The sequence below is a fragment of the Vanellus vanellus genome (assembly GCF_965231255.1).
Source record: "Vanellus vanellus genome assembly, chromosome: 6".
In the NCBI taxonomy this organism is placed as follows: Eukaryota; Metazoa; Chordata; class Aves; order Charadriiformes; family Charadriidae; genus Vanellus; species Vanellus vanellus.
Genome location: NC_138911.1, coordinates 44733882 through 44805970, shown reverse-complemented (window position 1 = coordinate 44805970; position 72089 = coordinate 44733882).

Below are 72089 nucleotides of genomic sequence, written 5' to 3'. Positions count from 1 at the left end.
ACAAACGTCCTCAGACTCCCTGTACCTGCCCCTCAGTGCATCTGTTTACTTTCAAGGATGCAGATGCAATAAAAGCCTAATCTGTCTTGTTCCACTGTGTCTTAAGTACTTCAGTGCCCTAGTCTTAGTAATGCTAAGAGCTTACTGTTTACAACTCTGTAACCTTTTACCTAAGCCATTGAGGCAGCATTTCCAGGGTCTCTGTGTCAATATTCCCCTCCCTCTTATTCTTCCCTTATTGTTTCTGTCACAGCCCAGCACTTGCAAATCCTGATGGTGGTGTTACGGCAGGTTCTCATGTTCAAGTACCATGGCATGAGAATCCCCTCTCTCCTGGCTCCCCACTTTGATTCCCTTTTTTAGTTGTTTTTTTTTTATATATATTAGAAAAATCCAAAGCACGGTGCACAAGGAAGCAGTTAACAGCCATTTAAATCCTCAACAAATATTATCCAATAATTTATGTGCACAGAAGCATAACAACCAATCAGTGTGCAATACTGGTACCTAATCAGCATACGTCAATCAGCACTAATAACATTCTAATTGGAAACAACCCAGAGGGAGTTTGTGTGGGTCCTAATGAAAAATATATATAGCATTAGGGGAACAATGTCAAAAGCTCATCAGAATCACCATCACCATCGCAGCCTGCTGCACTGGAGAGAACCCCCAGAGGAGGACACTCGTCTGGGACCCTGTCCCTGCTATTCCCAGCTGGACACTGGGGACAGTTTTCCCTTTCCCTTTTTTTATTTTCTATGTTTCTCGTTTTTTGATTTATTTGTCCCCAAGACCAATTTTAACCAGAAGATCCACCAACTGCAGACTGACCTCACTCTTAAACCTTTTTGTAAATGAACCTGTCTCATGTAACAGTCTCCTGGGCTACTCCCAGGCACCACCGCGACAAGTAGCATAAACATTCTTGCTCTCCAGCAGCAGTGGTATCTCTGTACACATGCAGGTATGTAAAAATTCATATATTTATTTATGCTTGCAGGCACATTATGCAAAATGGCAAAAGAAAATCCTAACACTTTTTTGGGGCACCCATCTGTTTCAGTGTGTCGGCACTGATGTTTCAAAAAGAAATCCTTCTTTGACCTATTTTGACTTTTGTAGTGTCCTCTTGTATCCTTTCTAAGTTGACCTCAAACTTGCAAAGTGGTTGATACCAGATGGTTATGCAGACCCTCTTTGCCCTGATACATTTGAGAGAGACCTAAGTCTAAGGCTCGAAGAGTATCTTAAGATGCATTTAAGAGACCTAAGTCTAAGGCTCAAAATTGGGCTGAAACCACAGTGAGGAGTCTCCTAACGCATAGACAGTACCAGGAATAATGAGGTGGTCTTAATGTAGCAATAATATTTCTGGCAATCATAGGAGCAACCTACTATATGGACCTGGAAAGGGCCATTAGAGCATCCTATTTACAAGCTTTTTTTCCCCCCCTTCAAATGTTTTTTAAAAATAACTTAGGTCTAAATGAAATTGGCCTAAAGCCTGGTAATATCTTGCCACTTCAACGGTTTTGCACTTCTGCTCTCACAGTGAGAAAGAGCGCATCTTCCTCAGCTGCTCCAGGAAAAGCTAATGCAATGGTCACACAAAGCTAACTATTTGGTTAACTAGGCACAGAGGAACTGACTATCTACAAGGTCTTTCAGAAAAAGACCAACTGAAAAATACAGCAGAGGGTAGGATTTGCACTTGAAAGTCTTTGTTTAATTTAGTACAGTCCAAAGTAACCAGTCATATATGAAGCATATAGGATTCTTTCAGGTTTTCCCCTGTGGTTTCTCTGGGGAAAAGCAGAGTCCAGACACTTGCTGCAGGTAAATGAGGTGTGCTTCATTTTAGATGCCTATAAAGGTGAAGCAATTTTAGGTTAGATTTCTGTAAGATCCCTCTCTGTGGGAAAGGCCATATTGTAATGCATCTTTCCCTGCCCCCTGTAGCATTTCATAAATCCTTCTCTGCAGGAAACTGTATGTTTCAGCTGTCGTGTTCCAAAACCTCTCAACTGCTATAAATTTTAACTCAATCATGATATACCCACTCATCACTATTCCTTTCACTAAAGCATGTTTTCTTACTCTCATATCTAAACCCAAGATTTCTAAATGTCATGCTTCAACGAGAGAAGTAACTTTATAATTACAATCCTGTTATGAAGATTATTTTATAGCTTTGTTTCCTAAGGAAAGGGATGGAAAACTGAGCCAAATAACATGATACAGAAGGCAGTTACACAGAAAAAGCACTCCCCATATGAACCCTGAGGTTCATAGCACCTCCTATTGTTTACTAATATATTAAAACTTGCTGACAAAAGTATTGCTATACAATAACAAAAATTCAGGTATATGTCTACTATAGATTATATTTGAAAATATACATCTATGAATTCAAGTAAGCCACCTTTTAGCAAAATAGCAGACACATAAAACTCTCTTTTCAGGACCTTCACGTCTTTGAAACCTATTAGCTAAGTCGGAGTTCACATTGAAGACCTCATTCCGTTGCAAGGAAACCAAATAAAGACGAAACATAAGCTGCTACATTTCTGTACCTAAGGATCAATTTCCTCCCCTTCTTGGCCTTGGGTATAACCTAGTCCTCTAAGTCCAGTTATATTTGAGGAATGTTACAATTTAAAATTGTCTTGGGTCATGGACACACAGAGCAGGAATCAAAGAAATTTCCTTGCTGCCCAAAACAGAGAAGAACAACGCGCAGGAGACGGTACCGCTCCCTTCAGGCTGTTACCTCTGCCCTGACCTGGCTCATTCTACCTCCATTGCAGTGCTCAGATTTTCCTGGGCACGTTGTTTTTTTCCAGGGCTATCTGATCATTTGCACTTGGCAGGCAGCAGGAGCAGTAACCTCCATGCTTCAGTCCAGAAGTTCTTTGTCTTATGGCTTCTTCATTCATTTCAGTCACAGCTTTAGTCAAAATGTGTCCACAACAGAAATGCAAACCTCCTGCCTGCCAACAGCAGAGGAAGCTGTACCGCAAGACCCCACTGCTGCCTGGCATGCAGTCACTGAAGCTGTTGGCAAAAAAGCCTTCTGAAGGCTGCAGTCTCAAAAGGACTCTATTGCCTTAGTCCTCTTTGGTTTTCCCCTCCTCAAAAAAAACAACAACAACAAAAAACCAAACAAATAAAAAGATGACACATAAAAAAAAAAAAAGAAAACCAACCACAAAAACTCAAAACAGAAAAAAAACTTCTAACTAAGCTGGTGTTTCTGTGAAGGGGACATTGACCGCTGATGGAATAGACACTGCTGAGAGAATAGACACTGTCACCTCACCTCCATTCCTGTCTCATAGTCTGAAATCCTATTCATCAGCTTCTCACCATTTCACCTTCATCCCATAAATCAAATACAGGGACAGAAAAAATATTCGTCTCACTAGTAATGTTCTGAATTGGGTTATGATCCTTGCCTATGCAGAGGTGATGGATTATTGCACTTTTGATTAAATGATTGTTTTTGAAAGACAGCAGTATGACACGCTACATTTCCTCTGACGGACTGCATTGAAAGTGCAGGATGTGACCACGTGTTTATGTCGGGCTATTCTGAGGGCTCTGACCCTCATTTAAAAGCAAACTGGTGATTAAATTTTTTTTTTTTTTTTAAAAAAGTACCTACCGTCCTGTCAGACATATTAACACATCGTTTGTAACAATGTTCCCCTCACAGACAAATGCATGGGTGGATGGACGAGAAAATCCTCTGCAAGAACTTGGCTTTCAAAAAACTTTCAAGAAGTCATATCCTTTTGGTTTCCTTTTCTTTTCTTCTTTTTACTTCTTTTTCTTTGCCTTTTCCCAATCTGTACAATTCCCATGTATTTAAAAGAGACACCTTCTACACCAGCACAGTCTGCATAGGATTCCAGAAAGTAGCCCATGGTGCATTGTCACCTACATTTCTAGGTCCTCTAATCTGTCTGTGAGTCTTTCCCAAATTCACCAAACTCAGAGGACAGCTTTACAAAGGAGTTCTATAATTACAATTTACCTCAGAATATCAGTTAATTTTTTTTTCCATGTGTGGAGAACAGTTTATTATCCATCTTCATTCTTAGCACATTTCCTTAATTTGCTAAGGCAAACCAGCCAAGTGTAAAATCAAATTATTTAAGGAAGATTATAGGATAATAAGGTAGTCAGCATTAGTACAATAATCATTATAATGTGCAGAATGTTGCAAAATCTGTGTTTTATTGCGGATAATACCGCAATCTGTATTATTGACTCACTGTACAGCTAGTGAGCAAACTGATTAGAATTTTCTAGTGGGAGAAATATGCTGGTCATACATCTCTCTTTCTGAAGTAAGTTTCCCTTTTAAACCTCATTCAGAGAAGGAAAGTTCCAACAGTTGATTGCATCAAAGGCATCGATTTACAGAACAAAGTTTATGTGACTCTCTTGTGTGAATCATTCTGAACACAGTAAAAATCAACACAAGTCAATGGAAACGATTCCCACCGCATTTTGTATGCTTTACATCATTACCTGTAGATCCCAATAGATAGAGAGTCTAATCTTGAACAATGAAGTGAAAGGCTAAGCTTTAAAACTTTGCTCCACTGAAATATTCAGATTAAGGCCTTTTATAGTATGAAATGATTTTCTGAACCCATCTGCCTTCTACATGCCAGTAACTCACGAAGGAATGGGCAGGGACAGTATCATAGAAACAAGATTACCTGTGTAAATCACAGAGATGCATTATGTCTCTCTGTCTTACTTCAAAAAACAGCTTTAAAAGTGTTCATAGGAAAATAATTAATAAAATTAAATATACAAGAGGGTTTAAAACACAACGTTTACTTAGGTTGACCTTGTAAGGTTGAAAGCATATAAAATAATCCTGAATGAGAGTTATAAATTCAATTCTCACATAGATGTCTTTTTTTTTTTTTAATTGACTGATGTGGCACTTTCAATTTTTCTATTTTAAAAGGAGGCAAAAAAATCACATAGAAAGAAGCAAAAATTGCCACTAAGTACATCAAGACAAAATTCCCATTCCAGCAATTTTTTCCCCTGGAGATATCAAGAGATGTCTCTGTTCAGGGCTTGCAAAAGTGCTTCAGGATATACACATTCATATTCACACTGCTCCAGTTAGGAGGTTTTAATATAGAGGAATTTTCAGTTAGATTTGAAAGCCATGGGAAAGTTACTTTATCCTCCTCCTGGAGTCTTCTATGCAGAGTTATGGCAAAAGGGTCAGTTTTCAGCCACAGATGCCTTTGTTGGTGGAATTCTCCAGACCAAACCATTCACCTCTGGAAGTTCTCTGTTAGTAGTACTGAACTGAAAACTTGTACATGCACATAACATCCTTCTATTTTCACTTAATTGATTCCTCTGTTCACGTAGATATGCCCACGCTGATGTGCTCTCTATCTTTTTACTACTTATCACTAGGTCAATTTTCTTAATTTTGACCGCAAAACTGGAACAAATGTTAGAAATTTTTTCACAATGTGCATGAAGGCTCCAGAAAACGTTACTGAATAACTAACTACGTTTTAGTTAATCGTGGATTTAATGGGTAATATTCATCAGTGTTTCTGATACCCTTCAAACCTATTTAAATTAGGAAGCCTCCTCTCCAAAGCACAATGCTGAATTTCACTGTGTTTATTCTGTGCTATAATATAGTCAGAAACTGCATCATCATTATCAGACAGATCTCTCAGACTTCACAGGGACTTAGGCACAGAATGAAAGCTTGCCTGAGAGGGACAGAATTACTTGTGCTAAAATACTTTGCTCTTTTATTGCTCATGGCTTAATTTCCTGCTCCTACAGATGAAAAGATCTGTACGTCACTATCTAATCCTAATGGGTTGACCTACAGAGTTTCCTCCCTTTGGAAAATTTTCAGAATCTGAGAAATGTTTGACCTAATAAGATTTTTAAAAAACAGAGAGTATGTGACCTGATCCTCTTTATCGTTATCCCTTATTGCAAATACTTTATGAATACAGATATGTAATTACATACACACATATACATGTTTTATTTATACATTTATTTTATATATGTATTTCACATATATGCATATATATGTCCATATATCTGTCCATATATCCATGTTCTATGCCTTTCGTAAATTTGACTCATGTGCATATCTGGAATTTTCTTTTACATAGTTCACATGCCTTAACGACTGGGCAATTTCCCTCTTTTTCACCCCAATACTGTAAGAAAAGTCTGTGCTGAAATATCTAGAACAGTGCCTTCATTATTGTGTTCCTCTCCTCCTCTTCCCTGCCTGAGCTGTGTGTGAAACCCACAGGGATGCCATGCTTTATATTTCCTTATCTTCTGTAGAAAAATACAACAAAAACCCAGGGTGGATGCAGTGTAGCAACAACATCGAAACTACTTCAGCCTCTCAGAAGCATCATACCTGCCACATAGCCCAAAACAATTAGGAGATGAGAGATGGGAAGAGCCAACCCTGATTTTTAATAACATGCTGTGATTCATTGGGCTACAGAAGATGTAAAGTACATTGCCCAGACAGTCAATAAGTAGAGCTAGACAAAGTACAGCACAAAGCTAATTTCTAAATAGAATTTTAAGCAATCATAGTTTATCATTTTGCCAGGCACAGACTCTAATGTCTTTGGGGCCTGTCTGGAACAACTCGAGGGATCAATCAACAGCTATCCATTAAAAATTATTTGCCTTTTATTTATAAATAAAATTTACATAGATGATTCACAAGTCACAGAAAACCAGTCAATATCAGAAATTAGGTCCTGTCCTTGCCTCGTGCCAGATCTCCCCAAATAACAGACTTGCTCTTTCTTGTCCTCATCTGCTTCCTGGTTGTTTGTATTTTTTTAAGGCTATATCCTTAGTGTTTGACCTCCAAACAAACATAACCTAAGCCAATCAGGAAACCCTAGTGACAGGAAACTTGAATCTATCAAAATATGAGCCAGTTCCATCTCTAAATTAACAAATAGGTTGCCCTTGGTTTCATAACATGTTCAATTAGTCCCAGAAGCGGCTATTACCACCCTGGCACTTCCCCTGCATGCTCACAGTTGCACAGCAGTTAAACCCTGCCTTTCCTCACCAGTTGTCTGTGCACACTCCAAATTTGGATACTTATTACTGAAATAATTCAGTGATTCATTTTCAAAGTCAGCAGCAAAAATGAAACCAAAAGAAATTAAATTACACATATTTCTATTGACTGTAACATAGAAAGGAAATGCCTAATTGAAAATTCTTCCTGGAGGCGAAAAAAAATCTCCAGTAGTACAGATGAAAACACTCCTTCCATAATAAACATTTCAACAAAACTTTACTGGGTTCCCAACTACATAATTCATTGAACTAGAAAAATAAAAGATCATGAATGTTACCCAGAAGTGTACTTCAGAAGTACACAGATGTTTCTGCTAAAATTCCTTCTTAGCCCAATGACGGGAATTATACTGGTACAGAGAAATCAGTGATGTGTGTAGGTCTCTGAAACTCTCCTGAAACAAGAAACAGCATCACCCCAATGAGACTGTTGCAATTGTACCTATATTGGTAAATAACAGCATACTACACCAACTAAAATTAGGTCCTTTGGTTCTTTTTATGTCACTTAAACTCTCAGATGATTTTGTATTTGACTTTTAATGAAATTGTAGCACTTGGAAATAAAAAAATTACTTGAAATCCCTAATGTCATGACAAGGGGATGGAGATTTTTGGATCATGTCTCTTGCATAAAATCACATATTATTCTGTGCAAAAAATAGTTATTCCCCTTAAAAGAAAGGTAGGCAAACTGCTGTGATCAAAGTTTTACCATATACTACATAACTGGTCCTTGTACACTGCAGGTTAAAGCACCAAACTATTGACATTGAACTTCAGATCAAAGCATGGACACTGGCGTGGAGAACTGTTCCCTCAGGGATTACGTATCTCAAAAGATATCACAGAGCTTCAGAAAGACTTGCAGAGCATATGACGACAGATTTATTTTACAGTGAACCAGGAACAGTTTATCCATAAGAATGCAAACGAGGAGAGGGAGAGGGAGAGGGAGAGGGAGAGGGAGAGGGAGAGGGAGAGGGAGAGGGAGAGGGAGAGGGAGAGGGAGAGGGAGAGGGAGAGGGAGAGGGAGAGGGAGAGGGAGAGGGAGAGGGAGAGGGAGAGGGAGAGGGAGAGGGAGAGGGAAAACCAACCACTTCTTTCATCCTCTCACATAATCAATTAAAAAAACATTTGTTAGCATCACAGCATGTAGCCATGTCCCAGCCTGCAAAAAAGCCCAAGTCCCTTAGTCTTGTTAGGAAACCAGGACATATTCAAACAGGTCCAGTGAAGTCTGCCAAAATCTGCAGCCTACAGCAACGCATAAAGGGCCAGTGCAGAGGTGTGTCAGAGAGATGGTTTTCAATTTCTCACAGACATGTTTCTCTGCAGCCAGGCTGAGGAATAAGGGGTACCATTTCATGAAACACTGAGGGGCTAAGAGGAAATAAAAGTATTCTAAAACTGTAATAGATTAATAGTAATAGCAATAGAGGAAAACCAGTTCACTGTACCCAAGCAAGTGACAACGATATTGATCATTTGCTAAGTGTCCACTTCAGATTTCAGCATTGCATTTTGTCATGGCTGCTCTCCAAAATACATCATTTAAGCATTTGAACAGAAATATTGCAGAAAACAAAAATTTATTTTAGTTTTCCATTTGCCTACACAGCTCATAGAGTTTTCTCCAAAATTGTCTCCAAAATTATTCACTATTTCAGAATTTGACCCTGTCAGGTCAAATTGTCAACTATTGTCAACTAATATTTGGAAACCCCAAGATGCTGCATACTTAGAATTGGCACTCTTTCTTCTAATTTCATGAGATAGCACTGCTATCTCATGTGCTTTTTCAGTAGAGGGACGGTGCAACTTGCGACTCTTTGCAACCATAAAAGATTTTAGCACAATTTTTGCAAGAGTAGATACGGTATACACCAATTCTCCTCTCTGCAAATTATTTCTCTTTAGCATTTTTAGAGGTCTTAGCCCTTGTTTTAAAATGTTCTTTAACCCAACAGTTGTACCCCTCAGAAGAAGAAGAAATGTCAGTTCATTGATAGCAGTGCCTTTGTCTAACATTCCACCTTCCTTCTACACAGAGGATGCAGTGCAAAGACAAAATGTTTTTATTGTAACCAAGATGGTCTCACTCAAGACCTACAGATAAACTGAATTCTTCAACAAGTCATTAGCAGAAAGCTATATACAGCTTAGGGAGAGTAGCTACAAGCGTGTTTTGGAAAGGAAAGAAATTATTATCAGCAGGCTGATGAAGCATTTGGTATTGCTTTGCTTCTCATGGCAAGTACCAGCACAGCCCATTTCTAAGGGCATCTGGGCCTACCATATGCTATGTTCTAAGTAGGTTACATGTGGTGTGGCAATGCTACATCTACAGCTTTCCAGTATCAGTTGTACACTATGCTCCTACTTTCTTTCCAGTGTCACAGTAACCTGACAGAAAGCTCAGCAAGCTGACCTGATTTTTCAATGTGTGAAAGACCTACTAGAAGTACTCCTGACTGCCAGGTCACCATTTAATTTATTGCCCGTTCCAGTGTGGAAAGAGCTTGGTAATACTTTTTGTTCACTGTTTCTATCTTACTGTCTTCCTGTAAGCAACATATGAAAAGGGGAAGAAAGGATTTATATTCTAGACTGACCAGGTAGAATGAGAGATGAACGGGTTTCAGTTATTTAAAAATACAATATTTTGCAAGTTCATTTAAAAATTGACGTCATTTTCTAAAGATATAAGTGTCTTGAAGGGTTAACACTATCCCCCCCCAAAAAAGGAATCAGTAGTCTCTAGCCATCCTTCTTAAAATTGCCTTCTTGAGGAACAGCAAACAAAACAACATTGCTGATATTTTGGAAAATGATCCCCAAAATAAAAAAAAGAGTGATTCTCTAAAACCCTCTACAAAAAAAAAAAAAAAAAAAAAAAGTCAAATGAATCCTTATTGATGAGTATTTAGAAGCCCTCAGTGACCTTCACAGTACCCTAGTACCTCATTCCAGAGATGTTCCCATTTGAAATCCTGATCTGGTTTACCCACTTAGACGAAGTTGGATGATTCAGCATTAAATTCAGATTACTATCTTTGTTAGTAACTTGGAAGATATGACAAAGTGCTTGTGAATATAATCCACGGACCTGGAATGTACTTCATATATTGGGAAATAGAAATGAATGATACAAACCCATCCTTTCAAGTCTTGAACACCGTCACTGATACCCTCTTGCTTCTCTCCAGCCCCCGACTTGTCCTTCGTCTGTGATGTGGTGTGCAGAGCACCAAAGCCCATTCCCAGCACGTGGCCCAACATGCGGCCCATATATCAGCAATGCAGTGACATGACAGACTCATTCAGACTGTCTGTGAGAGATTATCACAGAGAAAAAAAATGGTGACTAATTAGCAAAATACAGGACGGGGTGCAATGATGTGAATCTGAAATCAGTCAGAAATAACTACTTAGGAAATGTCAGTGCAGGAAGGGGCAACTGCAGTACATAAACTACAAGAATGGGAGGTGAGAGTTGCAAGTTCACTTTTCAGCTCAGCCACGGACATCCTAAATAGCTTTGGACAACTCAACTGGACCAACATTTTTTAATTCAGATGCCCATATTTGTGCCTTAAATTTCAGTTTCACCAGAGTTAATACTTCTGCATGACTAACAGTCACTGTGTTTGACACCTCAAATACACATTTTAAAGTCTAAAGTTTAAGCACTTCCACTTGAAAAGTAACTTTTTAATCTTAAAATCTCAGCTTTCACACTGGACATCATGTAGTAGATGCTAAAAGATCTGTTGTGTTGGCAGAGAAACTGATGGATTAGTGATGATAATGATAGTAATGATGACAAAAAGATGAAAACCCTAAATGGAATAATGTACCAAAACATCAGTGTTATGGTAAACTTCACACTGAGGCCCTGAGGAAAGATCATTCCATTTGACACAGCATTAATGTGGCCATTACAGCGTAATTTAAATTATTTACAATACCGTATCTTCTGCTAAGTGTATTTCAAAGTGGAAAAAGTACACCAATAGATATGATATTTTTTTGATTAACAACTTCCATCTAGCCTTATTTGGAATGAATAAACAAAAGATGTGGTAGGTAGGACCCAGGCTACGTACTGATGCCCTCACACCTCACCCCAACCCTAGCATACCAGCGCATGTCCAAGAGAAAATGACATAGTTGAGGTAACACATAAACAATCTCATTTTTTCACATCACCGTTGTCTATGGCACACTCTGTGGTCTCACCTCAGTTGTTCAGGAGGTCCCTTAGCCATGTCCAGTGCATAACCAGCAAAGATTGTCCCGGCTTCATGGCTGTTGTGATGGTGGACCTTTACAGCATCATAAAAGAGAAGCATAAGCTCAGCAACGGTTTTGCCAATAAACTTCAGACTAATTCCTCATGCTATTTTTTAACCTGAAGAGCTATTTCAGGTTTTCATCTGTCATCTCAACTTACTGAAGTTGCCTGAGGTTTAAACAACCTTGCTGGCTATAGTGAAGGTCAAACTAAAAGGTACTTTTCAGCAGGAGCAAACGGAGAGAAGATGTAAAATAATGTAATGCTACAACTGAATACTGTTTATTTCTTTAATGCCCGGTTACGCTTTTGGAAGGAAAAAGCATATGTAAAAAGTAAGACTTCTACTCTACAGACAGACTCATATGTATCAGTTTCTCCTATTTCAATGTTATTTGCTATAATTAGATTTATTATGCCTGTTTCTCCGTGCTGCCTACTTGCCTGCTTATACAACGCTGGACACTGTACCGACGGAATTACAGGCAGCCGCATCCCTGCTCTAAACAGGTGAGAGAGAGGGAGTACGGGCAGGGGTGGAGCGCAGTACGATGAAAACGAACATCATGCTTGATGAAATTGGTGTATTAGCTAAGGCAGTGGGAGCTAAATAGGAGCAGATATAGGGATAGCCCAGGTATGCGCCAAAGCTTGAGAGGAAGAGACTGCAGAGAAAATAAAGGGCTGGAATAAACTGCCAGCCCACAAAAAGCAGGGAAAGTCCAGCCCAAACTGTTGTTTTTTCATTATCCTTTTATAGGTGGGTTCGCTACAGATGTTTCTGCTCACTGAAGTCCCTAGCAGTCTTCTGTCTGCAGACATTTTTGCCCACAAAGTTCATTTTGGGAGTCTTCGAAGGATGACAAATACCAAATCACGATTCAGAATAAATAAAGTTTTTTAGTAACTAGACTAAGAGCAGAAGTCCTCACACATTTTCTGGGTTTTGACTGAAAATTTCATAGTATCCTCCATGCCCTAACTCAGGCACACCGCATTGCTAATGAAAATACAGATATGAAGAATTGTAATTCAAGTAGTTATCAGCCAGATTTGAAACGCAGACTAGATAACAAAGAAGATTGCTTGAGGAAAGGTTTAGAAATAACACTTTGTATTCCTAGTAAGGGAACTGGGCACTTGGCTCCTTCTGCTTATGTCTACCAGGATTTCTCACACAGGTGGTATTGGAAATCACACAGATGTTCCATTCTGGCAATTTTCATTTATAAAATGACAATGTAATAGGTGTGCTGCTATCTATGATTTAGAGAAACTCCAAAGACGCCCCCAGATTATGGTGGAGACTGAACCAGCCTCTTGCAGTGTCAGCGGTCATGAAGACACATGGGGAACTAAGCTATCCTTGCACGTCCGGCCTCTCCTTTGGTTTTCCAGGCAGAACAGCAGTTAAGCAGAGCTGACCTAACCAACTTGTTCAGAAGACACTAATGAAAGCATACTTCAGAAATCAAAATACCATGAAAAGAAATCCTGTGGAGAAGCTTCTATGATCTTCAAGCAATTACCCTCAAATACTGCTATCTGCAGAAAATAAATTACTTGATTAGCTTCTGTTTTGAAAAGGCAGCTACTGGGTCATGTTGTCACTGCAGCAGATAACAGAGATGCTGTGCCTGCAGGCAGCAACATTTGCGCACAATGCAGAGCAGGAGATAGCAAAGTTACCTCTTATAAATGCACCAGTTTTTGAACAAGAGCCTGGAGGTTTAGGCAAAATTCTGCTTCTACTGCAAAGAGGTACTAATGGATTTTAAAACCCTGAGAACGCTGACATGAATAGAACGGCACAGATGTGCACCAGTGAGAGATCCCAGCGCTTGCTTTCTTAGAGTCCTTGAGTTATAAAGAATGTAAGACAGAATTTGTCTTTACTTCTGCGTTTTCTGCAGTACACTGCTAATGCACAATCCAACTACTCAGCTTCTTTCTTTCACCTGTGTTGCCTGCCATAGCAATACACACATGCTTTGAAAACTTTTATTCTTCTCTCTTTAAATCTGTCAGTTTATGCTTGGCCTTCCAAACACTTCTTCAGCCTGCACCTCCTTGAAGTCTCCTTTCTGACCCTTTTCCTGCTTCTCCACTGTGAACTCTGATTTCTTTTTGAGATCGCTACTTCTCCCATGTTTATTTCTCAGTCAGGCATAGTGCCAAGTGCTCCTATGTACCTACCGCTTCCTTTTGCTTCCATCGCTGCTTTGAAAACACTGCAGTTCTGGCGGGGCACGCAGGTGATATCTTGGCCATTCTCTAGACCAGGATTCTGTTGTCCCCGTTCTCAGAATAATTTAGACATCCCACACACTGACGTAACGCTTCTTCATAGATAAGTTTCCCCTCTTCCTAACCTCACTCAGGAGTCCAGTAGTTGAAATGCGTGCCACATTCATTTCTTCTAGCCAAATTCTTAAGAATTCTTTCCAAGTTTTGGAAAACATTGATCGGGATATAAGCACAGTCTTATCAGAGGAGAATTTGGGTCTCTGCCAATGCCCTTTATTAGAAAACCTGTTTTCTTTTATCATTTATATACTAACAACTCATTGCATGTCACTAAATATGCATAAATTTATGGATGAGTGTTAGAAAAGACCCAATAATATCAGGTAGGTCTCTTCCCTTGTCAGTGCAGGATATCTCCCTGTACTTCAGTCTCAAAGCACTCACCTACCATAAAGTTTTTAGTTTGGAAAGTAGGAATTCCATCCATTACTTCTTAAAGGTGTCTCATCCTCAAGCAGCCATTACTGATACAATACTATTCATCAATACTTTGCCCAAATTTCTTTTAAGGATTGTTGTTGAGTTTTTTTTTTTGTGGTTACTTTTAACAGTTATGTTCTCCTCCATTAATTTAGACAACGAATTTATGTTTATGTGCACCAACTTGGTTGTCATCACACAGAGAGATAGTCACAAATGCTAGGGAAGATAGACATCTCCTCTGGTGAATGAAGATAAACTTCCACAGGCAAGTAGTCAGAGCATGAGTCTAATCTGGGGCTCTGCAAAAGCTCATCTCTTTCATGTGATGATAGTAAGGTCCTTAGGCTTCCTAAGTTAAACACATTCCAGGAATATAGTCCATATTTCCTAGAGACCTTCATAGTCAGCTTATGTACAATTGCATTTTTAAAGAATAATTTTCTATCTAAATCAGTTCTGCCTGACCTTTGATCTTTTCCTGTTACTGTTCCACAGGTTTCAACTGTACCTAAAACCTACTTATTGCCAAGCAACACAGGTAATACTGGTGATTCAGTATTTACATCTCAGATTTGCCACCGCTTTTCCCTTTTACTCATATTCACCATTAAATTATCAGGCATTATGAATCTAGTTTTACTTTTAGCACAACTGCCTTCCAAGGTGCTGCTATTTCAATGTGCATCCTGATATTTTTCAGTGGGTACATTTTCCAAGTAGTATGTACCTCCATTTACCGTTTCTATTTCTGTACAAGACTTTACATAATTGTTTTAACTTGATAGGTGTTTTTTTTACATTAGGCACGTCTGTGATTTAACCCTTAAAGGAAAAGACCAGTGAGCATATCTAAAAATGACTCTGTAGAACCATGCCAACTTAGTTCCTAGATCCCCAGTCTATCTTTGAATTGCCCAGGACATTTACAAGGCACAACACAGCCACAGTGAAAGGATAAATCTCACTAAGGTGGAGGCCATAAGGCTGATCCAAGAGACAAGGAAGGTGGGACGTGGTACTCAGTTGGAAACTTAGGTCAAATTGGGAATCTGAGAGCCGTACTGTGCAAAGGTGACTAATGAACACAATCATAGAATGGTTTAGGTTGGAAGAGACCTTAAAGATCACCTAGTTCCACCACCCCTGCCGTGGGCAGGGACACTAGACTGGGTTGCTCAAAAGCCCCATCCAACCCAGCCTTGAACACTTCCAGGGATGGGGCATCCACAACTTCCCTGGGCAACGTGTGCCAGTGTCACCACTCTCAGAGCAAAGAATTCCTTCCTAATATCTAATCCAAACCTACCCTCTTTCAGTTTAAAACCATTACCCCTCGTCCTATCACTACACTCCCTGATAAAAGAGTCCCACTCCACCTTTCCTGTAGGCCCCATTTAGGTACTGGAAGGCCGCCATAAGGTCTCCCCAGAGCCTTCTCTTGTCCAGGATGAACCACCCCAACTCTCAGCCTGTCTTCATAGGAAAGGTGCTCCAGCCCTCTGATCATCTTCATGCCCTCCTCTGGACTCGCTCCAACACGTCCATGTCCTTCTTATGTTGGGGGCTCCAGAGCTGTCTTGAGCTCCAATGTAAAGCTTCTGGAGAAACTTGTGAGCTGTTCATTAAAAAAGCTCCAGATGAAGAATGGGGTATCAGTAAGCGTGCAGCTGCAATGAAGATAATGTGTTATCACTTCTTGACCAGAGTGTTTCAGGAGAGATCAGCAAGTCCATGTGAGGCTGCAGAGCAATTCAAATGCCTGCTGTTCATTGCTGGTTATACACAATAGATTATCTCAAAGTAGTTCACATGCTAAGTTTATCTGATAACTTATCTCCCAGTAAAGTATTAGTTTTTCACTACTCTGAGCTGGATTTGTTTACTGAGTTTCAAAATAACTGCTTATTTGTTTTCCCTCAATTTCTGTCTTTTTTTCCCAGCCAAAACCCTCTTTGATCTAGCTACACCTATTGAAGGCCCAATTGCTTTGCTACTCCACTATGTCACACTTCTCTTCCATTAAAAGATGTTTGTGTGTTATGTTTTACTAAAAACACTTCTAAGGAGTAACTGTCAAAACAATTTGATCAGTTTAAATAATTAAGAACATGAGTAAAGGCAATTCTACTGCATTTCTCCTCATTCTATTATGGGTAGATGATCACCAAGAAAAAGCGGTCGCTCAAAGCACAGTTCAGGTCCCTGTTTTAGAAATGCAAATACAATGGAAAAAATTTGTTAATTTGTATAGTACTGAGCCAGCCTAGCGACTCCATAGCAACCCTTTTCCTGGGTCCTGTGCAGGGAAAAAGGATCTGTTTAGCATGACTCTGTACAAAGGATTAAATCAGCCATTAGCTGGCTGCAACATGCTGGAGTCGAAAATCTGCCTGAGGTACGTTCCACACTTTCCAAAAGCAGCAGCTTTAGATGTGCAGTTACAACTGCCCATGACTGCTTATAGTTTTTTATTAAACGTGTATAGCCTAGGTTATAAAGGAGGTTAAACTAACTGACAGCATGGCCAGTTTGGGTGTTATAATTGAAAAATCTATGTTAACAAACTAGCTTAGAAAAGACAGTTACTAGCCTCCCAAGAAGCATAACCGATTACATAAAATCAAGTAAAAGACAGGCTGCCTTACAGTGGGAGTTGTTTTAGTTACAGTGATGGCAAATGGCCAATAATCAGAAGACACAAATATAGAGAAAAAAATATTCATTCAATATCAAATAAATCTGTTGCACTTAACTCTGAGGAACGTAAAACCTTTTCCTGGAGAATTAACAAATTTAATTTGAGACTACCATCATTCTCGTATTCTACATGAATATCTGAAGTATATTCACGGAACAGTAAGGCTTTAAAATTCTTGATTAAGTCCTGTTTGTGTACTGTTAGTTACTCCACGCTTCTTGAGAAAGTTACTCCACGCTTCTTGAGAAAGTTACTCCACGCTTCTTGAGAAAGTTACTCCACGCTTCTTGAGAAAGTTACTCCACGCTTCTTGAGAAAGTTACTCCACGCTTCTTGAGAAAGTTACTCCACGCTTCTTGAGAAAGTTACTCCACGCTTCTTGAGAAAGTAAAGTCAAAGGATGATTACATTAACTTCTACTTATATATTAACTTGTTATTTATATTACCTCAATATCCTGTTTGGATTCTGTACAAAGCCAGGAAAAACTGTAACAGTTTTAAATCTCAAGTGTAAAAATGGTTACAAAGTTGGCCATCTCCATCTGCCTGTCTTAATCTCCCAGTTGAGTCAGAGACAGATATACATAGTTAGTTTCCCTCTATAGCTCGTAATCATTCAGGATTGAGTAACCATTTCCAAACTTCATTATAAAAATTGTTCAATAAGTTCTGATCCTGTGAGGACACCTAGTGAGCAATTCCATACAGAAACAACATGCGGTTGCAATCACTGCTTTGTTTATTAGACTGAAAAGAGGGGCAGAAAAAAACTCTCAGTTTGCTGAGTTTTGATAAATCATCCTGATGTTTGACCCTCTCTAGCAATAACATACGCAAGCTTTGTATCAGCAACTATAATCAACAAACGATCAGCTATAGAGTACCTTAGCTACAAAATATGCCATAAAATCTTAATGGAATTTTAAAGGAAGGAAACAACATTTCAAAGAAAGTCTGTTACATTGTGGCTACTTGTAACGTCTTAAAACTTGGAAGATGTGGAAGAATACCGCATTCATCCTCCAAAGACAAAATTTCATTTTGTACAGTACATAAATAACATGTTTATTTAATTGTGTATACTACTGCACTTCCGTAAGGTTCTTTTTGTTCTCTGCAATGGCAGGAATTCTCTCATTGACAGACTGCATATGAGACACTCTGACACTCTTCTAAATTAGTAATGCCCCAAACACTGTTTATGGCAGAAGTATTAATTGATAATGCTTCCAATTTCCACCTAATTAGTGCACTAGCCAATTTCTCCAAATCCTCGCTAATACTTACGATGTTGAGAGGTAATGCAACAAGCTTAATGAAAAATAGAAATTAGCTACGGAATGAATTTTTGCTACATCTCATGGCACAAGCACAGGGAATCCAAAATACCTGAAAATCCTCTGTAAGGAAGAGCACAAATAGGTAAATGCTTTGGCAAATTCATTAATTCTGACCTGTGCTAAGGTTTTGTGTGCCTGCCCTTTTTGAGTCATCCAGACACATTTACACTTCCAAGAAACTTCCAGTCTAGAAGAGGTAGCTCTGCCACTAGACCAGAAATCACCCCCTTATGTTGGCGGAACTAGCAGAGAACAAAGGAATTAATTCTGTGTATTTGAAAAAGCTAATTAGGTATTGTTGGAGAAATAGCTTTCTTAATCTTTTGTGAAAGCCATTCACAGAATAAACAGTAACATGCTATGTGCAAATAGGCAGGATTTAAGGATGGGTACGGCTCTGGAAGGCAGAGGGGCTCAAGAAAGCTGGTTGGTATTCAAAGACCACTTCCTCCAAGCTCAGGATCGGTGCATCCCGAAGAGCAAGAAATCGGCCAAGGGACGCAGGAGGCCTGCCTGGTTGAGCAGGGAGCTTCTGAACAAGCTCAAGTGGAAGAAGGAAGTTTACACTCAGTGGAAAAATGGCCTAACCCCTTTGAGAAGATTACAAGAACGCTGCCAGAGTGTGCAGGGATCAAACAAGGAAAGCCAAGGCCACCTTGGAAGTAAATCTGGCAAGGGATGTCAAGCTCAACAGGACGGGCTTCTTCAAGTATATTGGAGGCAAAAGGAAGACCAGAGAAGCTGTGGGCCCACTGTTGAATGAGACAGGAGCCATGGTGATGGAGGATGCGGAGAAAGCGGAGTTATTGAATGCCTTCTTTGCATCGGTCTTTACTACCCAGCCGAGCCCTCAGGAGTCCCAGGCCTTGGAGAAAGTAACGGGAAAAGAGGAAGACTTCCCTGGGGTTGAGGAGGATCAAGTGAGGGACCAGTTAGGTCAATTAGATATTCACAAGTCCATGGGCCCTGATGGGATGCACACAAGAGTGCTGAGGGAGCTGGCAGAGGTCATTGCTGGGCCACTCTCCACCATCTTTGAAAGGTCCTGGAGAACAGGCAAGGTGTCTGAGGAGTGGAGGAAAGCCAATGTCACTCCGGTCTTCAAAAAGGGCAAGAAGGAGGACCTGGGGAACTACAGGCTGGTCAGCCTCACCTCCATCCCTGGAAAGATGATGGAACAGCTTGTCCTGGGCATCATCTCAAGGCACGTGGAGGAAGAGAAGGCTATCAGAAGTAAGCAGCATGGATTCACCAAGAGGAAATCATGCCTGACTAATCTGATAGCCTTCTATGATGGTGTGACTGGATGGATAGATGAGGGAAGAGTGGTAGATGTGGTCTACCTTGACTTCAACAAGGCGTTCGACACGGTCTCCCACAGCATTCTCATAGGGAAGCTTGGGAAGAGTGAGTTAGATGAATAGACAGCAAGGAGGATAGAAAACTGGTTGCAAGACAGAGCTCAGAGGGTTGTGGTTAGGGGCGCAGAGTCTAGTTGGAGGTCAGTGACAAGTGGTGTTCCCCAGGGGTCAGTACTGGGTCCAGTCCTGTTCAATATATTCATCAACGACTTGGATGAGGGGATAGAGCGCACCCTCAGCAAGTTTGCTGATGATACAAAGCTGGGAGGGGTGGCTGACACACCAGAAGGCTGTGCCGCCATACAGAGAGACCTGAACAGGCTGGAGAGTTGGGCGGAGAGGAATCTTATGAAATTCAATAAGGGAAAGTGTAGGGTGCTGCACCTGGGGAGGAATAACCCCATGCAGCAGTACAGGTTGGGGGCTGACCTGCTGGAGAGCAGCTCTGTAGAAAGAGACCTGGGAGTCTTGGTGGACAACAGGATGACCATGAGCCAGCAATGTGCCCTGGTGGCCAAGAAGGCCAATGGCATCCTGGGGTGCATCAAGAAGAGTGTGGTCAGCAGGTCGAGGGAGGTCATCCTCCCCCTCTATTCTGACTTGGTGAGGCCACACCTGTGTCCAGTTCTGGGCTCCCCAGCTCAAGAAGGACAGAGAACTGCTGGAGAGGGTGCAGCATAGGGCCACTAAGATGATTAGGGAACTGGAACACCTCTCTTATGAAGAAAGACTGAGGGAATTGGGTCTCTCTAGTCTGGAAAAAAGACGGTTGAGGGGGGACCTGATCAATGCTTATAAATACTTAAAGGGTGGGTGCCAGGAGGATGGGGCCAGGCTCTTTTCGGTGGTGCCCAGTGACAGGACAAGAGGTAACGGGCACAAACTTGAGTATAGGAAGTTCCACCTAAACATGAGGAGGAACTTCTTTACCTTGAGGGTGGTAGAGCACTGGAACAGGCTGCCCAGGGAGGTGGTGGAGTCTCCATCTCTGGAGACATTCAAAACCCTCCTGGACGCGTTCCTGTGCAACCTGCTCTAAGGTGGCCCTGCTCTGGCAGGGGGGTTGGACTAGATGATCTCAAAAGGTCCCTTCCAACCCTATGATTCTATGATTCTACGAAATTCTGAAAACATACATTATTTTTTTTCTAGCACATAGACATTGAATATTAAATAGTACTTAGTGAAATGATTGAAAATATTTTTACAAACTTCAGAAAAAGACACTTGATGCTGATTTAATTTATGTAATTATGTTAAACTTCTGAAGGACAATTGCCATTTAATGTTATTTGATGAGTTATTTTGTAAAGAGCAATCTAAAATAAGCTTATTATCTGTTATTGTTTCCACTCTGAGACTTTTTAAAGTTATCCACGGACATTCATAGTTACTTGAAAAAATTAACACTTGGGAAATGAAAACATTTATAAAAATTGCTGCAGAAGTACTTTGGGCATGAATCTTCATGCCAGTAGACATGAAGAGTCAGACCATCCAGAAATGGTAATATCATAAATCCATAATGAAGTGAAAAGCGAACATTAGAAAGAATGGCAGACAAAAAGTTTAATAATTCTGATATCAACTCCAACATCCAGTGTCTGCACTCAGTTCACTAAAGGAAGAAAAATCCCTGCTGATCACCAAAGCATCGTTGATTCTGCCTCTCACAAAGTCTATGGCATCTAAAAGGAACCTGACAGATTTGAACAGCTATGTAGGGCAAGAGCTACTCGCTCATCAAAATTAATGCCTCCTAAATGGCTCTGAAAAACTCACCCTTAACAGTCATTATACAGAATGCATAATATACATAGAGCTCCACATAAAAATTATAATGCCTTATTTTATTTGAAGGGAAAGGTTAAAACATGACCTCTCATTTTACATAACATCATTTACTAAACTGTTATTTGATTAAAAGACTACTTAACATCATCTATGTCTAATTTAGCGTGGTTTAAATTTCCCAGAATAATAAATATGAAGATAAAATAAGCTGAATAATCAAGGAGTACTTTCTGTCAGAACAGCCAAACCACCCTTACTGCATCGGCTGATGTAGCTCAGGCCCTCATTTTTCTTATTGTTTCTGATTTCATAGCATGGCCAGACATCCTCATCCAGACCCACTCAAGCTGGATTAAACCATTCCTGCCCTCACCAACATACCTCCTCAGCTCTGTTTGAAAAGGGGACACGGTGTGCCACCCTCAAGCTGTGCAAGTCAGAACGGTATAGCTGAAATGACTATGTTTACCTGAAGCGGTGGAGGAAGTGCTCCTACCGTTTACTTCTACAAGCAAAGCTACGAAAGCTTCCAGTGCACCACACAGGGTGAGGAGGGTTGGTATCATTTTTAAGCAGCATGCCACCTTGGAAATGAAGCAGTTTAGGTGAGCGGAGCTTAGTTCAGGCACACCGCTGTGCAAATGCACCTTTGCTGCTTCCACAGTGGGCTCAGATCCCTTTGCATGAGGCAGAAACAGTGGGGATCCCAGGGACTTTATGCAGACTTCTGCACCCCATTCTTATAATCAAAAGGGATCTATAGTGAAATGACAGCGTTTTTGATTATTGGAGAAGCAAGGAGGGGCGTCAGCAGAATTGCCACCTTGGACTTCTGGAGGGCAGATTTTGGTCTTTTCAGGAGCATGGTTGACAGAGTTCCTTGGGAGGCAGTATTGAAGGGCAAAGGAGTCTAGGAAGGCAGGATGTTTTACAAGAAGGAAATTTGAAAGGCACAGGGGCAGGCCGTCCCCATGTGCCAAAAAACAAGTTGCCAGGGAAAAAGACCAGCCTGGCTGAACAGAGGGTTATGGTTGCAACTCAGCGGAAAAGGGAGAATTTTTGGCCTTTGGAAGAAGGGGCAGGCCACTCATGAGGACTACAAAGATGTTGTGAGGCTATGTAGGAAGAAAATTAGAAGTGCCAAAGCCCAACTAGAACTTAACCTGGCTTCTGATGTTAAGGACAATAAAAAAAGTTTCTATAAATACATTGGCAATAAAAGGAGGACTAAGGATAATCTTTAGTAGACGGGGACAGAAACACAGTGACAAAGGATGAGGAAAAGGTTGAGGTACTTAATGCCTTCTTTGCCTCTGTTTAATATCTTTATCAATGACCTGGATGAGGAGATCAAATGCACCCTCAGTAAGATTACAGATGACATCAAGTTAGGCAGGAATGTCGACCTGTTTGAGGGTAGGATGGCTCTACAGAGGGATCTGGACAGGCTGTATCAATGGGCCAAGGCCAATGGTATGAGGTTCAACAAGGCCAAGTGACAGGTCCTGCATTTGTGTCACACCAACCCCATGCAACACTACAGGCTTGGGGAAGAGTGGCTGGAAAGCTGCCTGGCAGAAAAGGACCTGGAGGTGTTGGTAGACAGCTGGCTGAATATGAGTCGGCAGTGTGCCCAGGTGGCCAAGAAAGCCAACAGCATCCTGGCTTGTAACAGGAACAGTGTGGCCAGCAGGACTAGGGAAGTGATTGTCCTGCTGCACTTGGCACTGGTGAGGGCCCACCTCGAATACTGTGTTCAGTTTTGGGCTCCTCCCTATAAGAAAGACGTTGAGATTCTGGAGTGTGTCCAGAGAAGGGCAATGAAGATGGTGAGAGGCCTAGAGCACAAGTCTTATAAGGAGCGGCTGAGGGAACTGGGGTGGTTTAGTCTGGAGAAAAGGAGGCTGAGGGGAGGCCTTATCGCACCCTAAAACTACCTGAAAGGAGGTTGTAGAGAGGTGGGGGTCGACCTTTTCTTGCCAGCAACAAGAACAGGATAAGGGGAAACAGCCTCAAGTTACGCCAGGGCAGGTTTAGACCGGATATTAGGAAAAACTTATTCACAGAAAGGGTTATCAAACATTGGAACAGGCTGCCCACAGAAGTGGTGGAATTGCCATCCCTGGAGGTATCTAAAAGATGGGTAGACATGGAGCCAAAAGACATGGTTTATCAGTGGGTTTGGCAGCACTAGGTTGATGGTTGGACTCAATGATCTTACAGGTCCCTTCCAAGCTAGATGATTCTATGATTCTACGATTCTACGACACCACTGTTGTAGGAGGGTTTATTTGCTTGACTCAAGGGTAGGCCCAAATTGGCCATTTGTGTTTGTTCCAGTAACTTTTCTAAGTAAATCCACACCTGGTTTTATGACAACTTTTATATTCATGGTCTTTGTCTGCATTATTTTATCAAGCTACTCGCTTCTGTGTGGCCATTTTTACACATCTGACATCCTGCTTCCATTCTGTTCGCCGTTTCCCCTATTTTCCCTACAGCTGAAACACCAAGTATTCACCATTACAGTACCGTAGATGAACAACCCCCTTTTACAGCAACCATACATACCATAATGCCAATCATAGGAAGGGGAAGAATAAAGCAGCAATCCTTCTCTTGGCTGTTTCCAAAGCTGAATGCATTATTATTAGAAATTATACTACATTACTACATAAAATTAGGATGCAAACACCAACCTTCAGTGAAACCTACAGCATTGGTCTTTTTTGCAGTCGTCATTTAGGAATGTATTGATCTTAGACTTTCATTACTTTCAATGAAAATATCTTGCATTCAGGAAATGAAAGCTACATAAAAGCTTTAATTTGCTCAGTGCCCATGAACTTTATCAAATCTTAACACCAACTGCAGCTGAAAAAAATGCATGCAAAATTCAATTATCAGGGAAAATAACCATGCTAGATTCTGAAGTTTTATTTGCTAATGTCCCTAAATAAAAATATTTTCATCAACATAAAAATCCAATGTGTTTATCACAACTCAATTATTTTGTTTTCATACCCCTATAGATCTTTCCCCCTATGAAGTAAGATTCTTACTGTTTTATTTGTTCTTGTCACTATATCTTTTTTTTTTTCAGATAAACTCAATTAGGAATTTTTTTTCCTACTCATTATAGTTAATTTTCTTTGTTAGCTTAGAATTTGAGCTCATGCTTGAATTTGAAGAGAACCATCTGGATCACATGCCTGGAGAACTGAAGCGTGAGGATGAGAAGGGAAAAAGGAATTTCTCAAACTTCAGAGAGCGTTTTGCTTTAATTTCTCTCTTTCACCACAGTTATGTTCTGTGCAGTAAAACAAAGTACTCACAGGAAAACAGAAATGCTAAAATCGTGTACTTCTAAAAATTACTAATATATTCTAGATATAACTCCAAGCACATGAAAAAACATATTCAGAATACTGAACCAGAAAAACTAAAGCTTTCACTGCTTATGGGCAATATGGTATAAGAAAAATCATAAGTTTGAGTAAAATTTTCATAAGAGCGTAGTCCCACATTGATTGAGAGGAGAACTGGACTTTTTGTTTTTACAGAGAATAAAATGAATCTGAAAACTTTCTACAGTTCCAAGAGTAAAGAGGAATCTTAAACACCCTGGAGAAGTTATATTGCAATTGAAATTTTGTTTTTAATGGACTAAGATTTTATTTTAAAGTAATTAAAATATTATTACCTCATTTCAACTCCTTTCAGCTTTTGGAGTAAAGTAAAACACAACTTCTCAAAACAGAAAAGAGCTGTTTCAAAGCAAAGTCAAAGTATCGTGTTCTGTAAACATCAAAATAGAATGCAAATGTGTTGTTTTATTTTGCTGTGCTTTTGCTTAAACAAGAATTCACTGACATGGGCATGCTTCCACAAAATGGCTGGGTTTAACAAAACCAACATTTTTGATAGGAAAACCTTCTGTCTGAAAGTTTCTGATTAACGCTAATCATACTGTTTCTAAATGAAAGCAAATTAGCAAGCAGCTACATCCCAGATTTTCAGATTTATATAGACACCTAAATACACAGATAGTCGCCAGCTGGAATATTTTAAAGTACATAAATGTGTACATTGCTTTTGAAAATGAGAATTAGCCTCCTAATCCTTTGAGATACTTTTGAGAAATTAATTTAAATCTGATTTTGCTATCACATTTTGAACTATCCCTGTTTCCTTCTTTCTCAGAGAATATGCAGAAAATTCTCATTTTAAGCTCAACAGTTTAATTTTTTAATTATATTTTGTTTAAAGAAAAATTGTTCTGGGAAATCTTGGCAACTGTTTCCGAGAACAGAAGGTAGGAAAGCTTCACCATTCATGTTGGACTGTGTTTTGTCATTCCTACTTGACAACACAGAGTCACATCAGTAGCTGGACTAATGGATCATTAGGGAAGGATTGGGATATCAGCACAGTTGGCTCTGCTCTGCTCTTGGCTGCCTTGTTTGTTCTAAACAAGTAATCCATCTGTTGTTATTTTCCAAAACTTAGAGGAGGAACTAATAACCAGAGCTAGGGAGTTGCAGTTGCCACAAACCCCCTGGCTGGACAAAGCTGGCTGCTCTACATGTCATCCCAATTCCTGGCAATTGACAGAAAATACTGCCAGCGTTTCTAAAACAGCCATCTCTCGTCACCCGTCTAGGTCTAGCTTTCATTTCTGCAATATTTCAGACCACCTCAATACTTTTGAATGCAGCAAGAGTATGTTATTCTACACTTTGCTACAGTATAACCAATACCAGAGAAACCAAAACAGAACAAAAAAGCAGAGGAAAGAGAAAGAGGGTGTGTATATAACTATTACAGCCAGCTTTCAGGAAGAGAGAGCCACCTGCATCTGGACAGGCCTGATTTACTTCACTGACCTGTATATTTTTGTACATAAATCAGCCATGTTGTTCACATTTCATTTTCATTCTGCTAGTCTGCCCAGTTCCACCATTCAACGTTTCCAATCTTGTTTCAGACAGTCAAATCAGTACACCTAACATCTGCACCAGCTGTTGTTACCCAACATTTCTGCATGCAGCCTCCACAATCTCACCAGAGACATGTTATCACCTCTTCAAGACAACAAGCTACTTATGTTCTTTCGTTTGCATTCCCTTGCCCTTCTCAAAATAACCGTTATATTGTCACCAGCAACTGGACCAAATCTTGAGCTGGTTCTGTGCCTCTCTTCTACCTGGGGCAGAATCTCTGAGCTGCCACGTGGAGGATGCCATGCCAGGAGTGCTTTAGTCTACCAAGCTGATGGGTTAAAAGCACTTCTGCACATGGGCCAGGAATGGACACACGTTCTCCCAGAATACGCTCTGAAAAGTTTCACAGAGAAGCGCTGCTAAGAGAAGTACTAAGGGCACGGTGCTGAAATGGTGCCTAATTGCAGCTCCTTTATGAAGGTGACTACGTGGGTATGGCTCAACACTGCAGAAGCTCACACTCCTAAATCCCAGATAATGGCAACAATGAGAGAAAAAACAGAGTTAGCAGTTTGTCAGACAAAGATGGCGAGGTATAACTTAGGTGTTAAAAGCCATCAATTCCACAGTAACCACTAGGAGCAAGTGAGTGGCACGGTGTCACTTGGGATCTCAGCAGTGCAGCAGACCACAGCCTCTGTGACACTGCAACCACCTCCAGCCCTGTCTGAGCACAGCAGCTACACCAAGAGTTGCGGTCGTTGTAGGCCTTCAGAAGATAGTTACCTGTTCTCCTCTACAACACCTGCTGGAAAGGATGGCCTCTCCCTAGAGGGCTCTTCAGTCCCCTTCGCACTGACCCACCCCTTTTACGCAAAGCTCTGCAAAGCCATGAGAACAAGAACCCCATCCTGAGATGGAGAGAAATAGCTGAAAAACGTCGACTGCATAAATACAGCATACTCATACCCACATTGCTTGGATTTATATCTCCACAAAAACGATCCTCTATCTCCTGCCCTTTTCTTAGATACATGTCCCATTTACTTTTTTTTTAAATATATGCACCAGAAGTTTCACATTTCCATTTCAAAATCTGACAGACTATTTGCAGTGGCCCTTGATACTGAAATAAACACGGTAATACTTAATGAGATTAGACAAGTCAGCAAGTTTTCAATATTGCTGGAAAATAAAATGTACTTTTTCCCTGTGAGCTCATGAAAACAACCGGGAGAGAAGGATGCAGTATTAGATAATGCTATTATTAGAAAACAAGGCTAATGGGTCTCATACTAATTAGCTTCCTATTGAGACTACCTTAACACATTTGTTCTGCTTGATACACAGTTTAGTTACTAAAGAGCTAGGCTTCAGTGGTGCAGGTTTTCTTTCTTTACTTCATGGCTTCTGAATAGCTCTAATTAGAATTAAAGTACTATTTGGAAACCTCTAGCTAAATAATTTTCAGTTTTCTGAGATAACTTTTTATTTAGACTACTGTACGAATTTCTCATTAAATGAAAAATTTTGTAGTTGATAACTGCAAGGACAACAAGCTTGTCAGTCATCAACAGGTAAACTAGGGCCAGGCAAAACACTTAAAAAGCACAAATAAAATAACATTTTTGGTTTTTAAGTAAGTACAAATGGTTTCTTATTTATTCTTTTCAACTCTGTCCTGATGGAGACTGGCAGGACGTGAAAATTATGCAGGACAGCACCTCCTACAGCTGTAGTTAATATTACCCATTACCATATTACCCCAAATTACCCATTTGCTGCCATAATTCTACAAAATAAGGACACTGGTGAGGTCATAGAAGAGTGTACCATGAGTTTCATTTTTGCAAACAAGAAATTATATTTTATCTCACAATGAGCAAGCCAATCAGTAAGGGTAATGTTCAATAGACAAAGCTGATCTTAGAAGAATTTTTCACCATGATTTATGAGGAAAAATTCAGTTACAAACACTGGGAAAATGCAACCAAATGAGCTACACTAAACATGTCTACTGTTTTGTATATGGATTTTAAAAGAAGGAGCATCAACCTGAAAGATCATTTTTTTTAAAGCTTTATCACTTACGGTATCACTGTTTTATCCAGTTAGGATGGAGGAAGACCATTCCAAAAGGACCAGCGACTAGATATAGTGATGAGGAATGCATCCATTTCTTCCGTTGAGTAATTTTCCCCCTCTAACCAGACTGCTGTTATGGCTACTTGCACTAGGAGGCCCCTGGGGCCAGCAAGGGGCAGTAAGACCTGGAGGTGTCATCAAGGCCCTGACAATAGGAGCTCAAGGGACAGATGGACTGGAAGGACACAGTCTAGTCTGGCACAGCTCTTGGGCCATTCCCCTCTCCTTTAGGTGTGGTGGGAGGGAAAAAGGAACCTACATACCAGGTATGAGGATATTAATGTGCATCATCATGGGAAGGAATGTCTCTTTGCACTAGGGACAGGCAAAAAGGCTCACCCCTACCTGGAGGGTTTGTCCCTGCAGAAGAGAGTATAACAGTGTAAGCAGGACACATCCATGAAATGTGGGAGAGGAAAGGACCTCCTACCTGGATGCAGCCACAGTGGAACCAGGCATGATTCCGAAGGGGCAGACCATGGTGATTTAGGAGGTCCTATCCTCCACCAGCTCCATGAAGATGACGCACACGTTATCCTTCTCCTGAAGCACCTCCACGGTCTGCTGCAGGTGGTGGTCCCAGCAGAACAAGCTGGGGGAAGAGATGGAAAAGATGAGCAAAGCCAAGGTCTAAAGGAGGCCATCCACAGCTCTGTTCAAGGCTTCCCCCAAACACTGGAGAGGCCACTGCCTCCCTGGGGCACTGGGAATATCACAGAATCATAGAATCATTATGTCTGGAAAAGACCCTAAGACCCTTAAGATCATTAAGTCCAACCGTTATCTAACTACCAGGCCCACTTCTAAACCGTATCCCTGAGCACCATATCTAGATGGCTTTTAAACACTTCCAGGGATGGCAATTCAACCACTTCCCTGGACAGCCTGTTCCAGTCTTTGACAACCCTTTTCAGTGTAGAAGTTTCTCCTAATGTCTAACCTAAATTCCCCTGGCGCAACTTGACACCATCTCCTCTTGTCCTGTGGATTGTAACTTGTGAGAAGAGACCAACGCCCACCTCTCTACAGCCTCCTTTCAGGTAGCTGTAGAGAGCAATAACATCTTCCCTCAGCCTCCTTTCCTTCAGACTAAACAACCCCAAGTCCCTCAGCCACTCCTCATAAGACTTGTTCTGAAGACCTTCAACAGCTTCATTGCCCTTTTCTGGACCCTCTCCAGCACCTCAAATGTCCTTCTTATACTGCAGTGCCCAAAACTGAACACAGTACTCAAGGGACAGCCCTCTTGCCACTCCTTTTCTTCCAGCGTACCTCCCACTCAAAAGGTCTCACCATGGTGTCGTGGTTTGGCCTCAGCCAGCAACAAAGAGCCACGCAGCCGCTCGCTCGACTCCCACAGCCGTGGGAAAAATCGGCAGAAAAGGGCAAAACTCGTGGGTTGAAATATTATAATTTAACAGAACAGACAAAGGGAAGAAGAAAGAAAAACAATAACACCGATAAAGGAATACAAGAACGCGATTACAGTACCGCCGCGCAGCGAACGGACCGGACCCGGACCACCGCAACCCGCCCCCGAGTGGCGACTGACTCTCTCTCCCCGGCTAGCTCGTTTTATAGCTGGGCACGGGTCACGTGGTATGGAATACCTGCCTCCCCTGCCGGCTCCTTGGGGAAATTAACCCCATCCTTGCCGGAACCAGGACACGTGGTCACAGCAGATGTTTCTATGAAAACACCAGGATTCCCCTCCCAAGGCTCAGGCTCACCTCCCCACAAACCCTGACTCTAAAAAACCACCCATCACCTTCCACAGCACCCACTTCAGCACGTGCCTGACATCTTCAGGGAGGAATGGGCAGATTCCCTCCGCAGCAGCGCCTCATTGGCACAGGCCCTTGGATGGATACTGGAAGCCAGGAAAGCCCAGGAGCTCATCAGGGCAGTGAGACAGGTGCCAGCCCAAACTCTGCAGAAGCTAAACCTGCTGAGAGTTGAGACCATGTGTGGGCAGGCAGTGCTGAACTGCAGGTTGGTTGAGCTGCAATAGTCCTCATCTCAGACCTGATCCTGAGCAAGAAGCACAAAGACCGAATGGACCTGGGCAGAGCCCCAGCAGCCCTCTCCACGGCTTAGAGGAGCCCTTGGTCAGTGCCATCAGATCTGGGGCATCCCTCCTCCCCTAGAAGCTCAGTGTTCCCCTAGGAGAGCTCCGTCCCTCCCCTCAACACCCCACCTCCCCCTCTTTGCAAGGCTTTCAGAGACCTGAGCAGACCCTGCCCAGGCACTCACCTCCACCAAGGATGTGGGGAATTGCTCCTTTGTAGACTTACCCTTCCTCTTTCCACAGCTCCCTGCCCCCCCAGCACAGGCACTGTCTGGATGAAGGTTTGCTGCAGTGCTTCCTCCTCCTCCCAAGCTGGCTTCCTGCAAGAGAAGGAAAAGACATGAGCCTCCCCCAGCCCTGCCCTTGCCCAGCAAGCACCCCTTCCTGGAGCTGGGACAGGGTTTGTGGCACCCCTGCAAGAGGGCCCGTCCTCTCTTCTCCTCCAGGCAGCCCCCCTCCTTGGGGACAGCTTGGCTGCAGGGCCCATGGGCCATTCCCCTCTCTTTTAGGTGTGGTGGGAGAGAAGAAAGGAAGCGCTATGTCAGGTACAAGGATCCCCATGTGCTTCATCTTAGGAAGAAATGTCTCCTGGCCTTTGCAGCGGGGACAAGCAAAAAGGTTCATCCCCACCCAGAGAGCTTAGAGTAGCTCTCCAACATTCACAGCCACCTGACATTTTGGGGGAAGAGGGACAACTGAGAGGAGCAGAACCCTGCTCTGCCATGCCCTTGAGACATGTTCCCCCCCCCCCCCCCCCCTTTATACCAGACAGTGTTATACTGTTTAAAAATAGTAAAGGCAACATCATCGAATAGAGATGAACCTCTGCAGATGGAGAGCTCGCCTACACCACACAGGTCTGTTTGGGGAAGTTATTCTCAAGTAAAACAGCGTATGAGTCTCCAGTGCGCTTTTTTGTTTCATATTCTCTCCCCATGAGAATGGCCTTAGTAAATAGTACATTAACATACCACTAAATGAAGTTGCACGTACTACTTGACAAAAACACTTCACTGCAAAGTTGTTCATGTGTTATAAATTTACATTTTAGGAATTGTAAATAAGCTCTTTGCCACACTGCATCACTGTCAAACAGATCAGGAAAAGCTGATAAATAGCACCATCTTTTCCAATAACGGGTCAGTCACACCACTCTAGTTTTCATAAACACGGGAAAAAAGCAATGGCAAGGGAGCGAGTATTTGCCCTCCTTCTGTAGCTTGTAGCTTTGACTCAAAACTTAGTCAAGCTCCTTTCACTGAATTTAATGAATTCCGCATCAGGATTTTAATGACCATTACATGCACATATGCATCTAGTCACAAAAAAAAAATAGAAGACTGCAATTCAATTAAGAGTCTCCAGAGCAGAGAACACAGGCTTGCAGCTCTGGTCATGCCTGGTGCCTGCTTTCCTTTTACGGGAGCTGAGAAAGACTTTTCTGGAAGGTCACAACCTCTGCTTGCTACTCTAAGCTCACCATCTGGGATTATATATATTTTTTTTTTTTCCCTCAGACTGAAAGCACTTTACCTTTTTCACTCTCCACAAACAAAGCATTGTGTCCATTTTGAGAATGGGGAAAAAAAAAAGGGCAAGGAGGAGGAATGTCTCATGAAGCAAGGTGTGGCCACTTTTTAGCTTCTCTCTTTGAACTCCACCACACAGCAATGATAAGCCTTTTCCTTTTGCAATAAAAAGAATTTACTGACTTGGTAAAGGGAATAAAAAGAAACATGCTGTAAAACATAACTGCTGGGAGCAGTTAAAAAGTTCCACACACTTTTGCCTTCCTTTTCTGAATGCCTCATTTTGTAGAAGAGTACCTCAAAACCAGGAGAGAAAAAAAATCAGGATGGGAAAGGAGCTGTTATTCAGGGCTTGTGCGGCTTATTACCTGTACTATTGCATGTGTGCATGCATATATATGGGGGTGTGCTTGTGCACATGTTCATATACATGTATGTTTACATTATAATATTACAATTTTATGTTACATAAGTGCTCGTGAGGTACTATAATCTCAGTTATTTTATTAGAAAAGAACTGTGTATAGCATATCAAAAAAGGAAGTGAGAGAACAATACTGTCAATTAAACCAGAGGCATTAGAAAACACCAGCGTATGGTGCTACCTCCTCACAGCAGCGGTCAGAGCCAGAGGCTGCTGGTGCAGCTGGTTAGGAGTAGAGCTGTTCCACTCAAGATTGCAGACTGCCATCTTCTGGTCGTCTTACTTAAAGTCACACTTTGTAAGAGAGTTGTCTTCAATAAGGTTACTTAAAGCATCACCTTTATTCACGTTGACGTTTTCAGAGCACATTTTGCAAGCATATTTATTGCAGTATATTTTTTTTCCTGATAACCCACGAAGTGGCTCAGGTTGCATCTATATTGCTTTTCAAGGTTTGGTCTATTGCCTACTCAAATCCAAACTCAATTTGTGTCCACACAAGCCCATCCTCAAGCACTGGCTTAAGGTTTGGGTTGGGATGGGATGGAAGACATTACAGGTGACTTGAGCAATTGTTCTTTCTACCCAGGGATGCTCTTACCTTAAGCATAGTAGATGGCCGAGGTATACCATGGCTCACCGTACCAGCCCAGACCATCTGGTGTTCCATCTGCCCTTGTGGCAATGCTATGCAGGCAGTTTTACAAAGACGACAGCCAGAGCATCCCATAGTAAGGAACATCTTTTGTGTTGAGTCATCAGCAGCCTTTGCTCAGTCATGTCTGTATAGCACAGTACGGGCATTATACGAGTTCTGCATCCCACTTCTCACAGTGTGCTTGTACAAAGTTCAGGCAGGTTTAAGGTTGAGCTGAAACTTGGTTTCGGTTCAGCCTTATAAAATGCAGTACAGGTGTGGTATATGCATAAATAATGTGAAAAATTCAGCAAATTTCTCATTGAAATTAGAAGCACATTATCCACAGTTTTCTTATTCTCTTCCACTAGGCTGTATTGCATTTGGTTTATTTTATTGAAAACGACAAATCTGCTATCCTTTGGCACAGTCTTCAAAATAAAATGTTTTCTAACCACGCAAAAAGAAAATTCACTTTCATATGCACACTGGAAAGGCAAAACTAAAACCTGATTGCTCTGCTCTAAAACTGCTGTCTAGTGACACTCCCACAGCAGCAGCCATAAGATTATTCTTTATGCAGTAGAGTTGCCAGTCTTCCCCTGCTTAAATGAACAAAGCTCACTAATGGAAAATAATGAAATGAAAACGATGAAAAAGTTCATTATAATTTACTGCATTCTTTCAGGCCAAAGAAAAGTAAACTGAAAAAACTACAAGCTCAGATATAATGATAGACCACTTGCACTCACTACATTTCGACAAAGAGGTTTCCCAAATTACCTTTTAAAATTCCCAGCTTTTCTTCTGAGGAGTAGCATCTTTCCTGCAAGGCTTCTCTTCTACTAGAGCAGTGCAGAGTTTGGTTCACTTTCACACATTTTTCACTCTCATTGTTATGGCAACCTTGTACAGCAATCTTGCCGATCTGCTCTCAGCCACACAGTCACCAGCTACACATTTATTTTCTGAATTGACTCCATGTCCGGCATATGTGGCCAGCTGGAAAGGACGTGCATTTTTTGTCAGGTATCCTCTCCCAAGGCCTTGCTTCTCAATTAAAAACAACCCCACCCATACACCCAAACTATCTGGAACCCAGAACAGTGGCTGACACTGGAGTTCAGCTGAAAATACAACTTTTAAATTTTTTTTTGTTCTATTTTATTTACTGTCATTGAAGTTTTTAGTTTGTCACTTTAATGTCAATTCTCTTTATTATTGTCCTTCTCTGTAAACTACAAACAGCTACGTACATCCTGCACACACTAACTCCAAGCTGCACCTAAATATTTTTCAGCAATGATTCTAAAAGATTATTTTAAAGCACATTTTAGCTATTTATTTTACAAAGGTGGAGATCTTGAAGAAAAGGGAAAATCAGTGACATTTGTCACTTATAATTTGTGAAATAAACTGCAAAATTTGAGCCCCTTACTTTTCTCTCACAGTCTATCCACCTCACTGCCACTGATTTCACGTTCTTTCTTAGACTGGATTATTAAACAAGAGATATACTACTGCTACGCAAATGTTTTTCTGACCCGAGTTGTAAATAAATTAGATTGTCTGATAAAAACTAAGGCCTGATCAATAACTTCAGGCAAAGGTCTGCTGCGAAACAACTACAAAAACCAAAACAACTTTCCCAAACTTATAAACTAGTTTCCCCGCTCTGTTTCAAAAACTACCATTTTCCTTCACTTTTCAATGGATGTAACAAAAGATCTGCTTCATCATCGTTTTGTTGGTGTACCCCATTCAAAAAGTCTAAATTACAAAATATTGAAATAAAATGCTTTAGCATTCAGTTGATAGATGTATGTATGTAACTTACTATTCTGTGAAAGATTATTCATAACTTCCTGTTCCTTTATTGGGCTTCAAATGGAAACATTTGCTTTGGTCCTTTTTTTATAACAAGTCATGTATTGCATTCGCTATTAATCAAACAGTATTACCTGTTTCCCCCACAATGCATGTATTATCAGTATTTTAAAGAAGGAGGAAAAACCCAAATGCAACTGCAGTTCCTTAGTAACTCTGTTTTTTTTTTTAAATACAGTCTATCAAAAGGATTTTTTAAAAAAACAGAATGAAAGGAAATAAATGCAGAAAAACTGCAGCTCAGATTATCAGATTTTTAGATCCAAAAAGAATTAATACCATCGCACAGCAAGGGACAAGATCTTCTCTTAAACCGCATTTGTGAAGCAAAATCACTTCAATAATCTCCAGTATGAAAATTTACTATATCTGTTATTAGCAATGGAAGTAACCTCAGAGTTTAACACCAAAATTCAGAATGCCACAAATCTACCACAGGCCCACCCCAACAGGGAAGTTCAAGTGCTACTGTTCAGCCTGCAAAATACAACTGCAATTTAGTAGTGGAACAGTGATTCTTAGAATCACTAATGACTCTATTAATCTATTTTTTAAAAAAAGACACAAAAGAAATGCCATTATACAAAATACTTCCACTCGCTTTAAAAAAACTTTAGAAAATACCAAATTTTTAGATTTCCTTTCTGACCTAAAAGAAAAGAGATTTGAAGAAAAAAGAGGAGCTGATAGCCTATTTTTCACAGAATGTAGAAAGTTTTGATCACGCAAGTTGAAATGTTCATGTTCTATTGTGCAAATAAATTCTCCATCCCCTTCCCATTTTAAAAAGCACCTAACGTGCTCCCTGAATTGTGAGCCAGTGATGCTAAATGATGAAATTGGAAATACAATGGGACACCAGCCATTTCCTAAGCATTGTGTAATAGATGAAAAGCTGTAAAAATTTAACTCCACGCAGCCAACCATAGAATTAATAACTATTCAGTTTTTAAGAATCAAAAAAATAGATCTACACCATCCAGCATAAAAAAAAATTACAGGCAGAAGAGAGATTATAATAACCCATATTATTTAAGTCAAGTCACTCTGTCAATAGTGAACCATAACTAAGTGCATCTCATTTTAGGTTTTAAATGTGAAGATAAAAATCTTTAAAGTGTCCGTTTCTGTTTGATGTTCAAGAGAGGTTAAACTAAAGAAAATCTACAGTGAATACGACAAGAAAAGGATCCAAGGGAAAGGTCTGACCTCTCTTCATTCTGATTTAAGTTTGATGATGCACTATACATGATAAGGGTACCGCTATCTCACAACCCATCAGCAGGTAATTCATAAGGAGGTCAAAGAAAGGAAAAGGCCGTAGGATCATGCATAATTTAGCAACTTCATCAATAAACAATTCTTCAGATAATAAAAAGGAGCACTGAAAGAGGCATGTGGAGGGAAGAATGGGAACAAAAATACCACCAACACTGTCTTGCAAGCAAACTTTGACTTTGTGTGTATACAGGAAACCAGGTAAATAATTCCACAATTTGCGTCAACAACCATGATAATCATGCAAGGAAATACAGACACACGTATATTTATACTTTGTACATTACATTTGATCCACTTGGGTTGGCGATGACACTGCAAAAATAACTACAGTAAATAAACAAGAAAAAAGAATGAGGGAAAAAGCAGTAAAACCTCTGAAAACTCTTTACAGCCACAATGGTCTAAATCAGACCTGACATAAATTATTCTGATTCTTGAATTCTGTCACAGTCACAAACAATTTCTCCCTATTGTGTGTTGCAGTCTACCTGATTTTTATTTATTGTAGTGTGGTAAAATTAATACTTTAAAAAGCTATTACTAGCAGTTCATATTTCAAATTACTGGAGAACAGAAAAGCACAAATTGTTTTTTGATCATCCCATGGTCACATAATTTAATTTTAAGAAAAACTGACATTTCAAGTAGATTTCTACTAAGTAATGCCCTAATGTATAATACTAGAAAGAAATATTAATATGCAACATCCTATAACATCTAGAAATATTTTAATTTATTGTTTATATCTATAAACATTCATTTTTAAACAGAGACTAATAATGAATAAAGAAAAATCAAATACAGAATTTTTTGAACTTGTTTTAACTTTTATACACTTTAACTATAATGCATCTATTCCAGTCAACCTTATCACCACATATCTTACAAGTGCAAAGTCTCATCATGCTAGATATTAAACAAGACAAGAGGACAGTCAGGGAGAGTAGGGATGGAGTCAAATGCTTTACTGAGTTAACTGCTCTTAGCTGTGATACTCTGAATTTCCTTTCCACGGTACTTCTTTTTTCAACCCAAATATCATAAGGTGACAAGCATAGGAATTTTTACAATGTAATGTGATATTAAAATTGCAAAAAATTTAAGATAGCAGAACAAAGCTAAAATTCCAGTCACTGTCTATCACATTGGCTAAACATACACTGCGTAGGTATGCAAGAATAGATACAGAAGTAGTGTATAGCGATGTGTTAAATACTCAGAGAAAATAAACTGTAATTCTTTGAGACAAAGCAATGACATTTTTTACTTTCATTTCAATAGCACGTAAACAAACAAAATCACTGAGTTACAAAAAGGTCAGTTATAAGGTTACATGGAACAATGTAACTCTTTCATGCTAATTTTATATAAATTAGATTATTTCATTTTGATTTTATTCTGGATTATCCTCTACTATCCAGGGATTATTTCACATACAGAACATTAGGTAATTACAGGCACATATCAGCCCGTGTTAGGTCTATTGTTTTGTGAAGGTCCCTCTTGTCTTTTCCTTATGCCCTTTTTCAAGAGGAAAATTGATAGCATTTTACATCCAGGCCTAAATTGAAATTGCACATGCGATTCCTATAGCACTGAGATTATGCATTGAAGTGCCATTTGTGCCTTTAGAAATCTTTCCACTGTCTGAAACCACAGGACTGCTTGCATGCTGAATAAGACCTTAATGTTCCTTCTTTTTCTCTTTTCTGAGACAAAGACATCGGCTTTGCTTTATCCTTCCGCTCTCGTCACCATACCATGCCAAACTTTCAGATTTAATTTAGTACGTGGGTAGGACCTGACAACTTTTAAATTTTGAAGTCACATTTCAATCTCCATGTTTAGGCAAGAGCCTGTTCTTAAACCCATTCTTACAGCTTAGAACAGAAAATTGGGATCTATTATTTATGGATTTTTACCCACCTCTTCAAACTGACACAGTGTAATATATTTAAGTGGAAGCAAGTAACCTCAACTTTTTAATCACAAACTGAATCACATCCTTCTCAAATTTCAGTTCTTGGAGTAGTTCTCACACACTGCAACACATGAACCTTGCACAATGGCTTTCCCCTACCACGTGAGTGAGAGGGAATAGGAAATCTTATGAAGAGGTATAAAAAGAAGATCAGGAAGAAAATCAGACCTAGTTAGCAGTCACAAAAATTTGGTAGCCATCTTAGAATTATGATTTCCCAGATGGTCCAGGTGATATATAATTAGCACCACTGTAAGGATTTATTTTTGGAAGAGAAGGGGAAGCGTAGTCTCTTTTATCCTTCTTTAACCAATGTGGTTGAGGTCTTCTGCCTATAAATTCCTCTTCTCTGTCCTTCATTTTTGCACACAACACAATCAACTACATATTGACACTAACAAATAAAGAACAGTCTATAACTCATAAAAATTAAACACGGCACTCTATTCTTAAATAACTTTTGTTAGTTTTGCACAATCAAGGTAATTATATTATTTAGGAGAATAAAAATGTGTAGAATATATAAAAATGAAAAATTATAAATTTGTCTGTTAATTAGAGGTCAGAAATCTGTAAATAGAACCCAAGTGGTATCTCAACCGGTATCTTTTCATATGACATCAATCTGTTCTTGAATAGTGATTGCTTGTTTGTAGTCTTCTACAGCCTCTTTATTGAAACCCAATTTACCACGAATATCAGCTCTAAATTTATACATGAAGGCATCATTAGGCTGAATTGACAATGCTGTAAAAACAAGAAATAGAATGTTAGGTGCTTTTTTTGTTGTTTGTTTGTTTGTTTAATATTTCACATAATTATAAAGAAAATCATCATCTAAAAACTTTTGTCAGTGCTCAGGTTCTTTTCCAGACACGCTTTCCCAAAGAAAACATACTACATATGTTAACTTTACATGAAGAGGTAGGCGACTTTGTTATGTTATTTATACTTCAGATTTTTTTTTTCTCTTTTTGATGCCATTTATGAATCTCACTTTAATTTCGCCCTGACAGCAGAAACTATGCATTCCTCTGAAACACAAGCTAAATCTTGTGGTAGAAAACTACCCCCATCCGACTTCTGGAACATGGCAATGAACCCAATATCTTATTCTGTTTCTCCATTGTATAAAGAATTTAGGTACTTGGAAAGTTTAATCTGCTGTGTTGAAATTCTCCTTGAGAGAGAAAATTTTTGAAAATCAATCAGCTTCCTGGTCTAGTCAATTTTCACCACCTATCACTATAGAAACATTAGTCATGAAAGCCATGAATTAAAAACACTATTTTGACAAACTCCACTGTAAGAAAACTAATTTAAAAAAAAAAAATCTAAAGAGAGTTATCCTTTCAGGAAAGATCATTACCTGTGCAATCAAGTGTTGTCAAATCAAAGTCACATTACTAAATTTTGTTTCAGTAACAAATACAAACTAACTTTAGTTACTAGCTTTAGTTACTGGAAGTTTGCCTTTGTATCCAGAGTTGCTGAATCTCATGTTAGTAGCAATGACAAAAGCAGCAATGGAGCAATATAGCTCAGCAGTTTTGAACCTGAAAGGTTTGGTTCTTACTAAGATCAAAATGAAAGTTTGATTCAGTTCCTCTTCTCTGTGAACTATGTCTGTTCCCAAAAGAAAAGCTAATGGAAACCAAAAACTGTTTCAAAACTTGTTCTACAAAAAGCATATATATTTATTAAATTTCATGTTTATATGTAAAATAAGCTACCTGAATGCCATTTTCTAGGCACCTAGATATCTCAACACATACACACATGCACACAAAAAAAATCACAAAAATTTTTCAGACCTGGCAAGTATAGCATTTTTCCATCACTTCTTGCCACAATTTCATTTAAAATGGGGCTCTGTTCAGCTGCTAATGACACGTTATATGAAAGTTTATCTTCTAATTTACATATTCTTTCAATTTTGAGAAAGGAAAAAACCCACAATTAACTACCATGTTTACTTTAACATCCTCCTTTTAGTCACTTCATAATATCTGATCAAATTAAGTAGAAAATATACCAACAAAAATGCACACATATTTTCTGAATCATTAAATAAAGCCAAGTAATTCATTATCATAATTATTAGTATGCTGCCAAACGGTATCATGACAGGTAAATAGAGATTACCTGTTGAAATGTCTTTCTCAGCTAGTTCATATTGCTTCAATCCATTATAGAAATTTGCCCTGTTAAAAAACACTGCTGCAGAGAATGGGCAGAGACAAATTGCCTTCTCAAAGTCTTCTTTTGCTTCTTCAATATTGTTTAGTAATGTATTTGTAATAGCACGATTCAAAACAGCAGATTCATTTCCTGGGTCAAGTTCTAACACCTTGGAATAATAGCAATAGGCCTACAGAACACATGAATTGGAGACAAATATACTGTTAAAATTGAGGAAGTGGCTTGTGTACAACTTGTAACTTCCAGTTTGTTTCTTTAAGCCGTTAGTATTCTTAAATATTTACTTGTTCTGTTCAGCATTCTTTGTGCACAGAAAAGAGAGACACAGCACCAGCATGTTTATCCAAAAATAGGTCAATCACCGCCCAGACAGACTTCTGAAAAATAACAGCTGTTTTTGCTAAATTGTAATTATAGCAGAAGAAATAAGCTACACACTAAGGCAAATTTGAATTAACATAGAAAATAGTTTATAATGCCACACTTATTCCTGAACTTTTCTTCATCATTAGCCTCTGTGAAACAGTAAGGAATCACAGAAACACAGTAAAGAGGAAGAACAGCCTATGCAAGACCAGTCATGGAAGAATGATACCAGATGCATAAGAAAAGAAATTAGGTGATCACAGAAGCTGCCATATTGCAGGGCACTGACCTTGAACTCCTAAGGAATTTCTGATCCAAGTCTAACTTATGCTCAGGATCAACGAGGAACCTAACTCAGAGAAATGTACAAGAACATCGAATTTTTTCTTACTTGATCTGTTTCTTGTGCTGTATGAAGTACAAGCTAGGTTTAAAATTGTATGCCAAGCCTGTATTATACAGGATGAATTCCTTAATAAGTGAACAGCAAGCTCAAGTGTTTACAGATGCAACTCTAGGAGAGAATTAATTCAAGTAGATGAAAAGTGTGGAAGCATCCATGCTGGTTCTGGGTTTCTGCAGCTACTGGACCACAAAGCTCCAATCAAATAAAAGCCTGAGCCTATGACCAGGAAATGTGACTGGAAGACCAAAGGAAAAAATCATTGCAGGGGTCTCCTCACACAGATGAAAATAAATCGTCCTTGCCTTCGAGCAAATTTCAAATTCTCTCACAAGAGGAATTTTAGTACCCAGCTCTTCTGTATTTCAAGATACCCATTTAAGCAGAATTTAAGCAGTATTTAAGCAGAATTAGGTGATTTTAAACTCCAAAGTTACTGTGGTAACAGGAGGAAGATCTGACTTCTTGATTAAAGTTCATCAGCAGGAGCTTCTTTTCATTCTCATTTTCATGATGCTAGAGTGAATCTGGGCAAGTTATTTAATCTATGGGAGTTAGGCTGGGGGGGATGTTACTGAACATTAGTGGGATTGTGGTATCTCAATTATTAACAAATTTTTGTGATGTGTATCCTAGCCATCATGAATCTTAGTTCATTCATATCAATAAAATACATAGTAGTACGGCAATTATTTATTATTAATTACTGTAGATTAATTCATCTCCTAGTAGAGGACCATGAAATTCAGTGTAAGAAAGCTTCATATTAATTCCACTTAAAGACAGCTTTATACCAACAGTATTTATTTGAGAAAAAAAGTTCTGAAGGCAGTATAAAGACAGACTGTAGACTTACTTGTGAAAACTGTCGATTACGGAAGTAGATATTTGCTGCATTGAAATAGGCTAATGCATAGTTTGGGTCAACAGAAATTGCTTGTTGATAGTCCTTCATGGCACAGGGTAGATATCCCATTAACTGATTGATGACACCCCGATTTGTTAGCAGTGGAGCAGTGGTAGTGAGCTGAAAGGAAAACATAGACGCATTCTTACTCAGGGAAAATTTACACTTCTACAGTAATTTATTCTGGTTTTCAAAGATACATTTACTTTAAAGAAAAAATTAATTGGATTAACAAACTGGCAACTATTAATGTACAGTAATGGCTGGCTTCATAGCAGCAGGCTGATTTTAGTAAAATCACTTTAAGCTAACGTCTACCTTTAGTGCGGCATTTGTATCTTGAAATGCGGCAAAAGTTTCTCCCACTTGAAGACAGACTGAAGCTCGTCCATCATATGCAGCATGGCATTTTGGATCAATACAAATGGCAACTGTAAATTGGCTCCATGCTCTCTGAAGCTTTCCAAGGGCCTAAAATGCAGTATGACCACAATAAGAAATATAAGAAATGCCAAACATAGTAATGGTCCCACTTAAAAAATTACAGCAGAGAGTGGAAGTACGCTTATGTTTACAAACGCAGTTAACTAAATTACAGAAAAAAATTAAAATATCTTGTTAATTTTCAAATATCTTGTTAATTATGCAATACTCATTGTCTTTGCAACTATGTAATGTATCTATCACAACTGTTTTAACTGCAAGTATTTCCTTTTCTACATAACAGAATCAAAGAATGGTTGAGTTTGGAAGGGATCTCTGGAGAACGTCTAGACCAACCTGCTGCTCAAAGCAAGGTCAGCTGGAGCAGGTTGCCCAGGGCCATGTACAGTCAGAATTTGAACATCTTCAAGGATGGAGACTCCACAACCTCTCTGCAAAATCTGTTTCAGTGTTTGATCATCATCACAGTAAAAAAAAAAAAAAAGTTTTCTGATGTTTAAATGGAATTTCCTGTACTTCAGTCTGCGCCCACCCATTGCCTCCTGTCCTGTCACTGCACTATTCAGAAGAGACTGACTCCACTTTATTTATACTCCTTCATCACATATTTATACCTATTTACAGACCCCCTTTACACTTCATCTCTCTTTCCCTTCTCTTTGTATGACAGATGTTTCAAGCCCTTAATCATCTTAGTGGCCCTTTGCTGGATGAGCTCCAGTATGTTCATGTCTTCCTTGTAATGGAGAGCCCAGAACTGGACACAGTACTCCAGATGCAGCCTCACCAGTACTGAGTAGAGGAGAAGGATCATCTCCCTCAACCTTCTGGCAATGTTGCTCCTGACATAGCCCAATGTATCATTGGCCTTCTTTACTGCAAGGGCACATCACTGACAGCTTCGGCTTGTTGTCCATCAGGATCCCCAAGTCCTTTTCTACCAAGCTGCTTTTGAGCCAGTCAGCTCTCATCTTGTAGTGGTGCATGAGATTATTCCTCCTTAGATGCAGAACTTCTCACTTTCCTTTGTTGTAATTCATGAGGTTCCCATCTGCCATTTCTCCAGGCTGTCCAGCCCATCATCCCTCTAAATGGCAGCGTAACCATTTGATGTATCAACCACATCTACCAATTTTGTGTCATTTGCAAACTTGCTGAAGGTGCACTCTACTCCATCATCCAGGTCATTAATTAAGATGTCAAACAGTATTGGACCCATTACTGACCCCTGGTGATACTTCACTAGTGACTGGCCTCCAGCTGGACTTTATGGCTCTAATAATGACCTTTTGAGCCTGACAGTTCAATTAGTTTTCATTTCACCTCACTGTTCACTTATCTAGACCATGCTTCACCAGGTTTTGTATGAAGACCTTATGAAAGACTACTGAAAGCTTTGCTAAAGTGGAGATAAATGACATTCACTGCTCCCCTCACATTCACAAAGCTAGTCATCTCATCATAGAAGGCTATCAGATTGATTAGCATAATTTCTCCTTCATAAATTCACACAGACAACTCCAAATCACCTTCTTGTCCTTCATGTGTTTAAAAATAGCTCCCAGAATTATTTGCTTCATCACCCTTCCAGGGAATGAAGCGAGGTTGACCAGCCTGTAGTTCCCCAGATCCTACTTCCTGCCATTCTTGAAGACAATAGCGACGTTTACTTTCTTCTCTTCAGGAGCCTCTACTGATTACTTATGACCTTTCAAAGATAATTGAGAGTGGCCTCGCAGTGATGTTGGCTAGCTCCTCAGCACTTTCAGTGTATTCCATTAGGTCCCATAGACTTGTGTGTGTCCATTTTGTTTAAATGTTCCCTAACCTGATCCTCTCCACTAAGGGTAAGTCTTCCTTGCTCTGGACTTTTCCACTGGTCACAGGGACTTGGTATTCCTGAGAGCCAGTTTTACCAGTAAAGACCAAGGTGAAGAAGGCATTGAGTACCTCTACATGTCCTTTGTCACTGCACCCCTACCCATATTCAGCAGCAGGCCCATATTTTCTCTGATTTTCCTTTTGCTATGGATGCACTTGTAGAAGCCTTTCTTATTGACCTTCACACAACTTACCAGACTCAACTCTTGATGGGCTATATATGAGCTTGTGACCTAAAGACATATATTGGACTTCACATAGCAATAAAATTAAACCACTAGGTTGTTCAGCAAAATACCTACCCTGAATGGTCAAATGGAATACTGGTACACTGTACCTTGTTCAGAAAGTGCTTAATTCTGGGCAAGTAGGCCACTTGGGACCACAGGCAAAATGTAAACATTTTACCTAATATGAGTATTAATTAAGCAAAGGTGGAAGGCGAACCATCTAGTTCCCCACATCATAATACTTCTCCACATGTGTCTGTGTTTAAGCCCCAAAAGGTATAATAAGGCTTAAGAGAAGGCATCTAGTGAGATTTAGGCCTCTCAGAAATTAAGCCCCTGCCAGTATGAGAACTTTCTGGGTTGCCTCCTGCACCTAAGATGTCTAATTTCTACCTACATCTTATTCCTACCTACTGACCAATGCAGTCACTCCATGTTTTTCGCTTGCACAGTACTTCCCAAAGCACTGTGGAAGCATTAGTTAGAATTTAAGTGAATTGGCAAAGCTGTAAAAGAAAACTTGTATGACACCTATGCAAGACTACCTGACACAAGCTACTAACATGTCCTGGTTTGAGGTAAAACAGAACCAATTTTGTTTGTCTTTGAAGAGGGGTAGAGGGGAGCATCTGTCGGTCCTGTCTGGGGTCCCTTGGGTCCCCAGTGGTGGATTTGGCCTAAACCACGACATAACATTAGTCCCATTTACATTGGCAAAAAATAATTCAAACAAGATTCATGACAATTCAAGACATTTCAGACAACTGGATATAATAAAGCACAGTAACTAAATGACAGAAATTAGACACAGACAAAAACTTTCAAGTCATATCATATATCCCTTTACTAATATAGAAGTTCATTTTCTATGTAGGTAAGTAGTTTTCAGAGACCATTATATATATGGCCTCTACCAAGGGTTTTTAGCAGATTTGCTAACAGTTTAGTTTGGATAATTAGGACACACAAGATTTTGTTTTACACAGATTTGTCAACACTTTGGCTGCTTTTTACTTCAGTAAACAGCTCATACACACAACACATGGCATTTCTTAATGTTAGCCAGAGAACCATATATGCAAATCAAACAAGCGTAACGTTACTTGATATTACATTAGTCAAGAGCAGAACTCCAAGAAGATTGGACACAACAGTGAGAAGAAAATCATGGTCTATCCATTTTGCCATAAGGCTTGTCTAAAGTACGTGAATTATTTTATGTTTACTATGATTACTTTGTGCATTACATAAATGTATGCATATAAGATTGATGTTAGTTTGTTTGATTAAACATAGTATTGACAATGAATTTTGGTGTGTTACCTGCAAGTTGTATCCTAAGCAAATTCTGGCTCTTATACACTTTGGATTCAGATGAATTGCTCTCAAGAAATCTTTCTGTGCTTGTTTAAAACCAGCCTTATGTCCATATTCCATGTACGAATTTCCTCGACCAACATAGGCATCCACAGAAACAGGATTTAATTTGAGAACCTGATCAAATGATCTCACAGCTTCTTCAAACTTATGAAGTCTACAAATAGATATATTAACATTTGCTGTTTAAAAATTCTATAAATAAATATATTAATTTATAAATCATCAGCAAATAGTACCCCATAACACCCACTGAAAGTAGTTCAATTCTGACTGAAAGGGACACTTTTTGTTTTTTCTTTAAGTTTACTTTCTGTATGTGCACCCTGATAATTATAACGATGAAGGTAGTCATTGTAAGACGTTGTAGACTTCAGTTGGAATTCCTTGGTCTGAGGAAGAAAACAGCAAAACTCTCATTAACTTTTGCTGGGCCAAGATTTCACCTTTCCAAAAGTTGTACTCAAGTCATTCATGACCAAACTTGTTTTTGCTAGTGTGTTCAGGCACAGATGTTTCAGCCACAAATAATTTACTTATCATACAAGCCTTCTCTCCGTTTTTTCTCACACCAATTATTGAACTTATCCAAACTATGCTAAACTTGCAAGGTAAAAAGAGGCAATATTCAGGGTTCTAAGCATAGACCATTCTGGTCTAAGAGTAAGCCAAATGGGGAACTCCATCCTTAGATAAAACATCTGAGGTATACTGAATAGGGATAAAAAGGATTAAATACCTGAAATGTCCATGAATGCTAGAAAGTATCTTTACACATAAAGCAAAAACTTTAACATGTCAAAGTACAAAATCGTTTTACCAAGATGATACTGAAAGATAAGACATTGTTTGAATATAAGCTGCATGTGTACCTGAAGCACAGCCTGACTTCTTTACCGAAAGAGGAAAGATTAAATATACTTAGCTAACAAATAACTTCAAGGGGTGTAAACCAAATGCTTGTTAAAAGCACAACGCTTGTTGCAAAAACAAATTAGGGCTTCATTCCAATCTGTTGATAGGCAGTCATGAGGTTAGAGACTGCAGGATGGGTCCCAAATGTGTCTTAAAAAGGCTCATACAGCTGACATATAGTTACTGGTGACTCCTTCTGACAATTGAATACAGACATGGGCACCAAAATCATGTGCTCAGTTCTTAGAAGCAGGATTGAGCATTCCTGTGTGAGTTCTACATCATTCAGACACTGAAAGATGGAGCCAGTTATGCCCTAACTACAGGCATGGTAACACAAGAAGTTTTGATGCTACAGTCCTGAATATGTCCACTTCCACACTGCCTGAGCAGCAACAAGGTTTAGCAGTGATAGATGGCAGAGTAACTGTAGAATAAAATAGATTAGTCTAAACTCATAGGCAGATAGCTATTAAAATTTTCTTTTTATGATAGGTGATATTTGTGTGAAAAAGGAGCTATCAGCTCCAAGTGCCACTATAATAAGTAGACTAATATATTAACGAATATCTTATTTCTTCTAATTTATATCTATTTTAAGCGATTAACAGATTTAATTTAGCCTTTATAAATAAATCTTATCTTGATGAAACTACACTTTACAATTTCCAAATAAAAATTCAGGCAAGGAAGACCAGTGAGGCTTTTGCTTTTCTTTAAAGGACAAAGTGCATATTTAAACAGAAATTGCATCCTAATTAATTCTGAACAAACCAACCCAACTCTGTTTATCTCATAATTCTTTGTTCTTCAGTCTTTCTCTTAGTTCTATTTTATCATCCTAATATTTCATCCTGATGCTGACATGAACACATAGTTGCTTGATACCAGAAGATTTTAATACCAGTTGTTAAACTTGAAAAATATCTAATTTTCTTTTTTCCATTCCTCTTTACCATTTTCACCTTCCCCAGTTCTCAGTGTACTCAATATGAACAGATGAACAGAAATATAAAGCTCAGGAATTATTTAATTTTTCTACTCCCATCAAACAAAACTACATATCTTACCTGTGATAGCAGATTCCAATAGCTTGAAATATCTGACTATCATCTGGACTAAGCAATGTTGCTTCTTTAAAGTCCTGAAAAGAACAGACGTTAAACCATGCAAATTGATATGGTTTCACTTCACCTAAAACTGTGGGTTTTATACTTCTATATAAAAAGAGAGATGACTTCTGACAAAGGCATTATATGTTCACAAGTACTGGAGATGTAAATAACTGTTTTCATACTTCTTGTCCCAGTCTTTGATAGAATAAAATCTCTAAAGGTACGTGGTATCACAGTATTTCCTACAAAGCTGGAGGCAACAGAAACAAAACCTTCCAAGAAAGCTATTTTTTGTTGGGTTTTGATAGAAATACTGTACCTCAGCTGCTATTCTTAAATATATATAAAAAATATAATTTGCTATATGCAACATCAACAGAATTATTTCAGTAATAAAATTATCTAGTTACTTTCTGCTATTACTTTGACAAATGTAGTAAAGCAAACTCATATTTGCATTGGGAGACTCTATGCACAATGTTCCAGTGAAAGACTTCATAGGGCTTTTGACTTTTGCCTTTTACTAACATTCAGAACATTTTTCAAAATGCTTGGGGTTTTGATATTTCAATTGTAAAAACTGTACAGGTGTTGTTAAAATCAAACATTTCAATTATTATATAAGGGAGCAATTTAGACTTATGCATGGGAAAGCAATCAATACATAGTAGAGTGGTTTAGCTGATGTGTCTAATGAACTACAACTTAGAATCATTTTTTACTTCTTAAAATTATAAAAATAAAAAGATGTGGAAGATTAGCACAGTCAGCATTATGAAAGTGGTAAAATAATGATGTGCAGATCTATATATTTGCATTTTGTTAAAATAAAATGTCTCTTTTTGTGAACATGCTATCATAAAATTATAGGTCTGTTTTTAAGAAACTACTGAGACAGACTGCTCCCATCTAGAAAAGCCTTTCAAAGAATACCCAGCAAAACTAATGGGATTATTCATGGGCACAATTTGGAGTACACACTCTGCTCTGTGTATGGAGCAGAGCAAAAGCAGGATCAAAGTTCCAAGGACCAGGTTTGGTTTACTTAAACCAAAGGTGCTATCCCCACAGGTAACCACACACTTCACAGAATCAACAGGAAAAGACAACCCTATATCGCAATTAAGATCTTATATAGATGGAATTGTAATTTTTTGCTTTTTCTTCCAGTGTATGCAATTCAAGAATACACTCAGTTCAAGTAGTATGTACCTCTGCTTAAATAATTATACCCTAGTTCAACCAGCACTATGCATGTATACAGATATACTCCTTGCAATAAAGCTTTATCAGAACTGATACATAAGGAGGTATCAAGCATATTCACAATCACTGTTCTTTTTCTTAAATTAGTTGTCATATTTTTGTCTGATGTTCAATTACCATTTCGTAAATTTGTCTTCACTGCCATTCATTCAAAGAACTTTTTGCTCATCCTGCTAGTTCTGTCCCAGTCTCTTTCTACTGGCCTTACATATCACTTTGTACTGCCTCAGTCTCTCTTCTGAATTACTCTGATCAACTGCATCTTGAAGCATGAGACCAATAACACAATATTTCTGCTTGAATTATTTCCATGTAAGATCTACTAACTGTAAAGAGCTTTTGTTGTGCACTTCCAATAGGACATTTCTGAGTCACTGCTATGGGATTCATATTCAGTCTTCATTTTTTATTTGCAAATAGGAAAGATTACTCAATTTTTAGAATGCCTATGCTGAAATTGTTGCTATCACATAAAGAAGATAACACATTTTAAAGTAACTAGTCCACAACAGAAGCAATGAATGCACCGGTTGTACCAAAAATAAATACCCCTGCTTTAAAAAGAATTCAGACACTTTAAAAACTATTTAAAATTCAAAACCAAAACTCCATCTGTGTGAAAGAGTAATGTTTAACACTTAGATTTCAACCCTGCTATTCCTATACCAGATTGAGACCCATGGAATGACAGTCATCTGCACTGTGAGTCAGTGTCAGAAACACATACTATTTTCTTACATTTAATGAAATTATCTTGAGGTCGGACCCTTCCTGCCCTTTCAACAAAAATAGCCATTTGCACACACATATATGCGCACACACACAGAAACAAAACAAGCCCACTCCATCATAACCTCCATTTACTTAGGCTTCTACAATGAATTAGTGCTCATGTGTACCCAACATAAATTTCTTCAAGATTAAAAAAAGAAAGAAAAAATCAGGTTCTTGCTTACTAAATTTTGTGCAACTCCTCTGTTTAACTCTAGCAGCATAAAACTGTAAAACAAGTAAGACTGCATTTTATTTGCATCTTCACAGACTGGAATTAGGTGTTGAGCAAACAAGAACGGGGCACAACTATTTCAGAAAACTATAAAAACTGTCAAGCTGGTGTTTATGTCAACAATGGTTTACACTTAACAGAAAACTCTAAATTTCTTTTACTCAAAGAAGGATTTTGTACCTCACATGCATTAGCATAATCACCAAGTTCCACGTAGAGTAGTCCACGATTAATTAACACTTTAAAAGCTATTTCCTTACTCAATTCAAGCAGAAGAAGAATGCCATAGTCTTTCAAAGCCTACAGAAACATAAAATGTATTTTAAACCATAATTTATTCAGGGCGATACAATGTTATTTCAAAATTTAAACTACATACTTTCAAGTTCCTACAAATCATGTGTATATGCAGACTTCAGTGTGGCTATTCCAATGTTTCATTGTTTTCAGATTGAATTTAACTGAATTTGGATCCTTCTATAATTACATAGATACCCATTCCCAGAGTATAGAAGCAAAGATAATGCAAATATATTAGATATAGTTAAAATTTATTTTATCATAATATTTATTTCTAACTGAAATTTATATAAATTACTTCTACTGCTAAATTTTATGTCCAAATTCCTATCAAAAAGAACAACAAATTATTCTAGATTACTTAGTCATGAGGTAATGTCAAAGTAAGGTACTTTTAAGTATCTTCAAATATAATTTGTTTTTATTGTAAAATCTATTAACTAAATTTGGGTGTAAATTTTGAAAAAGAGCAAATAATGACATCACTAGGTACACCGAAGAAGCTTCAATTCTCAAGTTTATCAAAACTTAACAGTATTTCAACAACGCTTGATCTGAAGTTCTAGGTCAGCTATTTTTTCACCTGAAGAATGAACTTATATAGTATACTTCAGAATAACTAGACAGTTTAGAGCTAGTACGACAAAAATAGAATCATAGAATAATTTGGGTTGGAAGGGACCTTTAAAGGTCACCTACTCCAACCTCCCTGCCATGAGCAGGGACATCTTCAACTAGATCAGGTTGCTCAAAGCCCCGTCCAACCTGACCTTGAATGCTTCCAGGAATAGGGCCTCTACCACCTCTCTGACCAACCTGTGCCACTGTTTCACCACCCTAATTGTAAAAAAATTTATTCCTTAAATCTAGTGTAAATCTACCCTCTTTTGGTTTAAAACCATTACCCCTTGTCCTATCACAACAGGCCCTGCTAAAGTGTCCCCATCTTTCTCATAAGCCCCCTTTAAGAACTGAAAGGCCACAAAAACATCATCGCAGTATTCCATATACTAGCCACTCAAAAGAAGTTCTATTTTTTGTCACTTTTCTAAAGTAAGCTCAATATTAGAAACAGCTTTAAAGAAAACAATGCAGTTCTTGTTAGATCTAGTAAATTCCTTCTGTCAATGATCTACTACTCTACATTTTTTCTGCAACTTCCCTTGTACTTTCGGTAGCTTTTCTGGGGAGTGATAGCAAAAAAAAAAACTTTTATACTACCTTACTCATGAAGGAACTATCACTTTCACATCTTAAACTTTTAGCTGCAGTTACTGTAATTGCCTATTTTTCTTTACCCATCTGCATCATTCTCGGCCAATTAACCTCTAAGCACAAACGGCCTTTGCCCAAGGTGGATTTGACTTAAGACATCCAAGCTCAAGTACTTAGGAACTAGCCCTGTCTCAGAAAATGGACCTCATCAGAAAGACAGTTCAACATGATTGTGTTCCCAGCCTGAAGCTGCATGCTGTCTTTGTGTGCCCTGTTGTGCCTTTGCTTTATAACAAAAGTAGAAAGCAGAAACACTTAGAGTTAGCTCACAGGCAAGTTGACAGAAGTAAAAACACATCAGAAAAACAGAGCTGGGAATGAGTGCTGGATGTAGTCTAAATCCCCGTTTTGGTGTAGTCTTCTGGATCTAATAGTTTCTTACAGTTCTTTTTTTTCTTACAGTTCTTATATTTTCAAAGGGATATTAAATGTAATTAATATTACATTATTTTAGAGACCAAAAAGCCATTTTTTTAAATAATTTCCTGAAGAGCACAATCATTCAGGAAGACATTGCAAGAAGTCAGAAATTTTGACTAATTGCCAATAACAGATTATTAGCTAATATGAAGTTCATGTGATGTTGAAAAAAATATTAATACCAATACCTTTCTGAAGTCCTTTATTTGATGATAACAGACAGCTCTATTATAATATGCCAAAAAGCAAGTTTTGTCGAGGTCAATGGTTTTTGCAAGATCTTCAATTGCAGCGTTAAATGTCTGCAAAAGAAAAACCACTATATATAAATTTTAATTCAGAGTTCATGGCACTGCATGTTTTTCCTCAAATAATAGCCTATTGTAAAATTTTATTTCATAGTTTTACATTTTGTTCTTCATCAGTACTGGAAGATATCCAACCATTTCACTATGTCCTCTGTGAACTACTTACTGCAGCCGGAGCACTCCTTCAGAAGCTCTGTTTGTGCAAAGGCTGGGCAAACAAACATTCTTTGTGTTTTCATACATCACATCCATATACTGCAATACATTATCAATCCTTAATTTTACTGTCTTACATTTTATATCTCAACCTAACATAGAACGTATCTTTTGTGGAGTTTTGGTACTTTTGTCAATCACTAGGTAAGAATCTATTCTGTGGAACTTAAGAGAATAATCAGATAGATGCCCAGTAGCTTCTCTAACCCATCAATCATTTTCAGCTGCACAGAACAACCAGAGTATACCTTCAATGGGGAATGGAAAGTGTAGTAATCAAGTGGAATTCCTGGTTTTCATCAGCAACACTTCCACCATTATTTCACCACTAAAAAGTGTCAAGTAAGATACAGTAAGTTTTAAGGGAGAACACAAAAGTACAACAATAAAGACCCACCTTATTTTGATACTTTAAAGTTCCTCGGTAAAAATAAGCTCGCACACTGTTAGGAATAATTTTGATTGCTTCATTGCAATTCAGAATTGCCTTAGAGTATCTACCTTTACTTCCATAGTAAGCAGCACGACTCATATATGCCTGTAGAGATGAAGACGGAACAATGACATGGTAAAAAACAGCTTTGTTTAACATTATAAAACAAGGGCTAAATAGAAGACAGAAATTACAAGTTTATAAAAACATGCATCTTATGAAGCTTGTCATTTCTTTTATTTAACACTTGCCATGTGCTTGCTGGCAGATTACAGGGCAATACATCCAGAAATGCAAAACCTGTCAGTCTTTGAACCCATCCAAAACCAACTCACAACAACAAACTATCAGGACTCTTTATATTACCTGAAAATGTGACGGACAAAGGGCAAGTGCTCGACTGAAATCTCGGATGCACTTAGCTTGTCTGAGCTGCATTCTACACAGCCCTCGCTGATAAAAAGCATCAGGGTAACTTGAATGTAGTCTGATAGCCATACTAAAAGCATCATGGGCCTAAAAGGATGACATATAATCTGGGTTAAATATGGTCCATTTGTTCAGCTGAAACCACAGGCTGATTCTTTTGTACAGCTAGGTATGACCTATTTTTGCAGTATCTGCATTTTGCATATATCTGCATTGTTTTTTATCACTTTCATCAATTTACTGCTACTCAAAATTTTGTAATGTTTAGCACCCTATGGAGGCACAATCTAATTCATTTAATAATCTCATTTCTTCAGTGATACTGCAAAAGTTTAACCAAGTACATGGTCTTGCTTGTAAGAGCTGAAATAGCGAAGTGCTTTATTATAATGAATGACGGATTAAGATGGCAGTATGCAACTCCTTTAAAATATATCCAGATAGGTTTTTTCCTCTACGTCGTACATTAGCTTACAAAGTCCCAGGCTTTTCCAGGATCTACAGCTGTAATATGAGGTGTAGATTAACACAAAAAGTCACCTTTTGCACATTTTCATGTATTACCACATTAGATCATAGAATCGTTTAGGTTGGAAGGGACCTTAAAGATCGTCTAATTCCAATCCCCCTGCCATGGGCAGGGACAACTTCCACTAGACCGGGTTGCTCAAAGGCCCATCCAGACTGGCCTTGAACACTTCCATGGATGGAGCATCCACAACTTCTCTGGGCAAGCTGTTCCAGTGCCTCACCACTCTCACAGTAAAAAATTTCCTCCTGATACCTAATCTAAGTCTATCCTCTTCCAGTTTGAAGCCGTTACCCCTCCTCTTGTCACTACACACCCTTGTAAAAAGTCTCTCTCCAACTTTCTTTTAGGTCCCCCTCAGATACTGGAAGGCTGCTACAAGGTCTCCCCAGAGCCTTCTCTTCTCTAGGCTGAACCACACTAACTCCCTCAGCTTGTCTTCATAGGAGAGGTGCTTCAGCCCTCTGATCATCTTCATGGCCCTCCTCTGGACCCACTCCAAATATCCACATCCTTCTTGTGCAGAGGACTCCAGTGTTGGCGGCAGTACTCCAGATAGGGTCTCAACAGACCAGAGTTCAGAGGCAGAATCACCTCCCTCGACCTTTGATGCAGCCCATGATACGGCTGGACTTCTGGGCTGCAAGCGCACATTGTTAGCTCATGCTGAACTTCTCATCTACCAACACCCCCAAGTCCTTCTCCTCAGGGCTGCTCTCAATCCATTCGCGGCACAGCCTGTATCCGTGCTTGGGATTGCCCTGGCCCAGGTGCAGGACCTGGGTCCTGGGTTCAGACAACTTTGACAACATTCTCCCAAAAGAATATCACTTATGACAAACAGCCAGGGAACCAGGTAGCGAATTTGGGAGTAAGGTAAAGCCTGAGAAGGGAGGGGTGGGGAGGAAGGCGTTTTAAGATTAGTTTTTATTTTCTTATTATCCTACCCTGATTTGATTCACAATAAATTAAATTAATTTTGCCTAAGTCGAGTCTGTTTTGCCTGGGATGATAATTGCTGAGTGATGTCCCTGTCCTTATCTCAACCCTCAAGCCTTTCATTATATTTTCTCTCCCCTGCACAGCTGAGTGATGGAGTGGCTTTGGTGGGCCCCTGGCATCCAGCCAGCGTCAACCCATCACAGAAGGAGACAAGGCAAGAAATTTTTCTCTTCCCTGCGAAATTCTGATATTTCAAATATTTCTCATTTCTGCCTTGAGCCCTTTAGCAAATCAACAACTGAAACATTTACTAAAATATCAACGTAGAAAACATTCACATGAACTCACACGAGGCCTGCCACAAAGCTCACGGATAGGCTTTCAACAGTTCTCAACAAAGTCGTCTCTAATATAGTTAAAAGTATTGATTTTGTTGAAAGAAGGGAAATATATAGTTTTCGTAGGTAATGCAGTTTATTTCTTAAGTATCATATATAAGTGCCAAAGAGAACCACTAGGAGTGTTATGAGCTACAATAATATAGAAAACAGTTAACAAATTACAACCAACTCCGTAACGCAATAACCTAGGAATTCCTTTGTCCAAGTTTACTACCAATTCACTAAGCCACTGATACTCCTACATGAGTGTTGTTTGTCTACAAGACTCATGAAGACAGGTCTTATTAACAGATAAGAAATTCAGGTAGTTTTTTATTCCATCAGAATGGCAATTAATGGCATAAATTAAAAAAAAAAAAAAAAAAAAACATTAGCCTGGAAAAAATTACTCTCAAACTTGCAAGACAGTCTAATGTACATCATGAATTCAACAGAAAATTTCTAAAGGCAGTGGACACTTTAAAATATTGACATCGTTCACTCAGTTATCATAGTTGTTGTTTACAAGCAGTGGAGTCAAAGGCTAATATACTCTATATAATTAATACCAACCCGTAATAAACTTTTTTGCTCCATGTGACACAGGCCTGTGAGATAATAAATTTCTGCAGCCTCAAATGTATTAGGCAGGATTTTTGCTGTGGTCATCAGGAGCTTCATAGCTTTTTTAAAACTTCTCACAGCATCCTGCAATACAGAAAATAGTTATAAATGACTTAACTGAAAATCTGCAAGATTTGTTAGACCTTTAAAATTATTTTTCAGTGTCTTTTTCTTAGACTTTGGAACATTACGGTAAAAAGGACTAGTCCAATGTTCCTTGATGATGCTAGAGTTCAACACACTCTTAATCTCTGAATGGTTCATATTAATAACTGATCAGAAAAACAGAGAAATATTCCTGCGTTTTACTTATATATGACAAAGTAGCTAATGTACATGATCTGGAAATAACATACAGTTCATTTACACTGTTATTAGGTACATAGTTAATTATAATTCTTTATTAATATTAATATTTTTCCTTGGGAAGAAAAGGTATATCTTTTGATAGAGTCTGATAAGAATTAAGTACTTGCTACAGGTAAATAGGTAAATAATGACAAACTCTTTATTCCATAGACTACTTACATAAATTTAACAACCATTAAGAAATATATTGAAAGGATCAATTCTGTACAGACATTGAAGGAACTTAAGTGACTAGCCTCTCAGGATTTTACCGTGTCTCATAGATCTGGACAATAATTTATGTATATTTAATAATAATTTGTTTTAAAGGAAAGCGTAAGGAAAACAACCAAAAAATTAAGAACAGCTGCTATTAAGATAAGCTATTCGTCAGCCTTTGTGGATTATGAATGGACCACAGTTGAAAGTTTCAATATCAAGAAGAGTAAAAGAATTATACCATTTTTTTCTGAAGTGAGTCTTTCAAGATAAGGAGGTGTTTGTTTAGAAAAATCCATTTGAAATACCAATGCCCATAGGGTCGTCTGCAAATACTACACCTGCCTCACAAAGTTGTCAAGGTAGTAGAAGTTTTAAATGAAACAGATTTGCATTTACTGCTACTTAAAAATAATTTTTCTCTATCCCTACAGTTCAAAATTACTCTCATTTTAAGAGAAAAAAGAACTGTATATAGCTGAACTCACATATAGTTCTAAAGGCACAGCTGATTCTCAGGGCACTATAGCCTGAAGTCTGCTCATTTTCCTGTGTTGAGTATTGTGTCATTACTCTCCAGAAGAGGTGGCAGTGCAAGTCCTCACCTCTGCGTGAAGCACTCTGAGAAATCCAGGAATGACTCTAATACACATCCTCTTAACCATGACAACTGAAATGGGTTGAATTGGAGGGTACTAATGATCACCGTCTTTGATTTAGCATTCTTTCAAAGACCGCAGAACTAGTAATGTCCCATTATGGTTTGGGACAACCAAGTCTAACCAAAAAAGCTGAATGGATCAAGAGGTTTTATCTGGTACAAGCCCAGGGACCAAGAGTATAATTTTTACAAAATGCACGCCTTTTCATTTAAAATGAACCTGCAAACACAAGGCTAAGAGGAAACAGAAAGACTGTGCATTTCAAACATACAACTTAATAGATAGGCAGATTCAAGGTCTTATGACCTGTTGCTTGCTGCTATTGTGTTTAGGGAAACAGGACTCTGTGCATTTTGTATAAACAATATGCGTGCACAAAATGAAACAGCTAATCCATACGGCCAATTTCAACAACACTGCAGGCCTCAAAGGCCTCAGAGGCTTGACTATATTAGTTAAACCCTATGACATGTGAATATTCACAAAGTTGAGAAAATATCTGTAACTATACATTATATATTCTATATATATTACATATATATTATATATTATATATTATAATATATAATTTATTTATATATATTATATATTTTATTTCAAAAGAAGAAAAATTATGACACAGAATGGACCTCAATCTATTTAATTGTATCTTTTATTTGATCATCTTAAATGTATTAAAGCTAAAATTGCCTAATTTATGCCAAACTATTAGGGCTGCTGCTGTTAAGAATTCTTACTCAGGTCTTATAATTTAAACAATGAGGTACTCTGAAGGTTTATTTATATACTAGCACATTTCATAAAATATTAAAAGAATATAGAAAGAAAAACATTGTCTTGCTTGGCATATATATAATGTAAACTTTTCTAACCTTAGTTTTCTTGGCTTTCATTTGTATTTTTCCTAAAATAACAAACATCGAAGTCTCAGGCTGAATTTCAGTAGCTTCACGTAAGCACTCTATGGCTTTACCATGATTTTGACAAAAGGACTGAATGAGTGCTTGCTGAACAGGCTGAGACATAAAGGATTCTGGAAGGAAAACACCATGAAAAACAATAATCTCTTTTACTTTAACCTTTACATTTTCCAATATAAAATACCTTTAAATTATATGCAAACTTTAAAATGCTATTAAAATATTTGGAGTATCAAAGCTTGTTTTAACATCCATAAAAATACAAATGTAAACTAAATTCCTACAAAAGTCTGAAGCTGAACAGTTATTTATCAATGAGCATAGTTCTCATGCTAAACATCTGCAAATATTTACCTTCCTCTCCCCACATGTAAGGAGGCTTTGCTCTGCGGAAGTATCACCATATGCCTATTTTGTTTTTATACTCTTATGCCCTGTGTATCCACACTTGATCACTACTAGAGACAGGAAATTAATCTCATACAGTGTGGCTATTCATGTGGATCCACCAAGAGCTTCAGGACTGCCATTTTATGCCCAGCACGTAACAAGAAACTACTATACTGCAACATTTTTACTGTTCAAACACATTGGGAAGGTTCAGTTCTAAAGCTATTTTGTTAGGAAAGACTGTACATAAGTACAGTACAGAATACTTACTCACTATTCCTTTAAAGCAGAAATTACCAATATTGAAAAGGACTCAAGATAAAAGAAATTCTGAAATCACAGGTGATAGTACACCATTATTACCTTTAAAGGCTTCAGACATGCAAACAAAATACTCTAGATAGTAAGTTCCTATATTTTAGCTGATTCATGGTAACTAACATATTTGCATGTTTCAACTTAATTTTTTTGAACAATTCCTTGATTACACACTGTTGCCATGGTTCACAACTACCTCAGAAAATTGATGGAAATTGACCTTACCTTCATCCATTTCTGCAAGTTGGTGAATACATAAACTTGCCAGCTCATATTTCTTCAACTCCATTAAATAATGTCCCCTGGAATGATGTAATTAGTAAAACTATTTCCAGGCATTTCTTTCAAAGGGCAAATACTACTGAAATATGGGTTTATTAGTATAAAAAAAAAAAAGGAAAAATGATGTCTTCCAATAAAAACATCTGAATTTCTACTTTCTTTTTCCATCAGAAATATCTGTCAATTTTTTAATTTTTTCTCTCACATCACAGTACCAAGAAATTATATGCTTAACCCTCTTCAGATTGTAGGAGTTACAAAAACATTTTTTCTTTGGAGTCCACAGACAGTAATTCTTACAGTCTCAAGAACTGCAACAATAATCTTAGTAATAGCATTTCTAAAATGCACCACGGACTGATAGCCAATAGATGCATTCTGTTTTCACAGACAATTTTTTGCCTCCTCAGACATCGGCATCAGTATAAGAGGTCATGCTAGCGAAACCACACTCTGAGAGACAAGCTCAGCAAACCCAATATTGAAAGTAGGACGATACAGTATTATTGACTGGAACATAGTAACTAATTCTCCTAATACACGTGAGGAATAATATCCTAGCATTTCCTCCTTAGTTCTTATGGCTTTTCAGGGGAGGAAACAGCTTTATCTAGTAATTTATTTTTTAGTCTTGGTAAAAATCACTACTTCTCAATGGGATGAATATGAGGAAGAAGAATAGTTGAAATCTAAATTGGCCTGGACTCAATCCTTCACATTCTTTGCATTATGTGGATTCTGCAGACAAATCTGTGAAGGACCCATCCACTTGGGAGATTAAAATTATTAATTTTTTGAAAGTTCAGACTTGCCTTTTTGTCATGGCACCTATTTACTTCTTTTTCCCCAGAAACTGTATGTACCTCGAAGAACAGAATCCTGTCTGAAACAAGGTTCCTTCCTCCAAGGTAACAAGTACAATACTTGGGTGACACTATGCAGATAAAGTTCTTCAGGTTTGGAAATGCTATGAAAATACTACATTTTTTAAAACCCATTCAGAGCAGGTTTCAAATAATATAAGGGTATCTACCAACAGCATTCCAAATGGATTTAATAAGAGAAATATCTGTGAAGTTCTCAACTAATCACTTTCCTACCTTAATACATAAAGTTGTGATTTATTTGGATAAAGATGAATGGCTCGGTTTATATCCTTCACAGCATTTGGTAAATTATGAATCTGTAATTTATAAAGAAAAAACATCAATTTAATTGCTAATATGAACACAATTTGGAGACACAATTGCTATTTCTGTAAATGTGGTTTTGCACAATATAATGCCCACATGGTAACAACTCTCAAGGCACATATGCCCTCTGTAAAGGAGCTCAACATGTTTTTAGTAAAGGTCTGAAACCCTACATATTTCCATACTCTCCCGTAGGGCTGATCCAAACTCCAGTTTCTTTACTTTTCCAAAACCCAAAGAAGAGTCTGGACTATTCAGAAGGAGATTAGGTCATGAGATCCACATGCATGTAGGTCCTGATGAATCTTCATTGCTGTAATGAATTTGTATTTATTTTCCAAGTGTCTGCGCATGTGGTCCCATTCAGTGTGCTTCAGATGCTTAGGAGAAAGGAGAGCATTACAGTGACTGATTCATCCAGCTGGGATAGCTGCTAACTTGAATTTTCATTAAAGAACAGCACTGATGGAATGCATGTACTGAGCTGTATTTTACTGATTTACATAGAAATAAAAAAAATCCCCCTCAAAAACAACAACAAAAAATAACCCTACAAAAGCAACCTGAGCGTTAGTGGATGACCTCCAATATAAACTATCAGCCACAAGTTCTTAAAGACAGTATAAAACAAAAAAAGAATATCACCAGTCCACTTAGATGGACTTTAGTTGTGGAAGAAAATGAATAGTGCAAGTAATTTCTCAAAATATTTTGAAAACAAACTAAGCACTGTGAGATGCAACAGTTGTTTCAATTCTGCCAGTGAAATCTACAGAAATTACGAATACTCCATTCCTTGTAATTCTGAGAGGGTCTCAAAAAACAAACTGCTAACAGAAACCATTCTCAAATCCCATGCAGAAGTAGAATACATTCTGTTTCACAGTAAATTAAAATATTGAAAAAGTTTTCACTTCCATTGGTGGGGAATAAAATCTGAGTTTCCTGAAAAATGAGTATTGTCAAGAAAACTCTGTTTAGAAAACATTCTATTTCAAAATACGTTTGTTTTTTTTTATATTTAAAAACATATATTTTCAACAAAATATTTTTTGAAAGGTATTTCAAGGAAGTTAAAGCTGAGATTAGATGTACACTGATGTAGATAAGAAAATGACACTTGAAATGTTCTGGGTCATTACAGTAGATGCAACAATATTTTACAATTGCAATGCATGTAATCCTATTATGGTGGCAAGGACTACTTCAAACATAGAGCTATAAGCAGGTTCTTACATCTGTACAACACCAAGGCATAAGTATTAAAATAGTCACAACAACCATAAATATAAATAAAGCTATATTAAGTAGCAAACAAAAGCAAAAGGAATTTATTACCTTACGATATGCTTGTGCTCTGCATACGTAGGCTTGAACATTGAGAGGATCAATTTCAATGGCATTAGTAAACCTTCGAATAGCTTCATAGTATTGATCGAGATGCAACAGCAGTATCAAACCAATATTTAGGTAAGCAAAGATGACAGAGCTAAAAACAAATATTTTTTTTCTTTTGTTATTGCATGAAATATGTCATTGTATTAACCACAATTTATACAGGCTTCATCTACTTTTATGACATTTATTATGGCATGAGTAGTCAACTGTAATTAGGACTTCAATTTTGTCTTTTGTCTGCCAAACTAGAATAATTTATTTGCTAATTTGCCATGTCCAGCAAAGTAAAATTTAATTTTGAAATATATTCATAGTTATTTTTATTATACTAAGACTATAGTAAACGAGGCAAAAGATACTAAAAGAAGACAACATTATGTTTTTATGTGGTTTAATCCCAGTATATTTGCTGAAAAACAGTTCTGATTCTACTTTCCTTTATTAGCACTTTTATGTCCCCAGGTAATCAGAATATAAACATATATTAAAATCCTCAAGTCCAATCACCTGTCCAAAGCTAGGACACTTTCAAAGTCAGAGATTGCAAGTGACCATTGACACTGTTCTGAGTAAACAATCCCACGATGAAGAAAAGAACAGAAATTTTCCTGAGTGTCATTGATGAGTACTGTGAGAGAGGGAGGAAAAAAAAAAGTCAACCGTCCAGATATTCACATACATTTCAGTTACTCCATGCAACTTATTTGCACATTACTTTTTACTCTAGTTTTCTTAGAGTTTTATAAAATATAAACCATAACATACTAGATCATAACAGAAACTGTTCATTGTGGCATGAAATACCTTCAAGAGATATTTATAATTCTCAATTGCACCCACTCAAATTGTTAAAAGTGAGGCAGAAAAGCTTAGGAAGCAGAGGCAAAAAAAATGAATAAAAACAGCAGCAGCAAGAGACAATGTCTAACAGCAAACTTAATAGAAATGAAAAGGAGCAAGTTATTACTAAACACTGAATGAAAACCATACATTTTAATATTTGCAACATGAAATTTCTATGTTATACTGCAGTACAGTAATTACTGGTGAGTGGTCACTCCTCTTTTCAATGATAAACATACACACCATTAAAAGAAACAAACAATACCAGAAACACTGAAGTCCTGCACAGCTCTTTGTGGATCAATCTGTCGTAGTATGCAACCTCTATAGTAGAACGCTAACCAACAAGAAGGGTCTAGATGAACTGCTGCTGCTAAGTCTTGTATTGCATTTCTATACTGCTGCTGCTTAGCATATGCTCTTCCTCGATACAGCCTAGTAAGGAAAAAAGTTTCTCTTTAAATATAATTTCCCTTAGAAAATTATACCTACAGCATGAAGTCATAGTGTGAAGTCATAGACTTATTTATAATATTAACAGGTTGAGTCAGCTTAATATCAAGAGTTCTTCCACCGTTTTTGTCATGCAACCTTGAAGTAATTATTCAGGAAAAAATGTTGAAAAATAGAATAAACATTCAATTTTATTTCTGAATTTAATAAAGAAAGTCTGAAGGAACAAAGTCCAGTAATCTATACCATATAAGCAGATCACCGCACTTGCATAAATTGAGTTCAATAGAATAGAAAACTGTATCAGCTTTGGGCATCGAGTTGAATGGAACTCTCTCCAGGTTCCACAGTGTATTGGTGCAGCAGTTTCTGTATAGGAAACACCAGATTTTGTTAAATCTGATTTAAAAGAAAAACACATAAAACTTTCCTCATTACTACTAAAGCTTTCTGAAAACATCCATTATTTTCTTCAATATCTCTTTCAAACAGACAAGTTTACAAAATCAGAGCCTACCATTTTACACTCTTCCCCTCTCAAATTCAGGAAGCCAGCAATATATTTAAACAAGATAAATCACAAGCACAGGTGAAAAAGTGTGAATAGCCACCAATGGCTGTAAAATTCTTTTATCATAGAATCATTTAGGTTGGAAAAGACCTTTAAGATCATCGAGTCCAACCATAAACCTAGCACTGCCAAGTCCACTACTAAACCATGTCCCTAAGTGCCATCTTAGCGTACTTGAAATATGGAAATGAGGTAAGACATAATATATAAAATTAATGTTTTTGTATTACTGAAGATAGCTTTCACCTATTAAGCGGGTCTTATGCCACATCCCACTTGTATGCAGAGTTATCATGCAAAATATATACTATTCTTTTTTCAATCTAACACAGTAAAGTCAGTTCCTCAAGAATTAAAATCACATGCTTAACTCTACATAAACACAAGGTATGATACTAATCATACTCACTAGGACTATTGACCAAGCCCACACTTCAACATGTGAGCTTCAATGAACTGGTGGATTTCAGGAAGCCAAATGCAGCTTTATGTTGCTTCAAGATTTTATTTCAAAGTCAGAGTTTTAAGGAGCATCTGTAAATTACTTCAGTAGCACAGGAACGTAATGTCATAAGAAAGCTTTGCATGATTCAGTGGTTACTTGTGATGAAGGAGATGGACTGACAGGTAGAAGACACAAAGAAGGGAATCCTTCCCTAGCTATTCAGTTTGGATGGGAACTAGTTCCAGAATAAGACACCTGAACTTAGGTGTTTATTTGTAGACCTCTACAACATATGACAGGTGTCTGACTTTCCATTACAGTTGATGAAAATCTTGTTAATATACTCCAAGGACATGAGAGCAATTCAGTTAATCCAAAAATACACACTTACAGGCTGTTTAGCTGAACAAGCTCTCCAGGCCTTATAGAAGAGTCTATATTCAGTCTACCTAGAGTCTATTAACCATACTGAGTCCTTGGTAATAATGGCTGCTCAGACACCTACATCCCATGGATACAGCAAGCTGACACCTAAATTCAGGTACCATAATCTGATATTGATTATCTGCTTTTATTTTTATTTTTATTTTACATCTATTTTCATGAATCCAGAACAGAGTATCAAAAGAATGTAAATCTTTGCAGGAATGATACTAAAAAGAAGTCACATTTTTTAGTAGGGAAATCATATAAATTTTTTTTCAGTCTTAAAATCATCGTTATAATTAAAAAATAAAGATGCTTCTCATTCCTAATTCAAAATTTTCACAGAAAACATTAATTCAACATTACTCTAAAACTAGAAGCGTCAAGACAACCAATGGAAATTAGGCATAGAACTCTGCAATCCTTAAGAACATTCTTCACTTTGAGCATGTATTTAAATCCAGCTTTTTAGAGCAAAGCACATATGCACGTGCTTAAGTCCAACTGACTCTATATTTGCATTACTCCAGTGGGATCTTAGCACATGGTTCTGTGCTTAGCTAAATTAAGGTCTAGGGACTAATCCAAAGTCATTAAAGCAATACAAAGATTCCCCAATGAATACCATGGCCTAGAAGTCTTATTCTATTTCTATTAGGAACCTCTTTGGAAATGCAATTGCTTTATTATTGTTTAATGCATATTCAGTCTTTTATATATTAATATTATTTTAATAATCCACTTAAAATCCAAATACTTTTGTCAAACTATATATTCTACCTTGCCTGAGCATTGCTGGCGTCTTCCTTGATCACAGCTGTAAAGTCCTGAATAGCTGTAGTCAACACTGAATGGTCAAAGAAATGTATTCCATGTTTCATAAGTGCATCTGTTCTTTTTGGGTTATACTGAAAACACTATAATGAAAGAAATAAAGTAGTACATCGTGTTATTCCTCATTCTTATTATTTCTAATGATTAAAAGTCTTAACAAAGCAGAAAAATAATATTCTTTTATTCTCAGATTTTCTTTTTTATTCCTTTGTCCTTTAATGTCTACTGTCATTTCCATTAACTGTAAAGTGAAATTAAAAAAAAGCAGTGATGCAAGATTATTAGTGGCTGATAATTTGTCGGCATTCAGTAATTTATTGAATTAGCCAGCAGGAGTAACAGAAATTATTTGTTTCCATAGCACTGATTTTTTTCTAAACATAATTTATTTGAACAGATATCTGTTCTCGCAGCTTCTTACCAGATATATCCAAATACAGTTTACTTTTACTAACGTCACACAAAGTTACTACATTATTGTAACAGTACAAAAAATTGAACTTACTTTGGCATAATCATCCATGGCCAATAACAACTGATTTTCCTCAAAATACAGCTCAGCTCTCCTAAAATAAATGTCATCATCTGTAGGGCAACATTGTATTGCAGAACTATAATTGATGATTGCCAATGTATTATCACCTTGTTTCCTGTAAATTTCAGCCATTGACAGGTATGTATCTGAAACAACGACCCACAATATAAAATATTTAGCAGCCCAAAACAGTAAGTCATCTCCTCCTTACAGAGTAATTAACACAAGCAGTAGAAATAGAACAGTAGATTATACAAAAGGTTGGAAGTACTTTTTTTAATATGAGCAACAGAACTCAAAAGTTTAGAGCTATAGCTGTGTGCTCAAGTATGGAGCCCATGCAGCTGTAAACTGATAGCTCCTCCTGGATTCACAGGTATGACAAATCTTTGCTCTCTGTAGAGCTCTGTAGAGCTCTGTAGAAATGGCCCATCAAGCCATTTAGTGTAGACCTGTTGATCACAAACAAACATAAAGAGATTTAGTTTAAATGGGCCCACACAAATATTTATCCCGCTCTATTGGATCTGGTCAGGATAGAGTTAACCTTTTAACCACCGGTATGGTGCTGTGTGGCTAAAACAGTGTTGATTACACAACGTTTTAGCTCTTGCTGAACAATGTTTGCACAGTATCAAGGCTTTTCCTGTGACCATTGCCTCTTGTTCAGCTGCGTGTGTCTCAGAAGAGTCTGATTGTCTTCTCTCTTACCACCCATTATGTAGCTGATTTCCCTCTTGCCTTCTCCAGGCTAAGTCACTCATCTCCCTCATCCTTTCTTTACACAACTCTAGATGCCTGACCATCTCAAGGGTTTTCTAACGGACTCTCTCCAGATTCTCATTCTCATACCAGGGATTCCAAAACTGGACCAAGTATTGGAGGTGCAGCATCACAACCTGTCAGAGGGGAATCACTTTCGCTGACCTGCAGGGCCTGGTCTGTCAACTAGGTGGTATCTTTCCCTTTTAAGGTCCTCCTTCCCAGTTCAAAGGGTATGGCAGAACAGGGCTGACTGAAGCACAATAGCACACTGTCTCCGTTACAGGATTATTATCAGCTTTACCCATTAAATTAAAGGATACCATTTCCATCAGTCCTCCTTTTTTCTTTTTTTTCCTTTCTTTTTTTAAAAACACACTGAAGTTAAGTACTTATTTTTGCCTTAGAAACTCAACTTCAGTCCCAAGCCTTTGAATATTCATGTCTGCTTTATAATCTTTTTATAATATGGATAAAACAACAGATGTAAGGTTAAAAATATACAAAAACATTTGCAAAACTAGGACCAAAGGCAACTAATGAAAAACACAATGAAAAATTAATTGTTAAGTTACACTTCAATAGATACTTACCTGCTTTATTTTTGCTCCATTTAGTTATAAAATGCAGGTCATCTAAAGCAGCAGAAATTCTGTCTTGAAAGAGGTAAATCAAATGTCTATGCCAGTAAGCATTAAGCAGTAGTGGTTCTAAGCTTATAGCCTATAAAATAACAAGCAAATAACCTATTTATACAGCAGAAGGAACTTCTCAAATTTGCTAACAACAGTACATGGGAAATGAAAAAGTTTTTGCACTGAAATGATTTTTTAAGAAAATTCCTAGGCTGAAAAACTTTTATTTAACCTGAAAATCTGAAAAAACTTACTAGTGTCACTTGTTTATTCAAAAGCATCATGTACTTACACATATGCAGAATGAGAGTCCAAGCTACCAGTATATTCAGCATAAAATATTACCCAGCTGGGATATTAACATGTTTGATTATTTCTTTAAAATAGTTGTCTGAACTATATCTAGAAGTCAGAATTCTTCTTGAAATTAAGAAATAATTAACCTGTCCCTGTGAAAAAGGAATCAGCTTTTCAAACCATGCTGTTATGATTCCTATAGAAAGTACTAACATTCCCCAACAAAAATTACTTGACAGATATTATCAATCAAATAAGATATTTCACTATGTTCATTATGCATATAACACACTTAACAGCCATATGGAAATAAATTTAGAGACTGATACAAATCTGAGACTGTTCTGGTACAACAGTAATTCTCAAATGTTGGTATTTAAACTATTTCTAGGATCCATAAACTACATAACAATTGTGTTCATATATCTTAAAGAGAAAAGTCAATTATGTTTTCACTAAAGTATGCAATACAATGGCAAGCAATTTTGACAGTTGATGTCGGCCCATTGGTCAATGAACCACTTTGCCAGGGTGTGGAATTTTTAGCCTTTCAGACCCTTGACAGTCTGTTTCTAAAGTTCGGGGTGAATAAAAAAGACACAAGATAACCACTGAGTTTCTATGAATATAGTCTTTTTTTTTTGGTCAGATAATTTATTAAGTTTGGAAGATAATATATACAGATTGCAGATGCATAAAATAGGTACCTATGTCCCATTAAAAATAAAAATTATAGATTTATCCCCAAGAGAAGCATTAACAGAAATGGTGTTATAAAAGTAAATTTCACCCTAAGACAATCTGAATTTTGGGAAAGACAAATTCTAGAAAGAGAGTAAAATCTGAAGGGTCTGTCGCACTGCAGGACACACCGTGAACCTCCTTAAAATTGAGACTGTTGGCTGAAAGGAATGCAGAAACTAACATGAAGCCATTGTTTTGTTCCTCTGCACATTTCCAAACATTTCAACCCAGTTTTGCCTTTTAGCAAAAGAAATGCCATTTACATTATTTAAAGGTGCCCGTTGTTAAGATTGTTTTCAGGGGCAGTGGCAGATTGATGGTGTTCTACTCCCACAGAGCAATATCAGCACAAGAGATCTGGATCACAAACCCCAAAGCAGCTGCTTCTCTAAACACCTAATGCTGTGTTAAGAGCTGAGATGTTCATTAAGGAAAGAAAGACATCATCTTTTGCTGTGTAACATTATACATAGGATGACCTACTTTAGGGTCTCAACCTGGTTATGAGTACCTGTGTGTAATACAGATGTTAAATGACAATGAAAATACCATACCAAAAGTACAGCACATGACCCAGGTTTCACAAACATACAGAACTATACCATTGCTTAAAGAATGCCTTTGAAAGCTTTTACAGCTTCCACATTTAAATTATAGACTTTAAAAATACTCTTCTCATTTCTGTTTTTTGGGGAATGGTTTTATTCCGTTTTGATTGTTTCTTTCTAATTACGCAGGATCTTGGGCAGAAGTAATAGCAGTTTTGTAGCACTACAAAGGGAACTTAAAAGTCTTGACAAAATAAACATACATGGAAAAACACTAGTATTGTTTTAAAAAAATCTTAGTGACAAGTGATAGTTTAATTATAAACAGGAAATATATGACTTTTCAATTTATTTGCTTACCACGCCTATGCAGAAATTAAAAATATATTTGTCAGCTTTGCCAGCAGCAAAACTTGAAGCAAAAGACTCTGTCCTTTTAGTCTACCTCCAACTTCATTTAGGAGCATTGTATCCTGAGCAAGGCTCCCCAAACAAACATTATGGTGCTCATAGAACACTAAGGTAAATAAACACAGTTTATTTAGAAGAGCCTTCTTTATTCTTGTGGGACTAACGTTGGCTCGTGCTGTCATACAAAGGTAAAAGGTGGCAGCATTCAGCTAGTTATCAGCTCTCCTGCTTCTAGTTCTTCACCTGTTGAAGAACTCGGACACTCAAGAAAAAAGAAGTACTTGATAGAAGTAAAACTTGACATTAAACTTACTCTTTCCAAGTCATCCATAGCTGACTTTAACTTGCCCAACTTTCTTTGTATTGCTCCGCGCCTGCAGTAGTGAAAAGCTGAAGGATGATCTTCCTTTTCTATTAGCTTAGTCAGTCGTCTTACTTCTTTTTCTAAATCTTCAATACTAACAGTTGCACCTTCAAGAAGAACAGGTTGCATTGAGTCAACTAGTTCTATTTGTAGATTTGCTTCTTGAGAGTCCACCGTCTCAGTTCCTTTTATTAATTCAGTATCCTTCTTCTCAGAAGCAGTCCCACGAGAAGGGAAAGTTTCACCAAACCGGCAGTTCCATATTCCATGGACCCACATGCGAGCAGAAGTTTCTTTTGGAATTCCACCCCTCATTTTTGCAAACTTCTCAAAATCTAACAAACAAGGGATGCTGTGGCTCTGACATTGTTTGGTTGCTGAAGACATCTTGATACTGAATTTATCATGAATAGGAAGACTCCCCAGAGACACAGACCTAAGAAAAAACATATTAAAATTAACTAAAGGTCCCCAGATCTATTAACAATATCAAATTGCAATCTGCCAGTCAACAACTATTCAAAAACCTATTGTTAGATCTCTTGTTAATGATAATTTTTTAACTTATCAGCCATTTATCAAAATCCATTATTGAAGCTGCAGGTAAGCAAAATTGTTCTGAATGATTCATGTCCCCAGAACGTTCAGCACTTATCCGTAGTTGCATGCTTATTTCCTCCAAAAGCTTCTAATTTAGGTTTACAAGGAAAATGCTAAACATAAGGACAATACTTCTGAATGGACAAGTACCAGTCCAGCTAAATGATGATAAATCCTAGATGGATGAATATACCAATGACAGATCCCAATGATATTAAGAAGAGGCCATGAAAATATAAGCAGAAGCAGCACCACCCAGAGGTGAGAAAAAACCACTTGCATTTACAAGGACGTTTACAAAATGATAATCTGGGAAAATTCATAGCTTCCAAGATGAGAGTCTTCACAAATGTTCAATATCAACATCTGCTTTGAGACATCAAAGTGAGATTAACAGAAGCCTTTAAGACTTAATCTTTATCACAAACAATACTAGCCTCGCTAACACAGAAGGGAATACAAGAAGGAAATACAGGGAAAATATGTTATACGTATATATTTATAATACTATGTACCTAATATTTATAAAATTTTATAATAAGGATTCTACTAGAAAAAAAAAGGAAAATTACATAAAAAAATGTAGCAGGCCAATGCATGAATGACATGCAAAATACTACAAAGATGAAATCCCCTTGGTTAAGCAAAACTGATATGAGAGCCTTAGACAGCAAAGAACATACAGCACCCCTGTCTAAAGCAAGACTTTGGAAAAAGGCCATCTTCTCCCTTATTCACAGCTCACTATACCAGTATATCACACCACTTAAGTACCTTTGATTTTCTTAAGAATAAACCTACTGAAAGGTGCCCAAAAGCAGAAATAATGAGAAGCTGAATGGAAAACTGGCTTGAAGGACCAGCCCTGAGTGTCAGTGTAAGTACAATGTGGACACATATGACTGTACACAAAAATAGACAACATTTGGGGTTTTTTTGCAGGTCACACCTCAAGCATAAGAATTTAAGAAATATCAAAAAACTAGCAAGAACTTTTTTTTTTTAATACTTGAATATTTTCTGAAGTACCCCATATCTGAAGTAACTAACAAATATTCACTAAAAAAAAAATATTTAGAATGATACATGAAAACAAAAGGTAAATAGCAAACTACTTGTTTGATGTTATCTACAAAGTTCATGGTACAAATCAGGTTAATCCAGTCTAGCATTTCTGTTTCCTAAGAATTTAGGATTTCCCCCTTGTCTTTCAGAAGAAAGAAGTTTGACCATTTTAATCATGCATTTATACTTAGATAAAACTTTTTTGGTTGTTGCATGAAGCAACACCATTTCCATTTAAAGTGCATTACATACAAAGTGTCCTAAAGATACCTGAGCAGTATGTATTTTTTTCTTTGCATTAAAAAATAGATATTATTCCCAAATAATTAAACTATTATTACTCAATTTCAGAGCAATATTTAATATTTAAAAATATAAAACCTGTAATTAGATAATATGGCTACAAATTAAAATACATTCTTTAAAAAGGCTATACACATTAATTAAAAAAAAAACCTTTTAAGAATCTTTGGGGGTATACTTAATTTCTTAATCACAGCTTCTAATTTTCTAGGATTTATTATTTTCTTTGATTTCTTTGTTTTCTTTCTTCTTGGGAAATCAGTGCATTTAATCCCAACCCTTTGAGGTTGCTCCA